General features: G+C 46.3%; 1 protein-coding gene and 1 pseudogene across 4 annotated transcripts; both read left to right on the forward strand.

The window, feature by feature from the left end:
* The first annotated feature begins 5116 nt into the window (after positions 1-5116).
* LOC144159915 (venom serine carboxypeptidase-like) lies at positions 5117-17649 on the forward strand (annotated as a pseudogene). The gene is made up of 5 exons (XR_013320358.1): positions 5117-5297; positions 11264-11441; positions 12558-12896; positions 13766-14096; positions 16141-17649. The product of XR_013320358.1 is annotated as a venom serine carboxypeptidase-like (transcript).
* A 13026-nt stretch (positions 17650-30675) lies between these two features.
* On the forward strand, positions 30676-55963 carry LOC144158822 (XK-related protein 6-like). Of its 3 annotated transcripts, none has more exons than XM_077689982.1 (5): positions 30676-31449; positions 40855-41069; positions 46459-46747; positions 48445-48479; positions 49660-49756. In XM_077689982.1, exons 1-4 carry the CDS (start codon positions 30902-30904, stop codon positions 48446-48448), a joined length of 1056 nt encoding a protein of 351 aa, XP_077546108.1. In that variant the 5' UTR covers positions 30676-30901; the 3' UTR covers positions 48449-48479; positions 49660-49756. The 3 variants fall into 3 exon arrangements, with proteins under 3 accessions (XP_077546108.1, XP_077546109.1, XP_077546107.1); XM_077689981.1 differs by lacking the exon at positions 48445-48479 and adding an exon at positions 53718-55963 and having other exon boundaries at positions 30681-31449; positions 49660-49891; XM_077689983.1 differs by lacking the exons at positions 48445-48479; positions 49660-49756 and adding an exon at positions 53718-53856.
* Positions 55964-72089: the final 16126 nt, after the last annotated feature.

The raw sequence follows: 72089 nt of genomic DNA on the forward strand, positions 1-72089 counted from the left end.
TTTTCTCTGGCTCTTTTAGGTCTTCGTTGCACATTGAAGGAACGTGCCGTCGTTTGCAATATGGGCAAACTATCTTACTTCTACACTGTCGAGCGGTGTGTCCATGGGTCAGACAACGGAAAAAAACGTCCGTGTTTTGTGAGGAGAGACTTCTTTTGCTCCATAGTGATTTTCCTATCCGAGCAAGATCCTGTATCGTGCAGTCCGGAGCAACTTTTCCGTCTCATTAGCTACCCCATACAATGCCGCTGCAGAAGGTCGGTGCTCAAAACGTCTTGTTGCGAATTGTTGTTGTTGCTTGCCAGTCATCTTAAAATTTGTTCTCTTAGACGGGTTCGGAATGATTGCCTCCAGGCACTCCAGGTCATGTTCAAGAAAGTCGATCAGGGCGTCAAAGCTTTTCTTATGGTCTGTCGATTGTTGTTCATGCTGCGTCTCGGATGTTAAGGCAGCAGGTGATTTCTTGTAATGCTGATGGTACCTCAGGACCATGTCTTGAGGGAGCCTACTTAGAAGTATCTGACGTAGCATGGAGCAATATACCACCGGGTTCGTTTCTAAGGCTTTCAAGCTTCTGCAGTGTATCTGCACGTCGTCGTACAGCTTCCGTCGTTGAGTTACGTCAGTTGATGACGAAACAGGTGAAACATCAATCAGCGCCTGCAGGTGGTCTTCAGGAGTATTTCTATTGCGTCGTTGTAGCACTGCTCTGTCATGGGAAGCCCAGGTATTGCTGAAGCGACCGAACCGGTGTCTAGGTTGGTCAAATAATAAAATTTTTTCGTTGCTCGCAGTTCTGAATTGTTGTGTACGGCGTGCTCAAAGTGACTCCGGAATCTGGCCCAATTATGTCGGTCTCCGTCAAACTTCGTGAGTTCTGTTGTTGGTAGCTTTCGTCTAGGGTTTGCGGGCTCGCTATGGGATGATCTCGTCCCAGGAGGCAAAACGAGAGACTCACCAGCCTGCTGGTCTCGGGATCTGTAGCGAAGCTCCGCCATTATCTTTACCACCTTGTCACTAAACGATGTCGTGTATGAAGTCTCTTCGGTGACTATTTCGTCCGTGCTGTCCCCCAAAATGTTCTCGTCCAGCTTTAGGATGGGTCTATACATGGCCTCGATCCTCTCCAAGGATACCGCTGCGTCCATCGCCGTGCTCAGAGTGGCACTTCGGAGGCCGTCTTCTATCTCGATCAAGGTGGCTGAAAGCTTGTCTCGAAGGGCCGTTCGTCGCCGCAGCTTCCTCTCGATCGAAGTCACCCTTGGTCTTTGGAGGTAGGTCCGCCGGTCTCTCAAGCAGAAGCCGTCGAAGAAAAGCTGTCGGTCCTGCTTGTCGGTCTCGGCCTGGCAGACACGAGTCCCGGGTTTCGGCACCAAGTTGTGGGATCCGTCAACCCCCAAGGACGAGACTCGAGCGTCAAGATAGGAGAGGAGCGACCGTAAAGGTCTACATTTAATGGAACGTCAGGGGAAGGGAAGACGAAGAAGCAATGCCTGCGCTCATGCGCCCCTAGACATGACGATGATGCCAGAGCACAGGGAGATCGACCTCTGTCCCTTCAAGACAATGGCTGCCACAGCAGGCCTATGGCAGTCGATGACGATGCGGCTGCGATCCCTTCAAAAGGATTCTACATGTACTGTACATGGCATAGGCATTTTGCATATACTTGTACTATCACCTCTATGTCCACCATCATATCTGTCACCCTCTTTATCTATGCTCTTTCTCCCTTCCCCTACCCCCACAGAGAGTAGCATGTCAGAGACTATACGATCAGGCCGACCTCTCTGTGCTTTCCTTCCATTCAATAAATTACTCTCTCTCCCTCCCTCTCTTTATCGGTAACTTCCAAGCTTGACAGCCGTCCACCTTTGGATGTGACCATATCTAACAGGCAGCGCAAGAAGGACAGGACAAAAGAAGAATTAACGAAGACACGACTAACCAACTAGCCCAACTTGCCATTCTTCTGCAGCACCTTTGGATGTGCATCACTTGTATTCCCAGGACTACTCTCCATTTAATTTTTTAGCAAATTAACATTGAGTGTGACGGAAGTTTTGCTTACGCGCATGCGGGGCATCACCATCGTTGCTATCACATCATCAACAACTTTATTAAGAAAGAGGGGGTTACACAAGGCTGACCAGACTGTAAATTCCATATGCATTCGCGCACATCATCGTCATTTATCCACATATTACCCTAATCAGCGTTATTTTATTTTTTTATCGTTTGAGCAGTAGATGACAACATGTCGACAAAAATTTACGTCGTCGATACGCTAACTTTTGTCTCTCTCCCTGTCCGTCCGTCCGTCCGTCCATCTGTCTGTCTGTCTGTCTGTCTGTCTGTCTGTGTGTCTGTTCGTTTCTTTTTTTTTCATATGCTTTCCAGATAATTATAAATGTAACTCTTGTTTTCTTATCTTCATTTCAGCGAGTTGTAATAATGAGCCGTTTGGACCAGCTGATTTATCCGGATTTTTATTCAAGCACGCGGTGTGCAAACATCGGCGTTTTTATGGCATTCGCTTTAAGGGCGCAGCCCTTTGGCTTCCGTTCCTACGATGGCAAGACCGAAAAGTGAAAGAAAGAAAAAGAAGACTGTCGCGAAATTGTGAGGGGAGGGCGGTTCGCCGTGGCGGCTTAGCGAGACGCTTCTTCGAAAGTGTGCGGGGGGGTGGGGGGGGGCAGTATGCTGAACCCGCAAGAGGCGCTCGTCTGCGTGACGCTTGTCGAAAACGTTGGGGGAGTGCGCGCGTGATGATGATGTGCGTTCGCTTCCTAAGACGCAGTTCGCGGTCCCTGCCTGAGACGCACTTCGCGCCGCCGAAGCAGAGGGTCACCATTGCTGCCGTCGAGAGAACCCACGAGTGCGTGCTGCCTCAATGCACTACAGCATTTAGGAGTGGGTGCTGAACGGCGAGTTAGGAAACCAATCGTATGCCTCATCAGGCTTTTCAGCTAAACGAACTGCCCGAGCAGAGGCTGAGCACCGCCGACGCCAGAACCCAGAGAGAGTGCTGAACAATGAGCGAGGCAAACGGTGCTTGTTCTTCGTCAGCCGCTACAAATAATTTTTTTATGTAACTATACATATACAGTAAGCCCTCGTTATAACGAAATCACTTTACTCGAAATATCGCTTTATTCAAAATTTCTTCTGGTCCCAACCCAAACACATTCATTTTAGGCCGCTTTACTCGAAGCGCGGAAGAACAGCTGGACCCGCTTAGAGCGAAGTGGCGAGCGGAATCGTCGCCGAGCGGCGGCGACCCAGCGCCGAGTCTGGCGGTCAACATGGCGGGTCAACACGCTAGTGTTTCCCAGACGATTTTCTCGAGCCGGTCATGCTCGATTCGAGACATCCTACTTTAGACGAACGATCGAAATACGTGGTAGGATGATTGAATTTTGTTTTTAGACATTACTCAATGGCGTGAACGCGACGGTGCGCGAACACTGATACTCGAAGGGTAAAATTAGGAGTGTCGTAGACAGCGGGGCGCCGAAAAACTTTTGTTTTGCGAACTTCACGGCTACCCACCTTGGGAAAAAAATTGCCCAGTGATCATGCAAAACCCCAGTGCAATACCGGCCAGTTTTCGCGATTGCGCTGTGTACCCACAATGAGTGTTAATCGTTGTTTTTTGAGTTCAACAAACAACCTCGGACTCGAGAAACGGAATTCGCGACGCTTTCCAGCGCGAAACCCTCGCAGCGTTCTTTGACGCCCTCCACCTATAAAAGTGGCCACTGCCTTCTACTCTTCATTCGCTCTGCAGCCCGCGAGGCGTTCGGACGCCAGTAACTGCTTTGTCCAATCGGAGAAGGAGTTTCTCGCGCCCTCCAAGGACATGCAACAGCTAAAGCTCACTGCCTTTTTTGCACCTGAATAAAGTTTTGCTTTACTGAATACATTGTGTTTTGATTCCTCGTAGTTGTGGCGCAATTAGAGTTTAACTACTTTAGCTTTTCTCGAGTGGTCGTTTATATCGAAATACCGCTTACAACGAAATTTTTCGCCGTCCTGCAAACTTCGTTATAACGAGGGACTACTGTATTTCTGTCTCAAGTCCTTTGCGCCAACACATTTCGCACAGTCAAAACAGCTAAACAGCTGTGCCCAAATTTCGCATTAGGGGGTATCGTAATCGCTAGCCACTCTTTTTTTTCGCTTAATGGCCCATTCAGTACCTCCTAACTAATATATATCTCGCCTAGGCTTCCCAGACCTCCAGTTGAAACGACATTAGCACATACAAAACGTTCCCTCTAGCGCGGCTACGACCACAAACGACAGAAGTCTCACATTTACCATCGAATATCTAAGCATAAATGTTTTAATATCGCACACATAAAGTCCTGTTTGCCTTGACACGATCGTCTTGGTTGTTTTAATACCCAGTGCAATCACCTACAGAGGGCTTCCAGGTATCATTACAATTTCCGAAAGGTACAGAAATTCCGAGGAGCGTCTAATAATGAGCGATAATTCTTAGGCCCTTTTCAGTCTTAACAAGCTTATACGTCTCTTTGCTGACATTCACGGAACGCGTCAAACCAAAGGGAATTTGTCATTTGTTACTTTTTAGTTAATCACGTGACAGGGCGAGATCGGATGTAGCCCTGTGATTTCAAGAGGTCATTTCTAACATGTTCTCTCAAAATTCTACGTATTTTCTTGAATTGTTCGCACGACAGGACTGCACTAAACACACCATTGCGATATTGTTGCTCCGAATGGAGTTTGTATTTTTATATTTCTTGTTTTTAGTTTTGTGCGACGTACGATAGTTGTTAAATTTGGGTATCACAATAACACAAGTGGGCGGGCTTTTGTTTGGTCTCTTACGAGTAACATTGTAACATTTACATTTGCACTTTTATAACATTTTCATTGTCATAACGATTGAATGGGTTAACTTCGCAAATTGCGCATGCTTGCGGCGACGCGAGTCATTCGCACTGGGGTACTCAAAAGATAGTGTTTGCGCCTAGAAATGTGCTTGTATTCCAAGAAAGGAGACCATGACCTTAAACCCCAAGCAGCGATATAAACGGAACTCAAATCGCAGGTGTCCACGAAAGGACAAAGAACAGAACAATGCGTGACGCACGATGAAAGGCTGTAGCCAGCTTTTCCCTAAAATGCTATGGAGCAGAAATTGCTACTGCATTATGCGCCTTGAGACCTGCGGTGCACCGAATTCCCGACGCAAAAATGTTGCTAGCGGCACTGTCGCTACTTCTCTCCCTCACAGCAACGCTTTCTTCGGCAGATACACAAAGGTTCGTAGAAACACTTTCTTATGATACCGTTGCCCCGCATGCTGTTTGATTCCTCACTTCTTGTGTTTTTTATATCAATAAGTTTGTGCTCTCATGGTCGCTATAAACAGAAGTAGGTAAAAGTTACGCAACGCCTGAAATTACTGTGACGTTTTATTTACCTAATTTGTACCACATTATAACTGAACTTAGTAGGATTGCCTGCCTACTGTATTCTGCGCAGTCTCATGACCGTTGCATGTGCATAAGCCACTAGAGTAATCTTTCGTCTACAGTTCGTTCTGGTATGGCATTAATTTTCTGTTTTTGTTCTTTAGGTGTTCGGTGTGACGATGTTGTCAATGCATACTCTAGAGAGTTTAGAAATCTGTGATGCACTGTTTGTCCCAGGAGCATAATGCTTGTAGGATTTCATACTACTACTATGTTAAAATACTTGTGGTCCGAACGGCTCGACTGACTGACTTACTGATGGATGGGTTGACCGATTGTGACTGACCAGCTAATACTGGGGAGTCTTCTAATTTGAGGAGCACGTTTCTGTAGTGTATTGGGGGCTAACTTAGACTGCAAGTTTAGAAATTACAGCCGTAATGCGGTGGCCCACATCCGGTGACGTCAGATGTCCAGCCGAAGAAAAATAAAGGTACCCCTGTTCGCAGTGTCGCGCAAATCCAAGGGAAAGCTCTCAACCGACGTGAACCTTCGCTGAACACAGAGGTTGTGCTTGCATTGGTGCTTCCTTCTTCGAACGACCCACTATACAGAGTTCCCCACCCCGAAGAAGTCTTATGCGGGAGCAGCCAAGGCGCGGGCACCGCCAAAGCTTACCAAAATATAGTAGTAGCTGCTCGTAAAAAAACAACCTACGTACATGCGGCAATACTCTTCGAAGAACTCCCGCCCCCCTTCCCACCGACGACATATATACAGTAAAACCTTATTATAACAAAGTTGAAGGGGGGGTCGTAATTACTTCGTTATATCCATTACTTCGTTATAGCCAATGTCCATTTCTATCGTCAGGTTACATACAAGAGAAGATGTGCTCACCCCCAAAACTCACAGCAGCCCGCGAAAATTAGAAAGAGAAGCGAAAAAAAAACAGCAAATTATGGTTACTCTATTGACGACAAACGGTGTATCAATGATCATTTGACAGCGCACGAGCCAGTGGATAAGTTCGCAGAGAAAACATCGTTGACAGACGTTTTGCCCGTCTTCTCACAGATGAAGAATTTGGAAAGACTGAAAGAAAGTCGTGAAAAAATGCCCGCACGGTAGGAACCGAACCCACGACCTCCACAATACCCATCTGGTGCGATGACCACTACACTACTAATGGGGCTATTTCCCCTCCACTTTCTCGGGTATTTATGCGAAGGCATTTTGTTCCCTGCGCTTGTGGGTGGCAGCCGGTGCCACTCAACAACAAGAACGCGTAGATTTGTGTTTAAAAAAAATTAAATTTACAAAAAAATTAGGCAATGGAAAAAATCAAAGAAACAGGACATGCTGGGGCTCGAACTCCATTTGTCAGCTCCAGGGCTTACTATTCTACGTCGAGGCCACAGGGCCCGAACGGTGGGTTCATTTTACCAGGCGCTCAAAAGAATAAACGCGCGCAGTGACATCACACATGTCACGTGAGTGCTCTGTGCAGCGAAGCGTTTGGCAACACGCTGCCCGGCGCGTCCTCGTTATCGTTGACGACTGCGTCCACGTCGATGCGATGCGATGCGGGGGCCAGGATGGCGATGAACCCGCATACTCCACCCAATGTAACGTAACGGCAGATGACACGAACCATGTAGCGATGAAGCGATCTATTTACAGGATGAGATGACGGCCGATAGGCATTGGGCATCTTCGGTCTGACCCCTTCCCAGTGTCGCCCAAGGGAACTCCCAAAGGATCCGTCGTTTGACCACAACTATTCAACAAAATTATGAAATATCTGCTTCCGCTCCTACCAGCAATTCCTAATTTACGGCGGGAAATTTACGCTGACAACCTCACCCTGTGGGTCCCGACCGGCAGCACCAGCGCCCAGCAGGACGCACTTCAGGAAGCCATACACGTCACCCAAACATACCTACAATCTCGTCGACTAGAATGCCCCCGCCCCCGCCGAAAAATCCGCCCTCCTCACACTCTGTGCCCGCACTTACAAAGCACGAACAGACCCAGACCCCGATCCGGAGTTAACAATCAACAACCAACCAGCACCCACAGTCTCCCACCTCCGCATTCTTGGTCTCAGCATCCCCCAAAACGGAAGTGGCTCTCAAACTTTACCTGCTGTACAACGAACCCTCACACAACTCACGCACCTCGTGCGACGCACCTCCCTCCGAGGCTACGGCCTTCAGGAGAAGGACACGGTCAGAATAATGGAAGCAATACTAATCAGTCGTCTAACTACAGAACACCATACCTACCATACCTTGTTCTCGAATCTGCTGAAAAAGAAAAAAAACGCGATACTTTCATCCGCCAAGCCTGGAAACTCGCCCTAGGCCTACCCCCTCAACATCCACGCGCAAGGTGCTCCAACTTGGAGAACACAGCACCTGGGAAGAACTGCGCGAAGCCCACCATTACTCCCAAACCACCCGTCTCAAGCTCACACCTACCGGACTAAATACCCTAACACGCCTCGGATATCCAGTAACACCCGAAGGTAGAACAGCTACAACGTGTCCCCCTCCACATCCGCCAACACATTCATGTATCTCCTGTGCCCCGGAATACGCATCCCCATTACAACAAACCACGCCGCAAAGCACAGGTCTATGCGGTTACGAAGAAGCCCACAGAGAATCCTACGACACGCTACACGGACGCTGCACGTTACACCCGCAAACCCGCCCACGCAGTCACGGTGATGAACCACCAGGTGCCGAACTCGCAGCCGCCACGATATGCGCCACCTCTACAAACTCCGCGGAGGGATTGGCCATCGCCCTATAGCAGCCGCAACAAACAGCGAATACATCACAGTTCTCACGGACTCGCAATTAACATGCCGAAACTACCAGTTCGGCCGCATATCACCCTCCGCCCTCATGATCCTTAAGACCATCCCGCAGCTTCCCGACATCTATATCGCTTGGGCCCCTGGACACGAGTCCCTCGACGGAAATGAGGCGGCACACGCCGCTTCCCGAGCACACACCCTCCACGCCAAAGGGAGCCCAGACACAAAGAAGACCTCCCCCGCACTCAATGGTTATGCGGACATCCTGTCAGACTTGAGACGCGAGTGTCAACGGTTCCCTCCCTTCAACTCCCACCTTTCCCGATCCGAAGCGACCACAATGCGCCGGCTCCAGACCAACTCCTACCCGCTATTGCGAGTTCAATCAATCAATCAATCAATCAATCAATCAATCAATCAATCAATCAATCAATCAATCAATCAATCAATCAATCAATCAATCAATCAATCAATCAATCAATCAATCAATCAATCAATCAATCAATCAATCAATCAATCAATCAATCAATCAATCAATCAATCAATTTTTATTTGGTATCGATAACAACAACACAGGTACTAGGGGAACAGACAAAGCCATAAAAAGAAGGTTTGACTGGGTCTGTGCCGCTTTCGTAGCAATGTACAAAACAATTACAAACATTCTAAACGCCAAAACCTTATATACACAGTTGAAACTTTATACGGCAAGTATTCTTGATTAGCACATGCGCGAAGACACACTTCATACAGGAAAATGGGGACGCCTTTATAATAACAGTTTCACACGAAGGATATCTGCGTGGTAGTTGCGTGGTCAGATCCCACGGCTGCCACCAGTTGTGGCATCCGGGTTTGGGAATAAATCTTGGTAGCGTGACTGGTGTCCGGAGACGTTGATCAGGAGACCGAGGCTTGCTGATGCAGGATAAAAACTTTACATCAGTATTTTACGTGATGAGTACAAGTTTGGATGCTGTGCCTCGAACGAATCGCTCAGCCAGCAACACTCGGCAGCTCGCAACACCGCCTTTTTGATCAAGCAAAAGTCCCCAGAGTTGTCCTAGGGAATTCAACTCCCAAGAGCCTGGTCCAATCACGGACCCACAAACTGACGCACATAGGCTCCGCCATTGCTGAAGCAGTCCTGATTGCTTGCCACGTGATCCTGAGGGAGAGAAGGGGCGGGCGCCGCTAAGACGGGGAGACCTCTTGTCCAAGCGCCAGGAGCACCGAGTGCTTGACTCACGACGCCCGCCGGTTACCGATTTCATGGCCCGCGCTGACGAAGTCGTCTCTGTCGTCTTCAGCCATTCAGGGTTGCACGTGCGGGGATGGCGCAGGATTGATGAACCGCTGTATTCAATGTGGATTCGCACGTGGCACGAGCCGATACCTACGAAGCCCATGACGATGATGGGACTGGCGACGAAAACGCGCTAATCAGCGCCGATGTCCGAGCTTGGGTGTTCCGGGTCCGCAAACCGGTCATAGCAGCTCCTTCGCCGCACAAAACTCGAGCACGTATTGGAGGGGTTCGGCACCGCTACACACAGAGCCGAGGCCTGGAGCCAGAACTTCCCTTCATCTGGTTCTCCAGGACACGACGTGGGTCGCGGTTCTGGCCTTGGTGGGTCGGTGACTGTCTGGCGTTTCGCACTGAAGAAACTTGTGAACCCTCATCAACAAACAACCAGTAAGCACTAACAACCCCTGCAATGAAATATACCATGCTTCAGGCTAAACAAAACAAAACGTAGAGCTGGCAAGGACAGCGAGGGTTACCGTGTCAAGGCTTCATGGGTAAAAACTCGCCTGTAAATTTTTAGGTGGTGAATTTTGCGCAGATACATAGTACTATGGGCTACTACGAAAGACTAGACCCTTCAACCTCAATTACTGCAGCTGACTCACCCCTGAAAGCAGCGACTCAAGCCGTCGGCATTAGAGTTCAATTGACTTTTTTTTGTAACGCCGCGCTGAGAGGGGCTCGCCTGCTTCCTCTCCTCAAAAACATCAAACTCTCTGGTTTTATCACAAAGCCCTACCCACAAAAGGCACGTCACAATTTGAGAGTGTGGATGGCCTATCGATCAACCAACACTAGGACACCCAGCATGCGCGCGTGTGCTAACATTGTGATTAGGATCCAGTGGTGTACGTTTATTGAGACCTACCTGAAACTAGTAGCTGCGTTCGACGATCGCTGGCTCGAAAATGTTATCGGTAGTGTACCGCAGCTCACATGCCGGACTTAAACTACTTCGGTTCTTCTAAATGGGGGTCCGCGGATTTCAAGACGTCTACGAGGGCATTTCACTGGATTCGTGAAACCTGCCGTGCCTAAATGCCCATTTCCGTTTCCTTTTTGTCTAACATTTCAGTAAACATAACTGTAAACGTAAAGGTAAGGTAAATGCATTACACGTGAACGTAAACCTAAATGCAAACGTAAACGTAAACGCAGTGAACGTAAGTGGCTTTTTCGGACGTCATGTGTTTTTACGTCCCCGCGTAAAAAAATTTGGCTTTTTGCACATTTTGGCTGTGAAAAAGCGCCAGACACACAAAAGGAGCCCATTTTAAAGGTGCACTGGTGACTTTGGCTGCAAGAGCAGATTGACAAAATGCCACAATAATTGTGGGGTCCATCTTCGTCCTTTTTGTCAGCTTAACAGTGATCTCCGGCAGAGTCAAGGTTGAGAATCACAGCCCGGCGCAACTCACGTTGGCACTGTGGTGGAGAAGTGCACAAGAGTTATTGTGTCCAGTTTGGACGCGCTGTGTGCAATACACCTGCTTTCCCGAATATACTGGAAACAGAGACAGTGCCCGTGCTTTTATTCACACTCAGCGTATCTATCAATAACTCCCGAAAAAAGAAATGATACATTTCTACCCGTTTCCGCTGTAACACAAAAGGCGCATGGTAATTCGCGCAGTGTAGGTTGATGACACGTTTGAATTTTTTGCTCTTATTTTTCAGTACCTCTCCACCTCTGACGCTGTCACCTTACCTTGAAGATAAATGGGGGTATCTGGAAGCCCAGGCAAAGAGCAAGGTGAAGTTTTTCATGGATAAAGCAGGCGTGGAGGCTCACTCCGGCTATATCACAGTGCAGAAGAAAAGCCACTTGTTCTTTCTGTTTCTGAAGGCTCCGAAGGTAAGGACGAACCCGTAATTAATAAGTCTCCAGTCTCGATTTTGCCTTTAGTAACTAGATATCAGAAAAAATGGGACTCTAATCGACGATGTGAAGGTGGTAAATTGTGGAGCTGTAAATGACACCCACAACGATTACACATCTATGACTGCTTACGTGACTTGAAGGCAAAAGCCAGGAATTATCAAATACTCCTCCACGGGTGCATTGTGCTAGCGTCTATAACAATATTTATAGCGCAGGTGTGTGCATGAAATTTCGCGTTCGCGTGCAAACGAACGAGCCAGCTGCGCACATATTTTATGTGTTTACGGATTCCTTGAATTCACATTTTTACATTGTTTCACCAACGACTGGTCACAGACGCAGCCATCATGCGTTTTAAAACCATGCATAATAAATTCATCCACTCGTTCACAATGTTGCTGTACTTGTTTTAGATGCGAAGCAGCTTATGGTGGTGCCTGTTTCCTCCGCCGTTGTGCGGCGTCCACACCCCCACTGCGCATGTTTTTCCAGGCACCGCTGATGATGATTGTGGCAGGATTCCCCTAGGGATTGGGCAACCCAAGAATCCGTCACGAGATAGCTTCGCGTACCTCTTCTTCGCGTTCCTCTTCTTCGCGTTCCTTCGCGTTCCTTTTTTTGGTGTTGCAATTTTTTTTTTCAATTTCAGTTGCAATTTGCAAGTCAATTTTAGTTGCAAGTTGCAATTCTTTTTTTTTCAATTCCATTTTTTTGCTGTTGCAATTTTTTAAAACCACCGTCGTCATCTTCCCGTAGGGGAACCTCCTCCCACAACGCCGCGATGAGTGCCACGGGCACCGCCGCCGGTAATGCCACCTGCAACGCCAGCGTCAACGCCAGTGTCAGTGCCACGGATAGCGCCGCGGAGAAGAGGGCACAACAAGAAGAACAAGAAGAAGGCGGCGCAGCACCTCCTCCTGCCGTGATCGTTCACCCGGAAAACGAAGATGCCGACCTCAACCCGAGCCAAGACTTGGTGCGCCTGATCAAACAAGCGATCCGTGCGCGGCCGTGCGGAAGCGCCAGGACATCATGGACGGGGACGAATACTACAGCTTGATGAGGAAGACAAACGCGTAACAACAAGAGCTACTGCGCGAGATCATCCACCGGCAGACGACGCCATCAGCACCTCCGTTACGGGTCTTCAGCGGACCGGCCGGTTGCGGCAAGACGTTCGTCCTCCGGCTTGCCATGGACCTCTACAACCGGTACAGCAACACCGGCAACAACACCGCCTACAACGCGTTCGTCATCTGCGCGAGCACCGGAAAGGCGGCTGTGGCAGTGGGAGGAGTCACGGTGCACGCGGCTTTCAAGCTCTCTCGGAAGACCACCGGCCCCAACAAGGACGGAGGCCTCAGCGCCAGCGAGTTGAACACTTTCCGCGTGGCCTTCTGCAACGTGAAATGCGTGATCATAGACGAGGTGAGCATGGTGTCTGCGGACAACCTAAACGCAGTCGACTTGAGTCGACCCCATGGCTGCTTCGCATACTACTCAGGGTTCCCCTACGGGAAGGTGGTGAACATTTTTTTGTCTAGTTTTCAGTTACGAGGAAAATGTTATACTTCGGGATGTGACTGCAGGGATACAGTTTACATAATTAATAGCCCCTAGCAATATTTACCATTCCCCTTCTTTTCCCTTGCTTAGCAGAAAAAAAGAATTGAACCCCATCCTTCTTGAAATGTAAAAATCTAAAGTATGTGAACAAAAAAAAGATGCACCCACGACTACGCAAAATTTATTTGATTTGTTTACAAATATTGCTGTCTTAGCGCTTGAGACATAGCAAGAGTGTTTACAAATATTTGACACAAAGAACACAAAAAAGTTGAAAGTTACTTCTTTGAATTGGGCCGCACCGAGTCTTCCCAGGGAACCATGCAGTTGATCTCACAAATATGAAATCCGCAAAAAACAATTAAAGCAATGAAGAACCGACCTGAATTGTTCAGGGGTTTAGATCGTCAAGTTGGGCGTGCAGAAGCTGCAAAAAAAGGTTTCAGAACACGCCAGCCGGTGCGAACTATCTTATGCAGCGAGATGACACGACGAAACGAGAGAGATGAATGTTTGAGGGACTGCAACGATAACATGTGCTTATGCGAAGAGGGAGAGAATTGCTGGTGATAGCTACGAGAAATGAACCCGACTGCTTTTTTTTGGGCAGTTTCTAACCCAGCTTTGTTACGTGTTATATAGAGTGACCAAACAATCGATGTACACTCAACGGTGGGAGTGAAGTGTCACAGCAGGACCTAAATGAACTTCTTTTTTTCTTTTCCGGCCAGAATATTACAGAAAAAGCACCACTACTACTGTGGCTCCAAGGGGGCCCCGGAAAATCGGGTCTCTTTGGTCAGTTCCTGGAAAATGGCCCACTGGGAATCGACGCAGAGGGAAAACTGTAGAACAGAAGTTGCAGCTTTCAACGCTTTGCGAACGTCTTGTACGTTGACTACCCGGCTGGAGGCGGGTACAGCATGATTGAAAGTGGCACTGTGCTCTCAAGGTCATTGATGGATGTGACGAACGACCTCGCCATTTTTTTGTTGCAATTCTACAAGCTGTTCAAAGAAGCTTACTCGATGCCTCTTTACATTGTAGGGGAGAGCTACGGCGGTAAGTAAATGTTAGTGCACCCCGCTAAAGCAGGTGGTAGCGTCCATTTACCGTTTTGATTTGAGCACATGAAACTTTAGATATCGCGGTAATTCCAAAGGCGGAGTAGTTACCACCTCAAGCATTTGTTTTTTACGAGTGAGCGATTACTATAGACCATTTCACGTGTAATCTTTAATAGGATCAGGCCATGCTCTGGGCTGTGTTGCGCATGCGCAGTTACATCATCCCGTCCCCTCCGCCAATCATAGATCCACTAGCACAGCCCACTGGTAAAATGGTTGCTCCCAGGACGAAGAAATTAAAAAGGTCTATAGAATACACTTAACACAGATTTGTATTTTGGTTTGACTAGGAGCCATGAGCACGTTGTTCAACCGCAAAATAACGCCACCCATTGTGGAGGGATACCTGCCAATCCGAATCTCAAGATCAGAATGCTGGCTGCGTAACACTGTGATAAGTTGTGATCCGGGCGGGTCAGTCCAGCTTAAACGAGGCTGCCTGCTGTGTACTGTGATTGTTCTTGGGGATGATGTTCGCCCCGGTTTTTATTTCTGTTATTTATTTGAACCCCAAGACGCCCGAAGTAAAATGCGATTCATTTAAGTAAACGAAGAGACAAAACAATGCAGCGGGAGCCTAACAACGCAACCATGCTCTTCGAAACGTTTATTTTCGCGTGGTTCTCTGCTTACGCAGTGCGGTGGAAAGGTTTTGGGGAGAGAGAAGGGTTAGAGTACAGTGTGAGGCTCAGGCACAATGTGGTTCGGCTCATTGGTATGCAGAACGAAGGCGACGAATGTGCGCAGTGCCTTCTCCGCCTCGAGACGCGTGCGAACAGCGGGTTCGAACCACTCGCGGTACGGTTGACGCCTGAATGGCCCCAGAGAAAGCGAAGTTTTTCGCGCAGGTTTCGCGTGTCCAGGTGTCGTGTTCGGCTGGCGCTGTGGTACTGCGGTTTTAACGCATAACGTCTGGCTCAGCTGCAGAGTTTGTAATGCGCCTGTTCTCCCGTAAGTAACTAGCACCAATGTAGACTAGCTCACCACTTGCAGTACATGGCATGCCTGCCTGCCTGCCTAACCGCCTGTCTAGCTGCATTAAACACTTCCAGCTCCCCTGACGGGAGAGCGCCTTATCAAAATATGGAAAAAAGGTAGAGATGCTCCGAGTCTAAAATAGAGCAGGGGGAATGCAATCCTGGTGCTTTAAGCCAAAAAATAGGTTTTTCCATGTCGAAATTTTCCTAGGATGTGGGGCGCGCGTAGAATAAAGCTAGAGATTTATTCGACCCTAACGTACTGCTAGAAATAAGTGTACGAATGGTTTGGAACTTCACACGTATCCGAAAAAGCTACACTTTCTATTGCATGGCATTCATTCTCGAAAAAAACGACACTGACACCATGTTGTACTATACTTTTATCAACTGTACTGTGCTGTACATATCTACAACTAACTCAAAAAGGCCTTACAAGTAGTCTACGGCGGAAGTAATGAACGTGTGTACGCTTGAGTTTTCAGAATTGATTGAACTTATTTATAACTATCTGATTTTCAAGCTGATTAGTTAGCTCAAGTAGGCGCGAGATAAGACGCGTCTTTCGTTAAATTTCAGGACCTCTCCTTTGAGAGGCTTTTAATGCAGCCGTTTGCCTTGCGGTACGTGTTACCAGAGTCCTTCAATGCATTGAAGGACTCGGTTGTTACGCACGGGGTGGGACCTCGGAATTGTATCGGTCACCCGGTAGCCGACCGGAGCCGTCCGGCATGGGTAGAGAGTGCGAGACATGGTTATATTCATGCATCAATGCGCCGCAGCAAAAAGAATACCGTAAAGGCGCGCGAATGCGCAGTCGTGTCCCGGAACGACGGTTTGCTAAGGCGTTCGGTCATGCTCTCAGAAAAACGAGCGCTTACGAATTGTCTCGTATGCCGTGCAAGGCAGCGAGTATGTAAATAATGAGTACAGTTTTTCTTGTCGTCGTTACGGGGAAATTACAGATATTGACTGTTTTCTTTCTTCATCTTTTCTTTTCAGCAAGGGCTGCTATTTCCCTAGCGAAGCGCCTGCGAATACAGATATCAGAAAACAAGCACCTGCATCAAGTCAAGAGTTATCGTCTGAGTGGGGTCATTCTAAGCGCTGGATTTTTCGTCCCACTGCAGAAAAGTGTCCTGAAATCAGAAGAGTACCTTTACCAGCTCGGGCTTGTGGATTCACAAGGTCGCACCAATCTAACAGTACAGTTTAAAAAAATCAAAAACTTGACGAAAGAAAATACAACTGAAGCCGTTATGCTTTTGGCTAAAACAGTCCTAAACATGAACATCAGTGGCCGTGAAAGCTTGTTTTCGACCTTGACAGGCTACAGTTATCAAAACAGCATACTGCACCCAACTCGACCGGACCAGATTGAGCGATACGTCGAGTTCGTCAGCAACGAAACGTTTAAGCGGGCACTACACATAAACCCAAATGCGACTCTCGACGGCCGTAGGCGTGACCTTTCGATCGCACTGGCTCCAAATGATTTTTTTAATGACATCACTAGCGTGCTGGAGGATGTTCTGAACTCCGAAAGAGTCCTGATAATGAACGGTCAAATGGACAACGTCTTCCCCCCAGCAACTTTCGAGAGATACATGCGGCGGCTTAAATGGCCGGGCGCAACTAAATTTCGCTCTGCTGAAAGAAAGCCCTGGCTGTCCCGCCCTCAGTGCGAGATGGCAGGCTACGTAACGGAGACCGAGAGGCTTGTGTATGCCCTCGTGCTTAGGGCAGGACACTACATTGCACTGGACATGTGTGACGCTGCCTATGACCTTGTACATCGTTTCATCAGCAACATTACTTTTTCTGAGACGGCTCGGAGGGAAACAGTGTATTAAGCCTTGTAAGATATTTTCTTGGGAAGATAGCGTCCCCGTCGACAGTAGACATCTAGGCTGCCTGGGAAGCTCTCTGTGAACAGGTGCAGCGGATCCGCTTGAACATTATTCAACAGTATGCGAACACGGTAAATTGAAGACTACAATTAGGAAATTCACCTAGGTCTTTTGAACTATAAAGGTCTCACCTTATCTCTCTCTCTCTCGCTCTGTCTGGGGAATAGCTTTTCGTAACAGCGTTGGCAAAAATAAAAATAAAGGCACTGTTCCCGAAATGCGTGGTTTTGACTTGCATTCAATACAAAATTTGTGTAAGGGAAATAATTACGTTTTTTTTCTGCGCATGATCAGTATTGGCTGACAGTGCTCAAACTATTGTGAAGATAGACGAATAAAACGACGCAGCCGATAACTGCCTGTGTAGTTGACGACACCTCAATCAATACTGGCCGTCAGTTTACTTCGGACATGATTAATGACTGCGAACCAATTCTCTTCAACCCGAAACCCGTCATACCACCGGATTCAAGGGCTGCATTCCTCAGCCTCAAAGAGGCCATCCACAGTAAGCTCGCCCAGCTCCTCTATTACATTACAATATGGTCAGATCTTGTGAGATCTTCGCATTCAGACAAGAATAAAATGTTCTGGTCTTTTTTTCGTGCGTTTGAGAAACTTTATCCGTTTGCGTGACATGAGAAGGTCACAAACGGGGTGGCTTTTATTTGAAAATTCAAGGTCATTCCTCCCTGCGACGATGGATGGCCAGCGGAGCTATGCCGCTCAGTGGTTGATTCGGGTTGGACCAGATTGGGTGTGGCATGGCTAGCCAAATGTCTCAAACACGGAACGCGTAAACCACTCCATTTTCAGCCTCGACGACATGTGCACAGTAAAATCACTGACTACGATAACATGGTTACTGTCGTTGCAAGTGACTTGGGCAAGGTTAATAGCTGTGTACCTTTCGGCATTACCGTGGCGATTGGTAGGGGAGCTGCTCTTCGAGACGACTTACTTGCGCCGCTGAACAACTCGTCGCCAAACATCCCGTCGTACGTTCTGAGACTTTTGAGGGACGAAGATCAAAAATGGACTGAAGGTCGACATGTGCAGCTACGATGAAAACAAAAGAACTTATCTGGTTTTGTCAAGAATAAAAACTAAGCGCGTTGCAACCGTCTTCGAGTCTGCGGTTATAGCTGTTACTATGCCTCTACGAGAAGAGTGGCTTAAGTAAGGAGGCTAACCGAGCGGTTCACTGATTTCCAGTCGCTTCATCAGGAGCCTTGCCATTCATAAGGTAGGTCGCAGATTAAGTGAGTTGGAAAAAAATTTTTGCGGGCATTGCTTCGCCTGAAATAGTTATTGAACAAAAGAAACGGCGTAGCACGTCAGTAAAACGTTACGATATGCATGTACGGGATGCGCTTAAACTTGCATAACAGTGACCAAAGCATGCTTAGTTCGTTCGTAAAACATGAAAAAGAATGTTTCAGAAAAGAAAAAAGACAGGGAGGAGGGGTGGATGGTACGCCTATTCCGGTAGACTAAAGGCTGCCGCCGCAGCCTTGGCTCGGTTGATGAGTGGGACCTGGTCTTGAAGACGACCGCTGCGTAGCAAGCACTGTCATCTCTCTAGGGGAGGTTTACGCAGAAAGAAAAACAAAAGACGCCGGGTATGCTCAAAACTTTTTGAGAATTATAAGCCTAGTGGGACGGTCTGTTGATCTGCAACTAAATTTTCTGTTTAACATTGCCACCGCGCCCGTCACCACGACAACTCCCTCCAAAGCTCTTTCCGCGGGATAACATCCTGTTCGCCCCCTAGGTGTTTCCAGGCGGCTCCTATTGCATGTGCGGCAGCGGCCAACCCTCCTTTGGCGTTGCTGTTTCCATTATTCGGCAGCTTTTTTTCAAGCCCTCCTCCGACCGTTTTCCAGCACGGCTGCTTTGTGCATTTCTCAGCATGATTCCGGGCTCGTGATCCCCGGCTCGAGCTCGCTCCGACCACTTCAACGAATTTCTTGAAGCATTGTTTTTCTGCACCTCACAACGCGTGCTTGAAGCATGAGAGTGAGAGAAAGAGATAGAAGCCTTCAGAGATATAAGACGTTAACGTTTAAAAATGCGTAGAATTAGCGAGAACAACTTTTACAAAACAAGTGATTTGGTGTAATAAAATTTGCAGAAGACCTCAGTTTGTGTGGTTTGATTATTGAATTGTCCGAGTTGAGGTAAAATTGCATTGCACACCAGGAACCGGGTTGTATTTCATCAGACAAATCGTTGAACGTTATTGGAACATTAACACAGCGTCTTGAAGCACCATAGCCTGTTTAATGCCGTGGGAATACACACCGAAATTTTTTTATATACAAGTGGTTTCTTGCAAAAAAAAAATCACCTGACAGTCCGCGCTTAGGCGTCGTTTGGTTGCCTCTAACATTGTGTGTTCGCGCTATAATAGAAGACGAGTTTTATTATTGCGATTACAGCATATAACCATCCCAAAATCTTTTAAAGACAAAGAGAAAGAACCACACTAATGGCCATTTGGCCACACTAACGGATAACTTGGGAAAAAATTTTCACTCCACAAATGAGACTTTCTTTGCGAGCACTGTTACTGCTCTACATAAAAATTAATGTACAACACACATACTCCAAATGTTTTTGTATCTATATATAAAAAAGAATAAACAGTGAGCTAAAATTACGGTATGCAATGCCACAGCATACCTGTAGTCCCATTGGAGGCGGCAGGAACACGTAATAAGATTCTGCCTTGGCCATTGTTCGGACAGCACGACATAGCAATACCTTTCTTCTTGAATTATTGAGCTGGAAAACATATAAATCGATTTGGAAGTTACACAGTAGACCTCAATAAAGAGGTGCAACATGCGGAGTGTGTTTAATAAAGCTATCCAGCAGGTGACTACAGGAACAACGGCCAATTGTTTTCCAAGGCAAGTGACAGAACCTTGAAGTACACAATGGTGCTGGGTAATACAAAAACGTATCAAATATATTAAATATATATTATTACGCTACTATAAATAAATATACTAGTGAACATATTAGTACCACAACAGTAAAGGACCAGGACTCACACAGTGAAGTGCAAACTAAACTATTAGGCCTATGAAGGAAGGCCTTAAATATGATACATACTCAAGGTGTGAATGGCAACTTGCGGAGGGAGATAACGACGCGCCCCTACTGCCTGATTAGTCATGCTAAATTATCCTATATTTCAATATGGTCAAACACTAAGTAGCCCACTTCCAAGCTCGGCACAGCATGGGGAATATACTGTGCACGCAACACTACTGTTAATGTGCACTGTAGAAGGAAGGTCTATCCTGCATTTAAAAAACTGCATACCCCGGCCGGATTGAGCAAAGCTGTCCTTATAAAGATACGATTTCCCTTACGACATCTCACGGTCTGGCTTACGATTCGACGCACTTTGGTGGCGTAAATATAGGCGGATTCGTATGTATACATACGTTTACAGCAAGTACCGTAAATATATCAGTACGCCCATTAGGCTCACTTCGGCGAAATGCGGTTACTTCGCCGCGTTCGCAAGAATGAGCCGCACTCTAGAGAACCAAGTCGTACAGGTGGCCACAAAGTAAAGCAGGCCAAGCGAGCGGTGTGCGAAAACACCGGCGCGACGCTTTCCTGGGCTGCTGTCGACATAGCTAAGTGTGCATGCGGGTGCTTAATTCCATAGTAAGGCACTGGATCCGCTGGGCCTTGTTTTTCTTAAAACCGGCGGCGCGTTGTGCTGTGCGCCGAGCGAGCGTGCGGCCGCCGGCAGCGTGCGCCGTGTGCATGCGGAATCCGTGGAATTATTCGGGTTCTGGCTTATTAGCACTTTATTGGCTCTTCCCTAGATTAGCATTCCAGCAACTCGGCGAAAAATTATCGCGCGTGACTGAATGGTCACCGGTCGGTATGCGACGGAAAAGACATAATATCAAACATTACCGCGCCGCTTCCCTTCGTATCTAAGTTAGTTTTTCCTTTGACAAACCATGTATATTCATTTTCGTTATTACTACAATTAAACACACTAGACACGCCAATTATGCATTCTGTCTTGCATGCACGGCGTTCCTTGTCTTTCAGATTCATGATTTTTTGGTTCCTGTAGAGGTTTGTTTTCCGGTCCGTTCTTTATTTTTGTCTCCCTTTAGCGGTGTCGCTGCAGGAGACATTGTTCTTTTAGCGACCTCACTTTAATTATACCTTACGACTTTAATATTTCCCTTACAGTTTTTAAAAACTTCCTTCGACGATCCGCTAGAGAGTGCCATAAACTTGGGAAATCCTTCTTTACACTAAAGTAACAATTAAATGCGTTATGTTCAGAACCTGTGAATACACCGTGTTACACGATTTGTGCTGCGGGGTATTTCATATCAGAAAAGAATGGTTGCACGTTTAACGAGGGCCTGACAAACTTATCTCAGACTTGCACAATACTACTACTTCAGCGCATGCGTCACGCTGCCCGTAATCGTGCCGGTGGCTCATCCTGCCGCGTAAGGCACCGCCGGGACACTTTCGAAAGATACCAAGCACTGCAGCCAAAGTATGCATTGACTGGTGAAGCACCCGCATGCGCTCTCAGCTATCTCGACAGCAGGCGCTGGGCCAGAATGTGTCGCGCTCACTTGGTCCATGGGTAATTGTTGTGTAGCTCGCTTGGTCCGTTTTATTTTGCGGCTGCCTGTAAGGCTTCTTCCACGTTCCGGGCCCCTCAACACCAGTTTATAACGTACGTTCGTAAACAGTGTACACTGTAAAAAGTGTTGCAACCTGTTTTCGTAACCCTGAATAAACTCAAAAGTGTAGCCGCAGCGCAGACTACGTCGTAGCACCGCAGGCTCCAATGCTAACGCGCTCGTAAACGCGGCTACGTGAACGTACCGATAAATGAATTGCACCAAGATGGCAAGCTGGGCGATTTGGTACTGGTTCATAATGATAGAAAACAACCGGCGCAAGAGAGACGAGGACGGGGAAGGCTACAGACACAGCGCGGTACTCACAGTTGAATTTTTATTGGAAAAGAAAACATATACACAAAAAACATTGGGCATGTCAAAACAGTTCAATTCAAGAAGGAATCACTACGCAAGCCTGCAACTCGTCAAGTCACACGTTCAGCAAGATAACAGACTTTGCTTTTGTTGAAGGTCACAGAAGGTTGACTTACGCAAGTTTTCCGATTTTTTATATGAAAAAAAGCCTCTGACACTTCCCTTATATGCTGATTAGTGTGTTTAAACAACACGGTTGTGTCAGATAAAACCGGTGTACACTTGTGTACACGTGCACACGTGTGGCATTGAAAAGCCAAGTTAGAAAGGGCAGAGTTCTGCATGGACAGATAATGCTCGTGAAGTCGTTTACTGAGGCAACGACCAGTTTGACCTCTGTAGCAAAAACCACACGACAACGGAATATGATAGACGACGCCTACAGCACACGCAACATACTTGTACTTGTGGTTGACAGTGCACTTGTTAACAACGGACTTTATATTGCTATCGGTACTTTGGGCAACCAGAGGACAAATGTTTGATAATTTATTTAAAGCTTTACTAGGACCATGGCCTGATGCGAGGCTTTAAAATAAGGTTGTTCGTGCCCTGAATGTGTTTTGTACCTCAACAGGAATAGCGAGAAAGTATTAGGTGACATATCAGATTTTTATCGTGACTCAATGACCATCAAACCAGGAGGAGATGTTACAGACAACTTTTAGTACTCACGAAATTGTTGTGCACAGTGGACTAGTATAGCCGGGTCTATGACCTTGTATTGGTGAAATGGAGTAACCGGGAGCAGATTCGCTTCCAACCTCTCCACTCAATAAACCAGTTAAACCACCACAATTGCCCACCCCTGTTGCCATCATCACTTAAAAAATTCCCCCGCATTTCCCCGAGGGGGAGAATGTGAAAGTGCGAATGCACGGTTGTCGGCCCGCTTGCGGCGCTTGCGCTCGGCCCCCGCAGCCCACCGCCTCGCCGCCTTCTCTTCCATCTCTTCCATCGGGTTTGTAGTATCACGTGTACACCACGCAGTTATCAAGCCGCTATAACGCCGCTGAGTCGCCAACGCACGCCGCTGACGACGTAGTTTGAATGCGTTAAAGATATAAGGCGCGTCACTAACGCTGATATCACGTCGCGTCCGTGGCTTGGTCGGTAGAGCGTCGCGCTGCGGCCGCAAAGTCCGCGGATCGAAACCTGGCGCCGGATGCTGTTTCTTTATAGAGGAGCACTGCGGACGCCGACGCCGCCGCCGCCGCCGACGCCGGCGGTGGATGGTTTGGGGTCGCTTATAAAGTGATTCGCACTTAAAATATCTTACCTGGCGTCTGGGACGCAAAAAGATGTCCAAAAGAACGCCGCAGCTTTCGCGTAATGCAGGGAAATGGCTTCGGCTTACATGGCTTGACCTGGAGGCGTCCTCTTAACCTTCAACCAAGCGTCCGGGATAATTCCAGCGCTACCACCCCATCCTCCCCTGGTGAGCCTGGGGAAACATTAATGCAGGGTAATTACCATAGCAACGCCGCCGCCACCTTGGCCTTGGAAGGGTTATAATTGCCATGACAACCCCGGGATTAGGCGGAGCAGGTGTAAGGAGATTTGATGTTCTCGCTTTCACGGTACCTTTGATTTTGCTAGTCCTCATCCCCGCCCGCACGGCGGTGTTGCCAACTGTAGTCTATGCGCCCCAAATGTAGGCCGTTTTCCGAATGTTGCCTCGTCGTAGGGCCGTCCACCATTTTTTCCGCCAGGCGTAGGGTGATTTTCCGCGTTCCTGTGGGGGGAGACTTCTGCGCCAAATGCAGCTGCGAGAACTAAAAATATTTCATCTAGCGGTTTACAACGCGAACTTTGGCGTCTGGATTACGTTTATGCATCTTGATCCGCGGACAAAACACGTCAGAGCGCGAGCGGCATGCGTGTGGAGAGGACTGACGTCAGAAATGTAAATGTTCGCATCATGGTGAAAAGAAAGCTCTTCTTGTTTCCTCTATGATCAGCAAGGAGGAAGAAATGACTATCAGCCTGGCATGGAGTTGTCAAAAACAGGGCTCAGTCTTCCCTCCCCCCTCGTGTTGGTGCAAATAAACAAATCCTGGCTGTAACAGAAAACAAAACATTTTTTTTCAAGAACATATACACGTCTGCCAAGGGTAATCGTTACGTACACCAGATCGCTTTGTTTGTTTTGCCCTTCCCTTGCTAGTGACACATTGCTGTCACTATAGTTTTGCGCTTCCTGTATGATTAAATGATTTTATTTTCATAGTTTTACTGGCGATGCTGATTGTATCACTCATCTGGGCGCTCCTAAGTGCAGCTAAAGTAACAAATGTCACGCAGAGTGTACCATTCCTCTTCCCTAGGCAAACAAATAATAAGTAGTTTTTACATTATATATGATGTTCGATATGGATAGGGGCTGTTATTTAAAGGAGCACTGACTCAAATTTTCGTGTTAAGTTTTTGCGCTGCTATTGGTGCCTGCCACGCCGCCAATTACAGATTGCATATTAGACGGTCGATAGCAGGGTAAATAATCATTCGCAACCTGGTTTATTCGTATCAGTTTCGGTTTCGGCGAAACGAAAACCGAGGCGGCCGCCATGAAAGGAGGGCGCTCATGACGTCACCGTTCTCGTCGCATGACTGCCGCTGTGGAAGCGCGCGCGCGTGCCCAGACCGGCCGGGGTTTCCATTATCTGCCCGCATCAGGCAGCATGACGTCAGTCCGAAAACTGTGACGGCGAACACATGGTGGAATATCACACAACAACCGCAGCCAGAGCGTTGGACACGTAACGGGAGCCCTCACGTCGGCAGTTCAGGGCCAGGAGGAGCAGATGGCGTCATGCTTATGCTGACTGCGAAAGGGTATCCGTTCTGAGCTTTCTGGTGGGTGCAAAGATTGAAAGGTATTTACAATATGTTATACTGAACGGTTACTGTTGAAACTTGCTGGGAAGTATCTTCATACACAAAGGAAGCTTTTTACGTTATGCCAGCTTTGAAATTTCGTGTCAGTACTCCTTTTAGGTAAATGGTGTTTGAATTAGGGGTCAGTTGTAAATTGCAGGGGCGTCCGCTCTTTTATAAAAAAACGATATAGTTCAGAGGCCGCAAAAAAGCACATCCTGGTGAGAAATTCTCAGTTTTGTTCATTTAATGTCAATTTCAAATTGTCCGCTACGAACGAGCCCTGATTCACCAGGTGGGAAGCAGTCGACCGAATGTGACGCAGCACACCCATTGATCGGATACCTCGGAAGTGCAACTACGTCACGACTGAAACGGACGCGAAATGAACATATGCAAAACGGACACAGCTCACAATAGCGCCCCTGGTTTCTAAAACGCCAAATAGTCATTATCATCGCCATAATAGTCGACTGTCCTGAGCCACACCCCACACTTCCAAAACCTTTCCGAAGCCTCCGCCTAATAATACGCAGGCTATATTAGTATGAGACTATGACTGTCCGATACATCGCTGCTCCGATGAATCACACGCGCTTACCTCAATGATCACAGGTTTAAAATCTATCGTCAAATAAAGGGAGACATGCGCCATCCAACGATAAAAAAATTTTGAGGAATAACAAAAATGAACACAGGTAGAGATTATAATACATATAAATGTCAACAAGTCGCTATATTGGTAGACTAGGGAGTAGTGTAGGGCCACCGAGAATATTGTGTAGGGTAACGTAGGGCTTTTTAAGTTGCGGTGTGGGGCGCTCCGGTTAAGATTGGTTGGCAACACGAGCAACACTACCGCCCGCCGGCCGCTCTGCCATGGCCCTACCACGGCCGCCCGTCGCCTCCTTTGGGCCAGCTCCGCTGCGGCCGCACGCCGCAACGCAGCCAGGCGAGGCCGGTGTACGCCAGCTTGACCAGTATAGACACCAGCTCAAATCTCACTTGAACCCTTTACGCGCCCTATGGACGCGAACGCGACGTGGGGCGAGAAACACTCATGCACTCTACAAAATAGAGTTGTAAAGCGCAGCGGACGCTCAACTTCAACGACTTCATTCTTTAACTCCGCTTCACGGCATGCGAACGAGTTTTTCATTTTTCGCTGCCACGACACAAAAAGTTGCGATTCGGCCTTGTGTTGTTGGCGTCTCTTTTTCCGCCCCGTAACGTCCGAGAAAGCCCACACGAGCGATCTTCCACAACGTGAGACGCCCACGTTCGCCTCGGTGGCAGCGGTGGCCATTATCGCCATGGAGATTGGTTATCGCGCATGCGCGCCTTCAGTAACGGCAGGGACAGGCGTAAATCATACAGGGAGAGAGAGAGAGATTACAGAGAGATAGAGATAAAAGTTTATTTATCTTAAAGGGAAAGGAGTAAGAGCGAAAGCTGTCAGCCTTCCAAGTCCAGGAGGCCGCGAAACCGCGCTGATTTCAGTGCCCGGTTGACCATGGAGGACGAAAATTTTAGGAGGGAGCATGACGTCAGGCGGCCCAGCTTTGGCAAGCAAACCTCCTCTAATGCCGTATTCTCCTCTCCCCGGGCTCCTCCCGCGCAATGCCTCATGGAAGATGCACCACTCTCAGGCCCGCTGTATCATCTAGTGGCTCCGGCTGGCTGCCGGTCATGGAGGACAAAAAAGCTTTTCCCTCCATGCTGCCGGTGGAGGTGGAGGCGAGTGGCGTTGCCGAAGGCGCCGTACGAGACTTTTTGCCAGCCTTGCGCTCCTACCCTCGTATCGTGGAAGTACTGTCGCTGTTCAAAGAGACACGATACGTAGATCCCATGCTCAGGAAGCACCTTCACGAGCTGCGAGCCGAATTTGGCGCTTACCGCTGGAACCACGCCCGGCTTTGCTCGAACGCGCCGCTGTAAACATTCACAAGCACGGAGCGGCCTACAGGTGCGTGTTGGTGCCACATGTGCTTTGACGATTGCGTTTGACATTCTGCTGGGAGTTATTGCGCCACCTTCCCTTTACATTATAGCACCGTGACGGGTGTCCTGTCAGCTGAGAGGTGGTGCGAAACGCTTTGGTTTCGGTCGCGTGCGCGTTTGCATACGTTCGCCTTATCGGTGCTCTGGCATGGTGGCACGTTGTATGTGCCACAATTGTCGTGGTGTCGTCTGTGTTGCGTTGCTGTCTCCTTCAGTGCATTAGAAAACAAAAGGTGCAGAACCACTGAAGTTGGGTGAGGGCACGGGAAGAACGCATTATTTGCCGCCTCGCGTCGGAGGCAGTACGCGGGCTGGTTGTCCGAGGACTGCTCAATCCGTGCGATAGGTATATGGCTAACGAACGCTAAAATACGCCACGGAGGTGAAAAGCTAAAATGACGAGAACCAAGAAAGTGCGGTGTGTTTTGTGAAATAAAATATAAGGCACAGATGTCGTACTCGGTCATCTCCACTTTTGCACGACGTCGGCACAAAACTCTCCGACTGCGGCGTGAACTTCGACGGATAACAAAGCTCAATAAATACAGATGTTTTCTGTCTCTCCCGTCCGAACACTTTGCCTGCACGACCAGACCGCTGCGCGTTTCGGATTGCTGGCAGCGCTGAGCGCAATGCCCGGACGGAGACTCGTCGCCTGAAACTCGAACGGCCCGGCAACCAAACGGACCGACCATGGTAGAAAGAATACTTTTTCTTTGCTCCATGGGGCCGACGCGCACACGCCGCGCGGGCGGGCTGCCGCATGAGGCGCAAAGAACTACCGCTTGCCTGTCACGCGAGGTGGGCAGCTCCCATGAGCTTTTCCTTTTTATTTTTTATTACTAGGCTTCACAATAGTTCCGTGACGCTTTCTCCTAAACTTTTCTTTCCTCCATGGCGTAAATAGAAAAACTTAGAAGAGTGTTTCCTCAGGGCCGCTACCTTTAGGAGCGCAATAATCGAACCTAAACTAACAAAAAGTAACATCAGCCTGGATCTACCAGTCTTGAATTGATGTCGCAAAAACAACCAATAATTAAAAATTTTACTGCCGAAGTTAATTTTTCATCCTACTTAGCAGCAAATTTATACAATGTAACAATGTGTGTCAACCCGTTTTTTAATAAAGTTTTATGGGATTTGTTTTTTATTTTTTAAATTCTAGCGCAAAACATTGTTGTCTCGATCAGAGCGCCACGAGTGCTAGACAGGCACAGGGATTCGCCTTCGAAAATTCGTAATCGTTTGACTCCCTCTTATGTTGTGTTGCCGCTAAAGGCAGCCGGAATATAATTAATATAATTAACTTGATGCTCTTCGCTCAATCACTAACATGAACGAGGATGTTCAGGGGATTTCACTTATGATTCCATAACCCGTCCTCGTACATGTGTAGCTTGTACGTCCGTCACACCAAATTGATCGAAACTTCTCGTATTCCAAAGGACGTCCGCCGGACGTCAAGTGCGGGACTCGGATGTTTGGATGTAAAACTGATGTCCCACGGACATCTATCAAAGAGGTGCAGAAGGTACGGCTGCCAGTGTGAGGAAACTCAAAATTCGGGAACGCAGAAATGCTCAAGCTTCAAAGCAGCGTTGCCAGATCAGAAGAAGTTTTGAACAGCAGCCCCTCATTAAAATTTCACCAAATTTCAGGAGGGGTAAAATACGCTCACTATAACGTATTTCCTGTTCCAGTGCTGTTCCTTCACATGCAGTTGGCCTTGAAGATGGTGTATTCACCACACACCACCTTGAAGGTGGTGTGTTGTGAAGGTGGTGTATGTACACAGCCTTGAAGGTGGTGTATTCGTTTGCTGATAGCAAACCATCCTATCAATGAAGGGGTGACATGATTACCTCTATAACTAAAATACGGGGGTGGAGGCTTGATTTCCTGTGTCTTTTTATTTGAAAAATAGGTTTGAGAGAAGGTAAATAAAAGTCCCTTTTCATATCCGTCGGCATGCGTGCTCACGGAGCACATGCTCTATTTTTTGTGGACAGGCTCACACAGAAACCTGCTGTGCTTCTCGCCTATCTTTATATTCAAGGATATCTGTTGCACGTATATTTCTCTCAAGTTGATGTGGGAGCATTTAACACATTGCTAGTTATTGTACAATAAACATGGCATACAAACGTCTTGTAGCTGTCCCAAATTAATGACGAATTTATTAAAGAGGAAACTCTAGTGCATGGTAGGTCCTACATAAAATATTTCCAAGAAAAATATTCACTCTGGTTTGTTTGAAATACGAAACTTCGGATTGGAGTTTTTATTACTCTCAAGCAGTGGAAAAAACCCAATGTGTTTATCAAGTCAAGTGCAAAACGTATTGAGCCAAATTCTGTGAGGCGCTCTTGGTGTATACTAGAATTGATTGATTGTAGGGTCTAACGAGCCGGCGCTGCTCAGGTGATGAGATATCAAGGCGCTGGACTGGGCTAGTTGGTAGATGTTCTATTGGAATAAAAAACCTTCTGCGTCCTGTGGTTTCCGCTGGGTTTTTATTCCAATCGATCAGGTGATGAGGCGCGCCGTAGTGGTGGGCTCCGGAATAATTTTGACCACCTGGGGATGTTTAACGTGCGCCGAAATCTCGTACACACGGGCGTTTTTGCTTTTCGCCTCCATCAGAAAAGCGGCCACCGCGGGCCGGAATCGAACCCGCGTCCTCGTGCTCAGCAGCAGAACACTTGAGCTACGCAGCCACCGTGGATGGTCGGTGTTTACGAACAGAAAAATCTTCCATTCAGGGGAGAAAATCATGGTTGAAAGCAGTCACACAGCCTTTTCACTACTTTTCACGAGATATTATCGGGCGTAGCCTAACGGTACCTCAACACCACCGACAATATCGCCGTATTTCGCCATCTGGCAAGGCTGTTTAAAAGTTTGACACCTCACCCGCTGTTCTTTATTGTTATTATTATTACTATTCACTCCGAGGAGAATGCGCTTGCAGCTGAAGGCGACCAGAATGGGGGCACAGCTGTCCGCGCTGCCACGCGGGGATTTGTTTTTTTTTTGCACCCGGAGTGTTTTTCGAGTCGAGCAATGGCAGCGGGGAGTGTAACGAAGCGGCTGTCCACACTCCTTGAGGCACTCTACTATCCGATTGTTCGCAGCACCGCCGATGCATGCATCACGCAGGAGGCCCCTTTGTGGACGGCGGTCGGCAGACTATACTCGGGAACAAGTTAAGAACGGCAATAGCTCACGTACGGTATCACTCCGCCTAAGCGATGGACCCGGAAGTGAACGGGCGCGCGCGTTTGGAAAGCAGGTTGCTATGAATACGTGATATCGTCTGCGTTTTCTTTCGTATTTTGTTTGTCGTCGCTGCAGTAGTTTATAAGCGTATTAAGTCGAAAAAGTTACGGAAACGGCTCGCGCGATGTTCAAAATATTCCAAGGAACGAACTACTTGCGCCGCGCGGAGTAACATGCGGCTGTGGTGGTGAGGCACAACGGCAGCTTCCGTTGCCGTTCTTAACTTGTAACCGAGTATAGCAAATCTTTCTAGGGGCCACACATAGAGGTAAGCAAAGCTTCGAAAAGTCTGATGTTACCTCTACTAAAGCCGTTAACGCCATTAAGCCGTTAAGCCGTTAAGCCGTTAACGTATAGGCCGTCCTTTTTTGCTTGTAGTTTGCGCGCACGCGCCGCGTCCTCTTCCTTCGCTTGCTCTCCTGTCGTCTGCTTCACCTCAGCCTGCCGACCATTGTTTACTGGACGGGCCGCGCAGTGACGTAGGCCCTCGGTGGGCCGGCCTTCGGCGCCTTTGTTAGGATGTGGTTACAACTGGCGTAGAGTTTTTTACTATGTACACGAACAAACTCTGGGGAGAGCGACCTCGGATGAACACGAAAACAAAACCACCTGACTTTCTCCGTACTTTTCCCGATGCGCAGGTGGCCGCAGAAGACGCGCCAAAGCTTTATTTCTCGATGCTGTCAATACAGCCAGCCGCAGATTAACGGATCAGCCTCAGCAGCCACGATGTCAGATGAAAGTGCGGGTGCTTTGGAGACCAGAGCTGCCACGATGTCGGTTGAAAGTGCGGATGTTTTGCAGACGCCGGTTTCAGAGATGTCGGTTGAAAATGCGTGCTCTTCGGACGCCACGCCTTCTGAGATCTCGGTTGAATACTCTTCGGTGGTTGCGCCCATGGTGGCGCCGCTAAAGCGACCTATTCTCAGCGGACTGTCTGTCGTGGTCTCCGTGGGGGCCTTCCTGTTTGACGCCGGTTCGGACGTATGGGTTGCCTGCCGGCACTACATTGACGGCAAATATGCATACTTTTGGCTCACACTAGCTTTCACCATTGCCCCTGCAGTCGTAGCGATCATCCTAAGCCTTCGTTGGTACTCCCACGATGTCAAAAAGCGCGGGAAACACAAGTCCAAGCTCCTCACCACCTTGCAGTGGGTGCACCTCGGACTAGTCGTCAGGTGAGTGCTCAGTTGCAGGCGAAATTTTCCCGCCGATGGAGTGACGTCGCTTAGCTGTTTGGGCGTCATTGTGCTGTCGGAGTTCATCAATGCTGCTTTTAATATGTCTGAGGCTAACGCACGAAGTCGTGCATATATATCATACAGAAATGGCTACACTCAAAGGGTGCCTGTTCTAGCATATTATGGCGAGTTTGTGAAACAAAATGAATTTATTTTTGCCGCGCCGCGAAGAATACTTTTGTTTTGTTTTTTGGCGCGGCGGATATGTTTGTTTTCCACGTTTTTTTTCTATTTTTCATCGACATTTCCGCATGCGTGACTGAAAGCGCTGCTGCATATGTCACTTGGCTGTGCTCATAATTTACGCCTGCTTCGTGTCCGCATCATATGGGATAGTTACGGCTGTCAAAATATGCAAGTTACGTGAGTCGCTGGCGGTGGTACAGCATCGTTCGAGTGCTTCGAAGGCGGCGTATGTGTGCAAGCGAAGGTTGAGGCAGAGGTTTTGGTACAAAAACCCCCTGTTTTGCTAATGTGTCATTTTAGTAAGCGCTTTAAGAGGGAAGACTGCAGTCTATTTTTGGGCAACGTTACTAGTTTATTTTGGGTGCATATGATCACCTCCTTCACTTAAGACGGCGACGTTTCTGGCCTGAATGTTTGCAGCTGTTCGGCGTTTCGTCTTTTTTTAAATTCAGGTGCACCTGGGAAAATATTTTTATTTAATGTCGCAGTAGTAAACAGTCGCCAGTCCGATGTTACCCATATCCATATGTACCACAATTTTGTTGGTACACGGGTTTGTGCCATGGTTCCACGCACCAAGGGAAGAAGGCCATGTCCCCTTCCCTTCCCCGCCCTCGGCTACGTGCGCAAAATTTGTGCGCTTTTTAGCAGCAGAAGACCAGATTTATTTATGCCACTTATACGCTTGCCACACGTACACAAAAAATGACATTAGGTGTATAAGGCCTTAAGATACCAAATGACATTATTTGGCGGGCCGTGCTACACGCGAAAACGCAGACAGTAAATGTGTTAGGCATGATGGTGATCATGACAAAAAGAGAAATTCTTCATATTTGAAAGGTTGTTACGCATAGAAAAACCTCTAGGGTTACAAAGGTTAAGAAAACGTTATGAGAAATAGTGTTTTCTTAAAAATGGTGTGAGATGTTTCTAAAACTGGTTTCAGCAGCTGCCGTCGCCTTCCAGCGGTAGCCCATTCCAAAAAAGTTATCACGATGTTTTTCCTTTTGCCGCTGTTTTCGTAAACTTCGTCTTCTTCAAACTTCGCCACCAACAGTGCACAAAAAGGCGTCTTATTTCAAAGTTAGGCCACGTTTCCGCGTCAACACTCTGGTGCTGAGAGTTTCGTTCGTTTCATTGGGTGCTCATCGCGTTCTAAAGTAGGCAGATTTAAGGCATTCGTGAAGGTAAATGGGTTGTGCGGAACTCCTTGAACCAAAAATGTCATTAGAGCGAATGAAATTAGATGTTTACGTGTAGCAGCGAAATAATGGCATTACAACTAACGGCATTAAAGGAGCCGTTAAGAGAAAATACAACTTCGTGTAATTTGAAAGAACTAGGATTCAGTATCTCACTCAGCTATATTACAGCCCCAAAATATGTTTTTTAGCGAAAAAAAGCAAGAAGTATTTAAAAACTTTCAAATTTTGCGCCACAGGGACGTGTTATGAGCAAGGATGACGTCATACGGGCCAACAACAAAACATAATTTTCAGTGCGTTAACTGCACGTTAGCATTCAAGTGATGCGGTCAAATGGAACTAGAGGCCCCATTACAGACGTCCAGTCATGTGTCGTCGCGACAGGTCAGTTAGGCGGCCGCCAATCCCACAAACAAGGTTCCGTGACGTCATAGAACAGTTGCAGGAAATTGGCTAGGGGGTCGCGACTTCTTCACACGTTTTGTTTAATATCTCCGTTATTTGTTCGAAGATTGCGATGATATTGGTATCATTGTTATCGGGACTAAGCAATCTTTCTAATAAACCCAACTTGTATTTTGTCTTCATGGCTCTTCTAAGCACTTAATGTCGTTTTTCGTGTACGTGTGGCACGGGTATAACAGCCCGCAGGTTTACACTTTCTGCGGACAATTTAGGACAGCGGCGGGACTGTATCTGATACACCCCCTTATCCCAAGAATCCCCGGGTCACGAGGTCACGGATTACGATGGGTGCGGCTCAAGAGGAGCGGATTGGTTCACTGGGTATAAAGTCGTAATAAAGTGCAGAAAAAAAGAGGAAATTTTCGGGTTTGTGCAAGTAGATGCCAAAGGGGTATATCATCAACCATGCAATTTAATACCTTTGGCCTCGAGCTGCCGTTTACGCTTACTATTTGCATGCCTCTAACAACATTTTTTCTCATAAAGTACACACAAGAAGGCATTCAGTTGAACAGCACTGAGATACTTTTTCAATGAATAACATAGGGCTTCGAAGCCAATGGTAAAACCTAGGAACATAGGCAAGAATGGCAACGCCAACAGCGCATAACTTTGGTATAGGCCCAGGTACACATCATGTAATTGGTACACACGGGATCTTTTTGGGAGCCCTAAGTCGATTAATCAAGCCTTGGGAAAAGGCAACACAGGAATATGAGTTTTCGGGTGTGTTTTTTGTGTACGACATGGTTCATAGCCAGTTAAAGTGGGCTGTAAGTATCTAAAGATGAAAAAAAAGCTTCTGAAATAAATGAAAAAAGCCAGCATCATGACTTCACTGCAGACTCACTGTTCCATGGCCACTGCAGCTGCTCGTGCAAACCTCTTATGAAATTAGATGTTTTGCATGAAGCAGCTTGCTTTCTTGCTTAAGAACTAATAGTGCTCAGAAGCATTATTCAGTTTCTAAAGGACGCGTTAAAGGATGATCTGCAAGCTTGTCATGAAGCTTGAGAAATTGCAAGCTTCGAATTGCATTGCATTCTTGCTGTTTTGTGTTTGCATATTGTTCAACAAAGAGTGATTTGAATCAATTGGCTCTTACCTCTGACGATACGTGTTTTTTGTGTACGACATGGTTCATAGCCAGTTAAAGTGGGCTGTAGGTATCTAAAGATGAAAAAAAAGCTTCTGAAATAAATGAAAAAAGCCAGCATCATGACTTCACTGCAGACTCACTGTTCCATGGCCACTGCAGCTGCTCGTGCAAACCTCTTATGAAATTAGATGTTTTGCATGAAGCAGCTTGCTTTCTTGCTTAAGAACTAATAGTGCTCAGAAGCATTATTCAGTTTCTAAAGGACGCGTTAAAGGATGATCTGCAAGCTTGTCATGAAGCTTGAGAAATTGCAAGCTTCGAATTGCATTGCATTCTTGCTGTTTTGTGTTTGCATATTGTTCAACAAAGAGTGATTTGAATCAATTGGCTCTTACCTCTGACGATACGTGTTTTTTGTGTACGACATGGTTCATAGCCAGTTAAAGTGGGCTGTAAGTATTTAAAGATGAAAAAAAAAGCTTCTGAAATGAATGAAAAAAGCCAGCATCATGACTTCACTGCAGACTCACTGTTCCATGGCCACTGCAGGTGCTCGTGCAAACCTCTTATGAAATTAGATGTTTTGCATGAAGCAGCTTGCTTTCTTGCTTAAGAACTAATAGTGCTCAGAAGCATTATTCAGTTTCTAAAGGACGCGTTAAAGGATGATCTGCAAGCTTGTCATGAAGCTTGAGAAATTGCAAGCTTCGAATTGCATTGCATTCTTGCTGTTTTGTGTTTGCATATTGTTCAACAAAGAGTGATTTGAATCAATTGGCTCTTACCTCTGACGATACGTGTTTTTTGTGTACGACATGGTTCAAAGCCAGTTAAAGTGGGCTGTAAGTATCTAAAGATGAAAAAAAAGCTTCTGAAATAAATGAAAAAAGCCAGCATCATGACTTCACTGCAGACTCACTGTTCCATGGCCACTGCAGCTGCTCGTGCAAACCTCTTATGAAATTAGATGTTTTGCATGAAGCAGCTTGCTTCTTGCTTAAGAACTAATAGTGCTCAGAAGCATTATTCAGTTTCTAAAGGACGCGTTAAAGGATGATCTGCAAGCTTGTCATGAAGCTTGAGAAATTGCAAGCTTCGAATTGCATTGCATTCTTGCTGTTTTGTGTTTGCATATTGTTCAACAAAGAGTGATTTGAATCAATTGGCTCTTACCTCTGACGATACGTGTTTTTTGTGTACGACATGGTTCATAGCCAGTTAAAGTGGGCTGTAAGTATCTAAAGATGAAAAAAAAGCTTCTGAAATAAATGAAAAAAGCCAGCATCATGACTTCACTGCAGACTCACTGTTCCATGGCCACTGCAGCTGCTCGTGCAAACCTCTTATGAAATTAGATGTTTTGCTTGAAGCAGCTTGCTTTCGTGCTTAAGAACTAATAGTGCTCAGAAGCATTATTCCGTTTCTAAAGGACGCGTTAAAGGATGATCTGCAAGCTTGTCATGAAGCTTGAGAAATTGCAAGCTTCGAATTGCATTGCATTCTTGCTGTTTTGTGTTTGCATATTGTTCAACAAAGAGTGATTTGAATCAATTGGCTCTTACCTCTGACGATACTTCCAATGAATAAAACGCATTTTTGTCTTTACAGAACGCCCTTAGTGGAGAATGCGTCCCAGTCAGTGTCCGTCAGATTTTGTATGCTTTATCTCCGTTCGCTTTCTAGCCCTTAGGCTAGCGAGACCCCTATAAGAAAGCTTGGTTTCTAAAGATATCGCTTTGTTGATAACGCAAGAATGACCACATGTATTGCAGGCATTGATTGCTTTTTTTTCTTTCGGAAAAAGTTACGTGTATGAGCGCTCGAAAGAACAGGAAAAAAGTCATTTCGTAGTTTAAATATTTAGGCATGTACAGAAGACATTTCTTTAGGCGTTCAATGAAAATACCATTCATTGAAAGAAGTATTGAACTTGTCTATACAGGGCTGCTTATTTTTTTAACAACACAACAGCTTAAGCCGAGTTTTGTCCGCCCGTCGTACCAAGAAACCTCGAAGCCTCTAGAAAAAAACGGGGTAGGGAGGTTTCGGGAATTGAACCAGGAACATTTACGCCATGAAACCGGTAACCAAGCCATTAGACTACCTCGTAGGCCCGACGGGTACGGGGTCTGCAGCGGCATGAATAACACGTGCTGTCAATCGTAAAGAAGACAAAGCTTCCCATGGTAGGAATCGAACCTGGGTCCCTCGCGTCTCGAAAGCCACGTCTATCCGATTGAGCTGTGGTCGCATTCCGGATGCACAGCATTCACAAATGGAGCCAGTTATTTGCCACGCCATTTACCCTCTCTTTCTGTGTTTTAAATGGCAATGCTATAGAATCACGGATCATCTCCATAGGTGAGAAGGATGCAAAATATATTTACCAGCAGCCAATTTTTTTATTCACTTGTAGCATTAGGTTAAAGTTGTTTGTGCCACTTGGACGAAGAGTATTTGGCCATTGTCATTAGCTGTAAGGTGCAAGACAACATTTTGGTTAGCCAATGTTTAGCCGTGCATTAACGCTGCGATCAGTAGCACACATTTTGTTATAGCAATCCACCATACGTCTTAATTCAACCGGCACCTGTCATCAAGTGGCGTCTTTGGCAACAAGGGGAAACCAGTGGTTTGGCGGTAGCATGTTGGAGAAAGTAACCCGAATTTGGTACCACAAGTAGAAGAGAAGGGTCTCTCTGGGAAGCACTTGCTAAGATTTCAACAGCACGTTACCTTAACAGTGACAGCTGTAGCAGCATTACAAGTTGGGCTCATCGGTAAATCTGCATCTTCAACAACAACGCAGAGCTAAAGCGAATGAGAGAGCAAAAAGGCCTACTGCAAAGATGTTGTGCAAACAGGGAAGCCGTGCATTGATGTAACCAATGATAGAAAGGAAATAATGTCCAGGTATAAATCGACAATAAATCTATAGTGTTAATTCGCGACCTACTGACTGCTGTAAAGCAAGGCTCATTGCCTTTATGATTGTTTTTCTCCTGCGAAAACACACTTTTCAACCACTTAACATTACAGGGGTGCAAGCATTTTAAAGAAATGGAAAGCAACAAGCGCTCACGTTTAGTGTATGCTGAAGAGAGTTTGTGGCCTTCTTGCTCCTGCACTAGTTTGAACAGTCAAGCTGTTCAACAAATCGTAGTTTTTTGTCTTCGCAGTTAAAAATACCAAGAAATGGCCAAGCGTGCGCACGTGGCCACGGGCCTCGCGGTGACCACCCGGCAGTTAACAAAACCAAAACAACGCCAAGCGTTCGTATGTAGTAGTAATAGTAGTAGTGCCACCTTATTTTACATTTGGTTCAGGGTAGGGGGTGGCGGAGGCCCAAAAGGCCCCCGGGACGTTCAGGGCTCTGTCCATGACGGTTTCTTGCGTTGCGAGGTCAGAGCTCCCCCAGTGAGGTGAGGAGAGGAAAGGGGGGAAAGGGTCGCGCGGGCACTCACAGAGGGAGCGGAAGAGAGTGTACAGCGCGCCACATGAGGGGAGGCGAATTGGTGTGGGTGAGTGTGCACAAGGAGAGTGCGGTGTGGGAAAGTGTAAGTTTGTGAGAGCCGCCACTTGTGCGCGGCCAGCGAAGTAAGTGAAGGGTGCGGGGGAGGTAGGTTCCTGCGGAGGCGGCGGTAATGTTGAGTATATCCCGGTACGTAAGTAGGTTCGAGTGAGACATTTCGGGGATGCCGTGTGTAGGCATAAAAGAAACGGGAGCCGGGGATATCAAAGATCGGGCATTTTGGTGTGCCGTCTCATTACAACCTACACCTGCCTACAGCTGCGGAAATGACGCCCTTTGTGTAATTTCGCATCGCAGTTTGGAAGTCAGATAATATGATCTTTGCGGGTAGGTAATTGAGTAAGGGAAAGGGCAATGGCTTCCTCTTCCCTCAGTTACCGAGGAGCTGGTGGCGACTGTAGCTGAAACCTCAGGGATTGTTGTAGAAGCGCCTACTACAGCGAGTGCGGAGGCAGGACGGGTGGGGTAGGCCGCTGGCGCGCCTTGCGACGATCGCCCAGCGTCCGCTGCGCACGTTTTGTCCCTCCACCGCTCACTCATTCAACCTTCCTCACCGGTCCACCCTGTTCCCCGCATCCTACTCTCGACACAGCAACATCCTAACACACTAGCAGAGGACCTGTGCTTACTCATGTACCCCACTAGCACACATATTCCTGCTTCTGCGCTTCCATCTTGAGGTTTCTCTCCGTCACCCCTCGACCAGCCTTTCACAGTAACAGAACTGCGCCCAGCGCTCAACGCCCTTCGTCGCAACACGACACCCGGGTAAGATCGAATAACTTATAAACTACTCCGCAACCTTCCCGACAGCTCACTTTCAGAGCTCCTGGCTCTCTTTGACTACATCTGGCTCAGAGGCGAACTGCCGGTGTCTTGAATACATTCTAAAATTATTTGGCTCGAAACCAGGGAAAACCACACACTCTTCCGAATCTTCGCCGTACCTCGATTACGTCTTGTGTTGATAAATAGCTCGAGCGTATGAAATTGACGCACCTTGCATGGAACTTTTCTCGCACCTCTGTGCTCCTTTTTACCCAAACCGGATTACGCCATTACATATCCACTAAGGATACCCTCCTCCATATTTCACACGACGTTTACGTCTTTCGTAGCTCCTCAGTCACCGCTCCGCGACATTCTTGCTCTCGAAATTCTTCACGCCTTCGAAAATGTTCAGCACACTGCCATTCTCACTAACGTAGCCACAACTAACTGCGGATCTCGCATGTATACCTGCATCCGGTCCTTCCTCTCTAACCGTACAGCTTCTTTCTCTATCCCAGGCTCTACCACCCCCCATTCTATCTATCAGCTGGTACCGCTCAAGTTTCCACCTTGCCACCCACCCTTCTTAACATCGTTTTAGCTTTGCTTCCTCCACTATTAGATGCTATCCCCCTTCTCTCCTACTCTATATACGCGGATGACATCACGCTCTGGTCAACCAATGGCAGCCCAGGCCAACTGGAGGACACTCTATTCAGCAAGCGTGTGACGTCATCCAAGGCTGTCACATCTGTCCGCCTGTCTATTTCCCCTTCGAAATCCGCTCTACTCGTAGTGAGTAACAAGCGCGGGGTGGCCCCGGACCGCTTTGTTTCTCAGGTGCAAATTTTCGGCAGCCGTATACCGCAAGTTGACACCCTCCGGATCCTCGGTCTCACCTTACATTAGGCGGGCAGCTCTGTACCGACTCAGATTTCCAGCCGAAGAGCTGGACTACACGAACATCACCTGCTCCGCATCATCGATGCTTTTGTTCTGTCCCGTATACTGCATACAATTCGTATTTGCATCCCTCGCCATCTCAGCTCTCGTCTCTCGAAGCCTCCCTCCGTACACTTTACCGCATCGCTGTGGGAGTACCCTCCTACGCCTACAGCGCACCCTGCTGGAGCTCGGGATCTACAATACGCTTGAAGAACAGATCGCGTGCCATCGCCAGACCCAACTCAAACGCCTGCAGACTTCTGCCCAAGGTCGTGCTATTCTTAACACACTTAACTACCCCACTTCGAAACTACCCCCATACCATTGGAACTTCCTCCTTGGGCTACTTTCGCTAATTTATGGGTTGAGTCTTTGCCCCGCAACATGGATGCTTCTCGACAGCCTGCTCGTCGTGCACTGCGTGTTCAGGCCCTCTCCAAACGAAGTAATTTTCTGCTCTCCCGCGGTTTCATCGTATATTTACTGACGCTAGCGACATCTCCTCAAACGCAACGGATGGCACGATTTCTCCAACTCCCTTCTTTAGACACTGCCACAGCTTCGTTTTTTCCCCAACATGATTCAACCTTCCTCGAAGAATATGTCATTGCACTTGCAATAGAGCACTCTACTCTGAATGTTCCTACCACCACGCCTGTATATATCTTCTCAGACTCTCAATCAGCCCTTCGTAATTTCGCGCACCATGACACTCACCTACACACCACTGACTTCGTCACCTGGATACTTGCTTGATATCCTCGGCCAAGTTTCACACTGATTTGGGTTCTTGGCCACGCTGGCATATGACATATGAGGCAACGCTCTAGCGAATGCGCTTACCCGAGTACCTTTCCCGGGTCCGTCCATATCCTCCACATCCGCCCATATAATGCACATTCAGACTTGAATATGGCACGAAACTACACACAAACACGCCAATAAGTGCACGGGCCGTATGAATGAATCCTGACTATGCATTGTGATTATGGCTCGCATAATGGCGCTGTGCTCTTACCGTTTTATCTCTAGGGAACCAAAAATGTTTCAGTGGGTACAAGTTTACGTTTGAACTTTGGTTGGGTTCATTTTTCGTTGCTCTAACAATGTCCCTAATCCTATCGTCACCAATGCAGATACGTGGAGGCGTTCGTGTACCGGAAGAAGAGCACCCACATCAACTGCGATTCCAAGCAGCGGGACTTCTACTGGCGGAGCGTTCAGACCAACTCGGACGCCACCACTTTGCGGCTGATTGAGTGCTTCCTGGAGGCCATTCCGCAGTCTATCCTTCAAATCTCCATAATCTTCATAGACTGCCGTGACCAGAAAGTGGCCGATGACTGGACAAGTCAGTTGAAACCCTGCTTATTTCCAGTGCTCAACATGATCTGACGCTTTTGCAGTCTTTTATCGGTACTTTTACAGACTCACGGGATTTTTTACCGGGCTCTGATGCTTGCCACTGGGGCGAATTCAGATTAATCCACGCTACCTCCTGCGATTGTTAACGTAATGCAAGACCCTCGATTAAAAGCAGTTATTATTTGTCACCGCCATCGGAGGGGCAGCCGTCGTGACCAGGCACTGGGCTCACGATTCTGTGTTCACGATACAATGCCTCAGCTACTGGACGGCAATGTCAGGACATCTGGCTGCTTTGATTTATCTGTGAGATAGTTTGCAAAATAGCAGCAAACGTTTGAGGTGTGTCCGTACATAATTTACGTTGCAACAGATAATCATGTGACAGACAACGAATAATCATGTGACATATGACCATATCTTGGTGAAAGCCGCCAAATAGGGAAGAAACTGTAATCTTTATATTTTACCAATGTCCGCAATTGTTGTGTATATTTATATTATGAGGTGGCTGGACATAATTTTGCTGCGTCAGAGGAAGAACGTCGCAGCTTTTGTTCATATAATTGTCTTTTCTTTAAATGAAAGCTGAAAGTAAGAACCAGCGGCAACACGTGCGGACGGAAACTACTACACCAGTAGACGATCACGCAATGAATACAAATTCTTTTCAAATAGTTGCGCCACACTTCCATTTGAAAATGAAGTATCTTAAATGGCAGTAGCTGTTGTGTAAGCACTAGCCGCGGCGGAGTAAACATGGCCCACAAGTCAGCGCTGGCGATACGTGCATTCATTCTTCGGCCCCTTTCTCAAACTTGCTTCATCTTGTAAACAACATTTGACCATTTACTTATAAATCAGCACCAGAAAAAAATCTGTTTATAAAACGTCTGTTAGAATGTGTGGCTTAAGTATTGAACGAACCGAGGGATAAGTGGGACATCTACGTGTGTGCCGTTGGGAATGTTGGATTCTCCTTGGCTGCTTGTGGAGTAGCGCGCGGGGAGCGGTTTCTTGCATATCGCTCTGCGATTGCCCTCGAAATATTTTTACGCATGTCGACCCATTTATTTTGACCTCTGCAGTGGTGAAAGTATTTCTTCTGCACAAGAGCCTTTTTTGAGCAATTTCATCCGGAGGATACCAGTGCTTCTAATGCAGACATTAGTGCATGATAGTTTTTCTTTGCAAAACCAATATAAAAGCGTAGGAAAGTCATGTTTTTGTTCATTACCTAAGGCTTCTTACAAATATTAGAATCATAACAGTTTAGTTTCCAGTGGTCAAACCGGCATAGGAAACAAGTGGGGAAAGATAGTTTACAGGGACAGGCAACCGATTTCTGTCGAGTATATTTTCTCTATCCCAACGAAAGGGAGTCATTAAGACCCCGTAACGCGAAACGGGTTTACTGATAGCGCCGTAGAACTTTCGAAATCGTAATTTTGAAATTTTATAATTTCAAAATTTTGTAATTTCTAAATCGTAATTTCGAAATCGTAAATGAAATGCTGCAAGCAAAACAGTGAGCCGTGCGTCAACACATTTGTGACGACATGTGAGTTTACAGACGTATTGAAACACTTGTCCCAGGCTATAACAACAATACTGTGCAACTTTCCTATTCCTTTATGTGGTTTTGAAACCACGTGTTGAATTTGACGGAATTGTTTGGACACGTAACGTAGTGTGATTTTTAGGCACTACGTGTCGCCACCTTTCTGACATAAAAAATTTTAGTGCAAATTAAAATTATTTTCGCCTGTTTATTTATAAATTTTTCGCGGTTACCCCAGTAACAAGGACAGTGTTCCAGATAACACAATTTTTTGGGAAACAGTCACTGGAATTGCGGATCCTAAAGCAACCACATGCTCTTTAACGCTATATAACCCGCCACAGGCCCGAAAGAAAAATACCCAGTATATGACCGGACAAACGCTGATGGCGTCAGTGTCCTCGATTTGTTAGAAGAATCTTATCCTGAACTCTTTCGGTGTCACAACGACGAAGAAATGTCAACTAATAACCTTTGGATGCTTTTCAAAACCACTGTCTCGTAAAATTCCTTCCACGAAAAATTACGACCGTACGCAAATCGATCCCATGGATATCAAGAGAAATTATACACTTAAAACGCAAAATTTCAAGGCTCAGAACGCTTAGACACAAAGAAACTTCTCATATGCACTACTCAAAACTAATGAGCGAATTGTCTGGCATTATGAAGACAGCAGTGAAAACAGCTAAACAAAAGTACTTGGATGTAACGTTAAGTAACTTCATTAAACAGCCCCTCATAAATTTTGGCACTACCTCAAATCTAGGGATACTAAGCGGAGCAACTTGTTGCCAGCGGAAGGCTTAACCAAAGCTACTCAGTTTAATAATTTTTTCTAAGCAGTATTTACCATCGACAATAAGATTATCCCAGATAATGTGACCACACAGTGCATAGGTGAGGTAGCAGGCGAACTTTCCATAATGGAAGCAGGAATTCTGTCTTTATTACTCAGTCTCGATACAAAAAGATCCAGCGGCCCTGACAATATTCCAAATCCCTTTCTTAGAAGGTATTCTGAATGGGTTTCGTGACACTTACTGTTGATATTTACAAAATCGTTACAAATATGCGAGGTCCCACAAGAGAGAAAATTGCTAAAATAATTCCAATACACAGGTCTGGTGGTGCTTCAAATCCTTCTAACTTTCGTCCGATTTCGCTGACTTGTGCAGCAGCCAAATCTTAGAGCATTTAATACTAAAACACATCGTAACTTTCGTTGAAAGCTATTCACTAATTAACCCTAACCAACACGGATTTAGGAGCGGTTTGTCGACAGTAACTAAGTTAGTAGAGACTGTGCATGACCTAGCTTCATCGATTGATAAGCGTGGTCAGGTCGACATTGCGTTCTTGGATCTATCGAAAGCCTTCGACCATGTGTCGCACCGAAAACTTGTTTATAAGTTGCAAAGCATTTTCGGGCACGGCGTTCTAACTAAATGGCTAAAAGACTATTTGTCAGGACGTACGCAGTCCGTTCACTTCGAAGGCCAGTCATCACAATGTGTTGACGTCTTATCTGGTGTGCCTCAGGCACAGTTCTGGCTCCTATTGTTTTCCTTTTTCTCATCAACGACACAGCAAAAGATATAGAAGCAACAGTGAGCATGTTCGCAGATGATTGTATCATCTACAAAGAAATACACACCGTGAAGGATCAGTTAGTTTTGAACGAGGCTCAAAAAAATTAATAAGTAGTGCCAGGACTGGGAAATGACGATAAATGTAGGAGAAACTGTTTGCGTGACTGTCACGAGAAAGAAAAATCCTTTATTTTTTCCGTACCAAATCCACCAAAGTGTACTACAAAGGGTCAATGGACACAAACACTTAGGTATCATTCTTTCTTCTCACCTAAAATGGAACAAACACGTGTCATACATCTCAACTAAATCCCACTCAGCGCTTCTTTCCCTCAAATGGTCCATCCGATACGCTTCGGTAAAAACCAAGCTACTTGCATACACGTCACTCGTTCGATCTATCATCGAATATGGCGTCATATGCTGGTTCCCATATACTAAGTGTGCAATAGCAAAGTTAGAGGGTGTACAAAGAAGAGCAGCCAGATTCATCTATAACAAATACCGCCGTCGTGATTCACCAACTGAACTGTTAAGATTAGCTGGCCTCCCAACAATCAGCGATCGCGGAAGATACCTTCGAGCAAAATTCCTGTTTCTTCTCGAGAGCAATTCTTTAAAAATAGACAAACACCGGTTCCTAACACGTTCCGATACAAGGAATTTTAGAACAAAACACAATAAACAATTACTCGAATACAGATTTCACAGCGACATCTTCACCTTTTCCTATTTTCCGCAAGCAATCAGAGAATGGAGTATGTTACCCCAAGAACTTGTTGATTGTACATCCCTTGACTCTTTTCTGTCCGGATTGTCTAATCATTACTTTGTTACTACGTAATATGTACGCTTGTTTTTTGCTTTTGAATTTGCTTCGTGAGAAAATGTCGCATTGTGTATGTCGCAGCATGGGTCTTATCGTTATGATCGCTTCAACCGAGGCAAATGCCCCTTGCTTCTCTTTGTGATATATGTGTGAATGTTCATGTATACGTTTTTGACCTTTCACTACTGTATCCTTTCCTGCCAAAGCCTTTGTTAGGCTAGCAGTATGTGCAAAATAAATAAAATAAATAAATAAAATGCTGACTTTCATACGAGCCAGGCGACATGCACTCCACAATAACCGCTACTCTGTCCCTTTAAGTGCACGTTGTATAATACACACAACCCGGTTAATCCGCGAAAGCTCCCCTTTTATCATATATCGCAGTGAGAAGCTTGAAGGTACTCTTTTACGATATATTGCAACGAGGAGTATCCGGAAGCGTAATGACAACCGCAGAACTTCTGTGTCGGCTGATTGAGCAGTTGTTCCCGGATTATGCTTCAGATCAATGACTAAAAGAATTCGGGTGAAAGAAGATGGGTTTGGGAAGGCAGCTTTGAAAGGCATATCCGGCGCATTCTGTCGAGCCGTTCACAGATCAGGGTCACGTGCTCAGCCGTTGGGATAGATCGTGAGTGTACCAAACAAAAACGCGTCAACGCCTTTCATTAGGTGCCAAATTTATTCTTACCCTGGCCTGCCTTTCTTCATACATCAGCGAAAAGCAATAATATGCTCAGTATATGAAATGTATGTATTCTATGGAGGCTCCTGCGTCTATTGAGCTTTTTTTGGCATTCCTATTCTTGACACGTCTAGCTGACGTCACTGAAATTTGAAGCAGCAGTGCGGTGAAGGGGGTACAATCCGTAAAGTCGTCTTGTTGATATCCATGCTTCGGCCACGTCGGTTAGATAAGGATAATTATTATAACGGAATAAGAGCCGGCACCTGTGGGATTTGTACGTGGTTCATAAGATTGCCACCTGCAAGAGGAAGCACAAGTATATATGCTCAAGCATGGTCCTAGTAAGCGCAATGCGCCAGCCTTTCTAGAGTTCCCCTATACAGCTCCCGGCAGTAGCTTCCAGGGTAGGTCTATTGAGGAACTCTAGCCGGCTGATGTTCCTTGTAAAAAGCAAGTGGATATATGTTCAAACCTGCCTGGCCCATAGCTTGCCTACCCATTTTTGGTAGGTTTGGCCCGTTATTATTTCTCTTTGGACGTTTTTACATGCTTTTAATCAAGTTTCTGCTAAAAAGCAGGCTCCCAGCTGGGGCAGCCTTTTACGGAATATAGCTTGTAAATATGCATCCCTTGTAGGTGCCATGCGTCATTGGTACTTACGGGATATGAACCTGAATGCGCTCCCCGTTGTTCGCTTCGCAGTGAAGGCCCAGTACATGTCGATCGGGACGTCCATGGGGTCGGTGGCATATTCCCTGGTTTGCTACCGGAAGTCCATGGCGCTAATGTTCCTAGACAAGGGTGACATTTTCTGGCGAGACACGCTCGCCCACTTCCTGTGGCGCCTGCTGGAGGTGGGGCCCCGGGTCGTGGCCCTGGGAGCGTTCGCCTCCCTCTTCCCGTGGAGCATTGGTGGCCTGTTCATTCTGCGCGGTCTCATCGTGGTCGTTTGGATTCTCCTAATGGCGAAGGAGCACCACGTTGAGAATGGGTACGTAGAGGTTTGGGGATTGGGGGAAGGATCCACTGAGGTCCAACAGAGAATTATTCGTGGTGGGTCTGGAGTACAGGGCAAGAACAAGAATTGGGGCCGTCAGAATGGATTAGGAGTCGCAATGAGAAGGGAAATTGGGCTTTACTCAAGCCGTTCCCACAGCTGGAAGTTTTTTTACACATGAAGAAGTTGCAGCTCACCTTTCTCTAAGAAAGTTATGAAAATCATGCAATTCAAAAACAAAGATTACAATGAACAGCCACCAAACGGGGCGAGTGTGAGTGCTGCTTCCATTTTCAGACGTAACTTGCCAGCCATCATGAATATTTCTTTCATGCATTGAACCTTCCAACAGGCCATAATACGTTCACAAAAATTAACACCAAATTATCGTGAACAAGTCTTTATAATTTCTGCTTTGAAAAATAAAAGGCTAGGTATGGTCCCGTCATTTCCTGCGTTAAAATACGGCACGTCTAAAACTACAACGGGAAAGTGTCAAAACCGCACTCACCACAAAGGCTGTTTATCCACAGCACATCACGACAGTTGGTAAAACTGGATCCTGAGCTCTTGATGAGGATGATTATTATGATGATAATGGTTGGATATAAATAGTGAAGACCAACTAGGTTAAAGAGCGCCAAAGGAGTTGTTATATATGTGAGATAAAAACGTAAAAACTAAAACAGGTTAGCAAGAACAAAAGTAAAATCAATCAAAGATAATGACGATGGCTGGTGTAGAAGGCCAGATTCTAATTATGCGTAGTATAAAATTAGGTTCAAAATGTCACTTCTGTAAATAGTTCAAAAGGCGTTTGACAGAACACATTGAATCATCTGACAGGAAAAACGTTGGTTGCCGTGGGATGTGTTGTCAGGGGAAGTGTTCACCCACTTCACCGAACTTCACACAGTTGAGTGAAACTCGGTGAGGTGTTTGTGTCGTGTTGTACCGAGTGCTTTGCGTTGAATTAGCACTGGTATTACCAATAGGCCCTCTCCACACCTGCTACGCAGGAGTCTTGAAGTTCCCGTAAGCCGGTGGGAGTGTGTTACATGGGTGTGGCCTGTCTAGATAAGTTAACTTCAGTGTGCGTTGTGTGTCAGTGGTGTGTGGTCCCAAAAGTGGGTTTATGAAGTGTAGTTTGTCGTCTTTCTGTTCAGTCCAGTCTGCTTGTCATGGTTTGAGAAGGTTTTTTCTGATGTTTGGTTTCAGGTTGGAGTAGGGTAGCGTTATGTCCAGTACATTTGTGAGTGCAACAGTAGCGGTCATTTCATCTTCCGCCTCTTTAGAGCTCTTTCTAAACTTCATTACATTGAACTGAGCAAATTATTTTGTTACAATCATATACAACAGATTATAATGCAGACGTGAAGGGTATCAAACGTATAACTTGTGCCAATGCACAAAAGTTGTCAGTGTGATTTACGTGTACCTCATGCCATATTTAAATTTAGAACAATTAAGGAAAACATTTTCTGCTTGAAATATTGAATTAGTTCTCGTAACAGCTAGTGTGTTGTATCAATCACATAAAAAAGTTTCTGTTGTGATTCTTGTGCGCATACCTGCATTTATTTGGCTTGGCCCCGCGCCTTAAATTGTTTTCTTATTGAAATTTTTTTGCACACTGACTGAACCACATGGCTAGCCACTTAGCCTATTCTGTGGGGGCCCACACTTCGCAGGTAGCAGCTGCTTGCAACAGACCTGGCCAAAATCTGTAAGCTGACCAACTATAATTTACAATCACACGTAAAAAAATCCAATGCAGTAAATAAATGCTTTACTGTGCAATTTATATGCACCAGCAGGGTTCTCCCGAAAGTGGGCGGTGGTGGAAATGCCCCCACTTTTTCTGGTTTACCACCCACTAGGCCACCGATTTCTCCGGCTGACCCGTTTGAAATGTACGCCTGAGGAACTGAAAGCAGCCCTGCTAGAGCCACACCAGCAGCAGTGGGCCGCACCTCCCGCCACTTTGTGACGTGAGAAGGAGCTTGAACAAGTGACCTTGAAGTTTTAGATTGGAAGCTGCGTGCAAATTTCGGACTCAGTGCTTGCGCTTATGGCTTTCTTATTTTGTCCAAAACCTGCCAATTATCACTACGCAGCAGCCCCAAAATGCCCATTGTTTGACCAGAGCTGTCAATATTTGTGATGAAAATTTGAAATTCTTAAACTCCTTGCGCCCCCCCCTCTTCTCAAAATGTCCACCTCTCCAAACCCTTTAGCACCCACAAAAAAGGCATTTTAGGCAAAATAAAAAGCGTCTCTTTGCGTTCTCTCACCTCTCCTCTCCATGTACTTTCCGGTCAAGGAAGGGAAGTGCGTAACACATTCAGAAGCAAGACTGCAGAATCGATTTTCTGAAGTGCACGAAAGTCAGTAGCGGCTGCTTTCTACTCCCAGCTTCGACGTTGTGTCGGAAAGACCATCAATGTGGACATGCTGCAAAAGGCAGCTCAAAACTCTTTTGCAAAGTGCTGCCATGCCGGCCTTTTGTATTATCCTGTCGAACCGGCTATAGTTCATATCACAAGCTAGCTGCAGCACTGTGGAGGCTACATTGTTATCAATAGTGCGCCCACTGAGGGTGCCTAATCAGCCGTGAAGGGGGTCCTGAAAGGACACTCCCTTCTCCCCTCTCGGCAAGTGGCACCGCACGGCCCCGGCGCCTTTTGTCGCTTCCTTCGCGGTGAATTAGGCACCCTGAGGGGGACAACAATGTAGCCTCCACAGTGCTGCAGCTAGCTTGTGATATGAACTATAGAAGCAAATTATGTGGGTGAGGGGGTCTCTCTGTCCGTGGTTTACAACCCTGCCTGCCACATCCATTTGAGAAATGCCGTGCTCACACTAACTCCTGTACGTAACAATTGATCTTTAATTCCGTCCTGCAGGGTGGAAAAGTGGTTGCACATTATCTTGGTGGGCTGGCTGTTCAACTTCTGCTACCTTGCCCCACCTCATGCATTGGAGCGCTACTGGTTGCCCGGCTTCTATTTCTGCACCTCTGTGGAAAACTGCTGGCTGGTTTTGTTTTTGCTCTCCTATGGCGTGCTCGACACCTGGCCCACATTAACCATTCTTTTTGTAGTACAAGTCTTGTACCTGTTGGGCATAATCATCACGGTGGGTACTATCCTCATATCCCCTTTCTTGGTTCTAATATCAATGTTTCATTTCACGCCTTTAAAAAATCCTGGAAAGGCACAGAGACAACGCAACTTACAAGAGAAGGACAGGGTAAGGGAAATCAGGGCCAACAAAATTTCGAGATCACTTAAGCAGTCCCTCGAATGCGAAAGCATTCACTATATAACATTCACAGTAAACAAAAAAAACAATTTGAGAAGATGCAATGCAAGGCCGTTCGGTTTATTTATTTTAAGTTCTTACGGAGAAATTTCCCATCACGTCTGATGCTAATTTTTCTACCCTGGCTAATGAAGAAAGAAGTCTCACCTTGAATTCCTGTCGCTTTTGTGTAGTCGCAAACTTTTCCTTTATCAGAACCCATTTCCTGCCACTTTGCAGCGGACTCGGAACATGTTCATAGCATCACCTTGAAGCTCTCGTGGGTGAAATGTTATCATGATTTTCCCCCAAGGTGCCTTTTTATTGCGTTGAAAATAATAGGCTAAATGTTTTAATCGCGACAGTACATAGAACGAAGTAGTGCGTGCTGATAGTGATAACATCAAAGCCATCCGGTGGCGAGGTTGGCTTCCTTGTCGCTGCTTATAGGGCTCTGTCGGCCTTGTTTATCAGAGTAACATGAGGTCAAAATGGTAGCTAATGGAGCACGATTCTCTCGTCTCAGTATGACTGGCACTGCAGGCGGATTCTGCTCGCAAATGGCGAGCGACAAACGCGGAGTTGCGGGAATCATAATTGGGAATAAAGAAACCCCCAAAAAGAATAAGTAGCACCCATTTTTAGGCCCTCATGATCCTGTATAGACATGAAACTTCAAAAAGGGGACTTATAGACAAAATCAATCATTGCAAAACGTTTACATTCCTTCGGTTTATGAATGTAAGCTTGGTACGGACTTGGTACCGACTCAAGCAAAAAATAAGCCTTTTTGCCTAATGTATCGTTCTCTAGTAATTACCATGCTCAATTTTTCTAGTATATACCCGAAACGTATGTTTCCGCATCGGAAGCCACTACCCATTTCCTTGGTTCTCCGATCAGCTGGAATCATCAGACTATGGTGGCCTCAGGGATTCATGTACACCGAGGCAAATACACCGAGGCAAAAGTAATCCTACTTTCTTTTAAACCAAAATAGTTACTTTGCTGATAAAATTTGTGTGAAAGAAAGTTGTGTCAATTAAAATATTCATGGCCCCATTTCATCCTGTCATCAGACCTTTGTTATTTTCGCGCCGGGGGTCGGCTGTTTACTCCGCCATCCGTCGGCCATATTTCGTGTGCCAAGACGCTGCTTAATTAATGGTTTTATCATTACCCAGGGTTAATTACCCAGGTTGATTAGTGGTTTAGCATTAAAACAGGCAGGAGTGATTGAAATGCGAGCATTTCAAGACTGTTACACAGTCATGTTACTGTTGCTGATGGACATCATCCTAGTGATATTCTTACAGAAAGTCATGTAGAAGAGAAGGAACAATGTTTGCCAACTGGAAATCGGAAATTTTTCCGCGTTACTTGCCTTCGTCTGTCTTTCCCCATTTAGGGTGCTTTTGCTCTCTATTCGCTTTTTAGACGACTAAGTGCCGTTCACAAGGGCTCACGTTAGAAACTATGGACTCAAATGCATTAGGTCAACATTTTCCTCTAATGTTCTTCAGATAATTTGTTTGTAAAAGCTAAGTGAGGTTTTCTGGCAGCTTAAGTTCGGGGGAACTTCACTGAGGTTAACTGCTTCCCTAGCAAATATGCTCACTGGAAATCGAGCAGTACCCTTGCATTGCATATAATATCTCATCGCTGTCTGTTCACGCATCAATTGCAGAGATACGTAGGATAATGGTACTGCGCCAACTCATCTGCAGCACTGAGGCAACTACAGAATTACCAAAATATTGATTCACTTTTATGTCAGCATTTTTATTTTCACCTAAGCAAAACGTTCTCCGCCTGCTAATTACGGATCCAAAGGCCTGGGGGCAGTCTCGCACGCATATGCATATACAGCCATGTTTCCTCACTGCTAACAGCGTGAAATGGTTAATCATCATCATCAACAGCCCACTCTGGTCTTCTGCAGGACGAGGAACTCTCCCCGGTTTACCTCTAAACGCTCCTGTCATGCGCTGCTCCAGTCTACGTTCTGCCGGCGAATTTTCCTTCTTCTAGCTCCATCTCTTGGTATCCACTTTGTTGCCCTTGTGGTCCGCCGGCTGTCAGTTCTTCGCACTGCAGAGCGAACCCAAGTTCATATCTTTTTCTTTATTTCAACCATGTTATCATTGACTCGAGTTTGTTCTCTGATGCAGGAGGCTCATTTCCTCTTCTTCAACGTTGCTCCTACCAATATGCGCTCCATAGCCGTTGAGCACGATGAGTTTGTTTTCCAGTGGTTTACTAAGACGCCAAGTTAGAGCTCTGTGTGTCATTCCCGGCAGGGTGGAGTGGTTGTATATTTTTATTTTAAGTGATATAGGTAGCGCACTTTTTAATATATTGTTGCGCTTTCCAAATGCTCCCCATCTCATACTTATTCTGCCCGGAATTTCTCTCTCGTGGTTGGAATCATCACGGGCCACCTGTCCGAGATAGTTACATTCTTACATTTCTTCTAGCATTTCGTCACATATGCCGAAGAGGGCGTTTCCGGCATGTTTATTCTTCATAACTTTAAATTTATCTTATTTATTTCTATCACCATGGCCCTTCTTTTGGACTGCAATTCCTCAAGCATTTTGTGCAGGCGTTTTCAGTCTCCTTAGCAAGACTAGGCGTCAGCAAACCTCAAATGGCTTACGAATTATCCCCTTATCCTTAATCCTGTGTTTTCCCAGTCAGTGTCAGCGTGTTAGCATTACTTAGCACAAAGGAAAACGAGTGCGTGTGGGATAATACACGAGTAGATAACAGTGCCTGTGTAGGAATTGTTCTTTTTATAAAAAAAAACATTGGAAATATTGTTATGGAAACAAATTCTAGTTAGTGCAACAAGCTTAAAGCACTATGTTGAAACGAAATAACAAGCAGCCAAGAAAGGAGCAACGCCACTAATATGGCCTATTTGAACCAATAGGAATGAAGGGAAAAAGGTAGTTGCCTCACACTGCTGGTTGCCTGGTATAGTTTACAAAAGACTACCTCAGCCTACTATCTACGACAAGTATCTTAACAGCGTATCTGTAGTTAAAATTTATCAACGCATGCTCTGCTTCCCTGTCAGAATTAAGAATGTGGCCTAATTTAATCTCAATAGTTAAAATTAGACATTTGTCTACTACTCCCAGTTCTACCTACCTGTATGACTTTCTGGTCTACTATCGCACATGTGATCTAATGTGTTATAACTATGCTGGTGGCTCGATGAGCGCAGCGCACGCCTGAACTAATTCTCCCCAGCCAAAAAAAGCTTTTTATTTAAAGACGACATTGAAAGACTATAGTTAAAGACTGTACATGTAAAGACTATACTTTATGCAAAGACTATATTCGTATTACTTTTCTCGGTTGTATATTAGTAGCAAGGTAGAATAATTCTTCGAACCAGTAACATGCACACACACATTATTGCATGGTAGATCCCGTAACGCTGATAGGGTCTGTTTTAGCTGACCTTTGCAATGTTCAAGACGTCCTATAAACTGGCATTTTGACATGCGCTTTACTACAATATCTATTTGAAAGCCATTGGCAAGGATGTATTACGTTAGCCCACTCAGGTGGCATTCCTTTATTATGTGAATCTTAGAGGTGGACACATTTGTGATACAGCAAGATTTCACCGAGGTCACTGTTTGCGCAGGTGAAATGGAGCCTCCACAGACACTTGGGGGTAAGATTAATGGCAATAGTTTTCCGGAGCAAGTACTGCGATACACTTGACTGGTGGCTTCCGTACAACGGATTCATCAACCATCACTATGGAGACATATATCGCGAACTTCTTGCGGTACACGACTCATGCAGCAAGAAACGGAGAAGTTCTGACAAGGGCACAGACAGCACCTGCAACCATCAGAGGTGACGCACAAGGAAGGAACATCCAATATCTGGCAAAGCAAATTGTTGCGTTTTAAGGGTATTCTTGCTTTGCAATTTATGAATTTAGTCGCTGGCACAGTGAAAACTTGTGTCGTCTTAAGACAATGTTTAAGCGTGAACGTAAAAACGGGCGGAAACATGTTAACGGCCGCCATTAAAAAAATTACTGGCTCCAACAAAGTTCAGGGGGATCAGGTTTCAATTTTTACCTGGTTTCAGGACACATGTTTGTGTGGCAATACTAACAGCAGTTACAAACTATAACTCGGGCACCTGGGAAAAGAAATCTAAATTTCCATTAGGCTGGGAGGTATGTGCAGCAAAAAAATGCCAAAAGGTGCACTGGTGTTCTCATCGCCAATGCCCGCTAGGTTCCTTATATGAACTTGAAATTTTAAATACCAGTGGGTCTCTTACAACAGCATAACGCCAAAGCAACCGATCGCCAATTTTGGCAACACGTAACTAAAACCACAGGCTTTGTCACGGATGTGAATAATTTGGGTTTTTTTTACAATTAGCTGCCTATAATTTTGTAGGATAAACGCACAGTGTACAACGGGTTATAAAAAGTGTAATATGAATATTCGGATTTCTCTTATCGTAATTCGCACTACCTGCTCTACGGGTTCAGATAATTATTAAACCGTTTATCTATGCACATACAGGCACGTTGAAAGAATGCGGCGGGTCTCGCCCTATATAGTTTCTTAAGGGCATAGGGTAAGGGGAAATAAAAAGAAATCACGTTTTTTTCCTTCGCAATAAGCAAGTTCATTTGCTTATGCACATTTTCTATATTCACACTTCGCTTAGATAGAAAGTCGTATTTCTGGATCAAAAACAGTTTTTCCGTAAGCAAGTAGTATGTGACTACGTCCATTTTTAGAATGTGGTCCGTGTTGTAATTTTTTCGTCAAGAAACTTCCACTTCCACATCAAAACGGTTTACTGAAACCAGCTGAGTAAAGAAATTGCTTGGCAATCATTGCATAGCTGATTGTCCAAGCAAGGCAATCCACAGACAGTGCGCATTTTTTTTTTCCAAATTGCTCTTTGGAGTCGCACACCAAAACATTTCTCTGTTGGGCTTCACACTCTCAAGACTGCCACAATGGATGCTCTTCGTTCATTGAATGACGATAGCAACGTACGAGCCAGAATTTTAAAGTAATTCGGACCGAACCCTGGGCTCAACACCATCATCGAGAGGCTGAAAGAGGTTTAACTCAAGCAATGATAGTTTGCAAGCCGAGCTGAACGACAGTTCATAAAGTAGGCAAGGCAGGACTCGCGACAGGCTGAACATAAACAAAGATGACTTTGTCGGTGATTACGAAGTTGGTACTTATTAAATAAACGACTCAAGGGGTGTTTGTGACAAAACAGTATTGTTTTTACCTCTTTTATTACTTCAAACTCAATTGTCTCAAAACAATGTTTTTTTATTACGTAGGCAGCATTATTTCCAATATCTTCCAGGATAACCAGCCGATTTTTTCCTTGTCGTCTACATAAGTTGTCACATCTACTGTGCCAGAATTGTAATACGCAGGCAGCGGATTTTTATCCCACCATTGCCAATATGCAAATAAAGTGAAAATTTAGGGACTGGTGGAGAGAATTTACAAAACGGTTAATTTTGTTCTGATTTTAATAGTTCTGGTACAGTTAAAAAAGCTTAAATTTGAAAGAAGAATATGTTTTCCGAGGTAGATATCTTTGGTATATGCCGAGAAAATTGTACCCCAAAATGCCCCCAAAATGCATTGGAAGTATAGGGCTTACCCAGTGCCCTTAAGATTTACGTTCCTGCTCTACAAGAGTGTGGGTATGACAACAAAACATGAAGCCATTAACGCCGTGAAATGAAGGCAGTTTTTGTGCTCCCAAGCAAAATTTGTCTCAAAATGCTGAGAATGGCTTTTTTATGTTGTTTTGGTATCACTTACCCTGAATGACCACTTTGCGTAATAAAGTTTTAATAAAAAGCCGTTGTTATTTTTTAATCACTCGTCTATGGTAGTGTATGGCGGTTTCCTGTTTAACTAAATCACCACGTTCCACTTGATACCAATGTACCCAATAAATTTTGAATGAAATGTTTCCCAGTGTCAAACACACAGTTTCATTGTAATGGTAATGCCCTGCCAGTTTTAAGTTTAAACTCATGATGCCCTTCAAATACCCAGCCATCTGAGGCATAGAGAATAATTCTCATGACACTTTTTGCTAATACACTTCGCCTGCCGCAGCGGGAAGAAAGTTTAGTCACCGTGTTACATCTGTACTTGAGCGATACATTTGAACAATACGTGCTGCCCAATTATGGTTCTTTTTACACTCTATTAATATTGATCGACGGTTTTATACTGCAAATGCAAGCACATCAACTTTGCACAACAGAGTCCCGTATATGAAACGTGAAGGCAACATTTTAATTGAACAGTTGCATTCTGGGTGCAGTCCACCTAGACTATCTATCCGGCCCAGGTATCGATACCCCTGCAAAAACTAGTAGCCGTTGAAGGCAGCTGCCTGATCAGTAGTGTTCTTGTAGGCAACTACTGTCAATGTGTCGCAAAGTATTTCTGGAGACAAAATGTTGCACCAGTGCTGCCTTTCGCAGAACCTCTAAAGCAGTCATAGTTACCGGTCCGTAAATATTGTGCGAGCTTGTGTATTCTGCGCAGAACATCTAACAGCATTGACAGCATGTGGCAGTGCCCATACGTGAAATGGCCGACAACCGATTTTTGTCGAGTATTTTTATTCAGACCGAATGAAAGGCCATCTCTTCAGACTCATTAACCCCAAACAATTTAGCTGATATCGCCCTCGAACGTTTGAAATCGCAAGTTTTAGAGCTACCGACAATAAATGTCCCGCAAAAGAAATGCTTGCAAGCATGACAGTGGGTCGTGCGGCAACATACCTTTAACTGCAGGTGAGTATAGGAGAGGCATTTAAAAACTTGTCGACGGCTTAAACAGCAATTATATGCAAAACTTCGCATTCCTTCGTGTGGTTTTTTAATCAAGCGTTCGAACCGATGGCATTGCTAAGACACGTAAGGTAGTGTCACGTTCAAACACTGTCTGTCGCCACCTTTTGGACCTAAGACATTTTAGTTAAAAAAACAAAATATTCTGCCTATTTTTTGAAAATTTGTTTGCGATAACCATGGTACACTAAACGCTTCCTTTCATACGAGCTGAACGGCATGCATTCCGCGAAAATCGGCTGTCCGCCCCTTTGAAGGGGCCATGTACATAAAAGGCAAATTTGTTTTCTTCAAATTGTGTGGTGTTTTTAGTGCCCTGACTAGTTTTACGGTTGTAGGGCAGCAAACGATGCTTTATTCACTCATAAAATAAACATTTCAAGCCAAAATTTCAATTCTTCAGCTAAATGGTGTTTCATGACGTCGACAACGACGTTTCCAGAACAGGGCCTTAAAACTGAAGATAGTCTGCTGACCACGGTTGCTACCATCTCATAGACGGACGTTTAGTTATCTTGTTTATCGCGCAATTCCATAAAGGGCTCTGCAATAGCGCTGAAGTGCCAGTGTTCGCAGTTTGCTTCAGGTCGGGCATCTATACCTGCGGTATTTTTGTTAGTGTTGATACTAATCGTTTCCCAAATCACAAGCTATGACTCCACAAACATGGTCATGTAAGTGCCCGTGCCGCTTATGTCAGTTGGTCAGTGTGGTGTCAGACAAACCCAACGCGTCTGACGGCTGTGTAAGACCGTGTCAGCCGGCAAAGCGCCTCACTATCTGCTTCGATGTTCCCGTTTTCGTTCGTAGTTTTCATTCTTCCCCTCACCACTGTTACTGCTACAAAAAGAATGTGCCCTAAATTTAAGCGCAAGCAGCTCCTTCTGCAAGGCTATAATCCCTGCCTAACTTGCGTTTGCTTTTGCCGGCCTCAGTAAACCGCAAAGCTGTCCATAATATGTCATAGGTTCTAGTGCGGGAAATGAACTAGTGGGTCTCATGGCCATTCTTTATTTTCATAATTAAACATCTATGTATGAGAGAGAGAGGCAGAGAGAGAAACACGTTTTATTCCTGGCCGGGCTTAGTACGGACGGTTGAGCAGCGGAACAGCAGCTCTATAGGCCCGAGCCCTGTCGACCAGGGCGCACTGGGACTGGGCGTCCGAGCCCGCGAGGGCAGACATCCTGAAGTCAGGGGGGGGGGGGGGGTGGGGTTGGGTATGTGGGGGAGTATGGATCGAGTGGGGAGCGAATGGGTTTGGATTTGTCTCCAGAGGGATTATTCAACGGGGTAAAGCGAGGGGTGATGAGGTGGAAAGGTGGTGCGTGAAAGCCCGTGATGGAGGGTGATTTCACGGAAGGTGAGCAGTGGCCCTAGGTGAAGAGGGGAATGTGAAACGCTGAGGGGGCTCTGCTGAGGGGTCCGGTGTATCAAAGCTCAGGCCGCCTCGTGTGCCTTCTCCGCGCCGCCAAAGCCCATATGGCCAGGAGTCCACAAAAGGGAGATGGCGCGGTGATGAGGGGTGCGGAACAGACTTTCGTGGGCGGGGGGCGAAATGATACCCCTGCAGAAATTTCTAACGGCCGTTTGTGAATCCGTTAATATGAGGCTAGGGGTGGGGGGGAGGGTTGTGGCCAGGGCAATTGCTGCTTCCCCCGCATCGTGGGGATGGGAAGCGGGGATGGTGGCTTAGGTAGAGGGGGTTGGGGTGTGGTTTACTGCTGCTATGATATATGCATGGCGGGGTTGCTGTTCTGCAGCATGAACGTATACCGTGTCGGACGAGGGAGGGAAGTGTTGGGCATGGTATAGCTTATTAGACAGATGTTTGCGGCGCAAGTTGTGTCACTGTTATTGTAACGAGGAACTCTTCCAAGTGACAGAAACTTGCATTTTGCCTGCCTGCCATCCGCAACAGGGCGAACAAAACGGCACACTGTTCGTTATTGGCTTGCTGCACCGTATCGTCGAACCACAATGATTAATCATTTGTGCATTTCAGAGGCACATCCTGATCGGTCGTCATAAATCGCTGCTTTATTCGAAACACATGATAAATAGCTAGTTGTCTACGCTAAAACCCCGAACGCAAGAAATACCTGAAGTAAAAGAAAGTCAAAGCCCGTTTCCTAAGACGACCATGGTTTAAACGCAAAGCATACTCTCAAGAAACCTGAGTCAAAATCAAAATCAGAAATTCAAACTGCGGTGACCGTGTCGGAATTGCGCAATCGATAGACGTCGGTTTCCTTAAGCGAGCGTCTCCGGTTCGATTACAACCACAGGAAGCGTTTTTCATTGAGGTGCTTGCTGTACCTTCGCTTATCGTCATCATCGTCGTCATCATCGTTTGTGTAAGTCAACTGTCAAAGGAAATTTTCCGTGTAGCACAGCTAGAAATCTCTTCTCGAGACGGTTCACCAGTTGGGTCTTAAAAGAAAGCTTTGCGGGAAAGAGGAGGTGGAGCGGGATGGAAAAAAACTTAATTCAACAGAAGAGCTGGTTAGTGGGCGGCGTCGCAAGGACCTCTTGTGACATCTTCAAAATGTTCACAGAGAGCTGTTGACATCACAGTCCAGATTGGAAGCAGTGACGTCAAAAGCTTTGTTATGAATACCTCACATATTTCATGGGTGCGGCGTGGAAACACGGCGTCTCAAAAAATCCGGCAAATTTTCACTCTGTGCTAGCGCATGTGGCTAGCTTGCCCGCGTTTGGGAAGCACACACGAACTTACACACCTTGCCATTGTATGTTTGCTTTAAACAGCACCTTGCCGTTTGTGCACGCCATTAACAATCTTTGATATAATAGCAAGTTTCTCAACAAAATATTGTTTTTTCTTTGCAAGCATCACCGACGCTCAAACATAAAACTGGTGGATCGAACGCATAGGTGGGAGTCGATGAACGGGGAAGCAGTTGCGAGTGCTGCGACCACTAAAGACGTATTTATTAACGTTCAGCAGCGGATAAATCCTCCTGATGAACACGTGGTCAATCCTATCAAGTTTTATAAGGGCACTGCGCTCCTAGATTAAGTTAAATATTTTTGGGAGCCAGGTGAAACGTTGTGCCATTGAATACTGCGGCTCTGGGGTCAATACGAAAGTTTCTGCAGTCACATACCGGGAGCAGCTGAAGGCCAACTCCATCGAATCGCGGCTACGAATTCTCGTTAACAGGTACCTTAATCTCAAAATTCCGAAATCAATTTTGATACATAGCAAGTAGTTCTGTATCTATGTTTTGGAAGTTTGTCAACTGTGTTTGTGAAGTTGGAAACTGTGTGTGTCTCAAGTAAAATTTGCCGAAAGTCGACATTTGCCCGTCTGTACTGCGAAACTACTGTAAAGAACACAATGGGTGCTAAAGAGACGAAGACGAAGTAGACACATAGAACACATGCAGGCGCCATATGTGTTCCGTGCCTACTTTGTCTTCGTCTACGCGCATGTTATTCTTTGCAGTAAGCATGAACCAACTAGCTCAACAAGTTTTGTTAAGAAACTACGCATACGATGGTGATGATGACGGATGGATTTTTTTGGCGCAATGCCAACTGGGGCAAAGAGCGCCAAGTCAGTGGTTAGGTATGAAGAGTTAAGTAACTACGCATTCGACAGCTACCGTCAACTTAATGACGATCTTTTCGTGGGCCATTTCGGAGGGCGACTTCTTCGAAGGTTGTGTTTTAATTTTTATATCTTCAGTTTACGTGGAATAATCGACATCGAACCAAGCAAGCCCCTCGTCGTCACTTCAACCAAAACGCACTCCTTTGTTTTCCACCCAGGTATGTCGTGAAGGTCGTAGCAAGCGGCAACGCTTCTTTTTTGTACGTTCAATTATTAACACCTAATTTTCGAATTTCTGAGCCATAGCCGCACAGGCAGGCAGATTGGCAGCGGCACGTATACGTTGGTGATGTTTAAGTTGTGCCTGTTTTAAAATCGCGCTTGAAGATACCTTCGAATAAGTTAGCGTAATAAACGCCAGTAGTCATACAGTTTCAAGTTAGAGCATAAGCGTAATGTAATTTTTAAACCAACTTGGAATTTAAACAGGCTGCATTGTCATGACCCCAAACACCGTGTTAACGCAAAACGACTGCTGCAGCGGAATCGTCAACGCACCCGCCTTATACCACGACTACTAATTCCTGACTCCATTTCATGTGATCAAATTTTCAAGAGATTGCAGTCATCTTTCCGTTTCCTTGCAGTACCTTTAGTTTTCATATAAGTGAGGTAACGCTTGTTAAAGCCACTTTCATGTTCGATGATTGCCGCTTCATCTATGGCGCTCCGAAGCCGTCACTGTATAGCCGTCACCGACGTTTGGCGGCCCCGCCGGAAGGAGCGGCCGCCACTCGGAACGCCGCTCTCACGCGCCCGCCCATTGCCGACACGTGATTCGGCAGGCCGGACCCCTCTTTCATCGAGCGGGCGTGGTGTAGTTTACATGGGGCCCGATTCTCCAAAATGAGAGGCCGTTGTTCTGAAACGACGCGGTCGCGCCCCTTTTTTGGAGAATTTGGCCCGTGATTCTGCTATATTCGCCCCGAGCGCGTACACAGTCGGCCCCTGGCGGCGGCGGGACGAACCGCTCCTAGTGTGGATGGCGCTCTCGCGTCGTCTGCTTTTTCCCGTTGCGTTAGGCGCAAGACGCGTGCTGCACACGACAAAACAACCAATATGTGTGCTCGTTTGGCAGTAAGCAATGCCATAGTAACCTCTGCGTGCTCGTTTCCTCTAGAAACGCAATAATGAGCGGCCGTTGCGGGTCAATGCGCTGGTTTAATTCCACGAAACATCTTCGCTGTGGTCACCGCTTGAGTGTGAAACGTGTTATAAACATTGCTTCCACACATTGCACTTTTCTTATTGTTGAGTGCAGTCGTCTGCCGTTTCGGGAACGTCGAAGGGTGCTTTTTGAAGGTGGCGTGGCGATTATTTAAAGGATAAAAGTTTAGTACGCGAAACGGGTAAGAAGCGACAAGACCTGTACATACGCGTGCAAATTCCACACCTTTGTAAAATTGCGCTGTGTCCTTATAGAAAGAAGAAACAAACAAAAACATTTACACTGCACACGACCCGTGCGCTATCGCCCAAACATTACCGGACACGTATTTTACACCCGCAAGCGTCTGTGTGATCGTGTCCTTCCCGTACCTTTTCTAAAATAAATACCATTTTTGGACAGTCGTCGGTTATACTCAGGAGGAGGAATACACATTTATTCAACTGTATCGAGTTGCTAATTTTACGTATTATTTAAAATACGTTTCTATCGATGCGCGAGAGTATTTAGGGGGAATGTTTCGGTAAAATAAAGCAGTTGTGAGTTTGCATCAGTCATGTGACATTTTGTGTGTCATTTTCATATATATAATTTTCAAATCCGACATGAATCACCTTGTCCAGAAATGTGTCTCACTCAGCATAACCAAATGCCAAATATGGTCACGTCTTAACCTCTTAAGGTGGACCTAAGTTTAAAGAAACAGGAGAAAACGCGTAATATATAATGCACGTTGTTGCCCACATGTGTGTGGGGTGTGTGCCATGACTCGCTGGTTTTTTTTTAATTTTTTCCCACAATGCTTGCTTTCAATACAATTTTGAAAAAGGCGTCCCACAATTCCTGGACAATCTCGGACCAAAATACGTGTACTGCTTTTTCACCGCTACAGGACATGACGCCTAGTGTAGTTTCGATTGTAAATTTGTGCTCACTGTGAGGTCCCAGAAGCCTGGTTTGCACACTGTAAACCTGCTTGTCACTTTGCGAAAACCTAGCTAAGCATGAGATGTTGATTGTACTGCGTGCGTTGACAATTCAATTCCTAAGTTCACTTGCGAAGAAAGCCGCAAATAAGTGATCCGAAACAGTTATTCATCAAGCCTTCCTTCAGAGTCGTTAAAATGTCATTTAAAAGACCCGTTAGAGCGGTTACATTTATATCTCTTCGCTGATCAAAATTCAGTAATTTTATGTTGCCTTTTGAACACACAAAAAATATCGTAAGCTCTTAGAAAGAATTTCGGGAATAAACCATTTCAGGGTATCCCACAAATGCAAGAATGCGTCATGCTACCAGTGAAAGCAATTTAGATTGCCGTTGTAAACTGAATTTCAGAGATCGAGGCTTCCTGATTTGTTTCTATTTATGCTTTTATTGAAGGCTCAAAGCCATAGTCTGGAAAGATCGAGCTTGGTCCGAGCCACGGCGTACAAGTTCATTGTCACAATTACGGCCATTCTGAGATTCCCGATGAGTCGTCGCTTTTTTGCCGTAGTAATAAAAACTGACTGCCGCTTTCATGCTACACATTGAACGTTGAGAAACCGAACTACAGCATACCACTCTTGTTCGCACCTTTCGTGCGCACACACGGCGGGAAAAAGGCACGAAGCGCGCCCACAACATGTGCATTCTTACGGGCCGCTCAGCGGAGCATCCACACTAGCAGCGCGACGCTGTCGCCACCTACATGTCGAGCTCGCGGCGAATACTGCTATTAAACAGGGGAACCGCCATTATCGAAGAGCGAATTCAGTTCGTGTTATAACTGTTTGCAGCAAATTCAGCTTTCTTCTCTTTCCCCCCGGGCCGCTCGCTGTTCATCATAGGAGCGTCTGCTGGTCACGATCCAACTCTTTTCGGCGGAGGGAAATTCCATCTGGGAACCGGGATTGGTTTACGCTGGTTTGCTGCGTTTTTCCTTTGCCTTTGTCACTCAAATTTAGTACTCTTGGTTTCTTCTGCCAGGGTACCCAGGGGACAAAATCATCGGAAAACGAAAAGTCCACTGTTTACTAGAAGTCAGGGTGTCGAACCGGACTTTTTTCGGGTTCGGTTCGAGTTCGGGTTCAAGCCTTTCGGGTTCGGTTCGGGTTCGGTTCCAGAACAACATTCCGTTCCGGTTCGAACCGGTTCGAACCGATTCAAACGGGTTCAAACGGGTTCGAAGAAAAAAAGCAGGCGTGTTTTTTTTCAGTTAATTATTTTGGGCTCGTTTTTAGTTTCCTTATCAAGACGACATAAAAACAAAGTAAAGTCATAATGAATGTTTCTTTGTGCAAATATTTTGCCTTGGCCAAACTAAATCAACCCTGCAACACTTCTTTCAACTTTTTTCAAAATGCTTGCAGAAAGGAGTCAACCAACACATCCCGTACTTAGATTAGGGAGCGCAAAGTGCCTCAGCCAAAAATTACTGCTCTCTCCTAATCAGATAACTTAAAATTTGCTTAAAATATTTTTCTCTCTTTTCCGGTCTTGGCGTTCTTCGGCTGCTGAATGACATCATTACAGCGGTGTAGCGGCTATTTGGCGGCTTTCCTTAAGTTGAAGAATAAAACGCATTTCATAGCCACTTTAAAAAGAAAGCCACAAAAGCGAAGCAGAAAGGGAAGCTGCATCCGCAGCGACGAGCGAATCACGCACTGTTGCTCTGTGCTGGCAATTGCTATAGTTCTCGCAGTGCTTCCAGATGCGTAGAAGAGTGAAAGCGTTTATCGAAAGTGTTTATTTATTTATTTATTTATTTGTTTATTTAATATTTCTTATTTCTTATTTATTTATTTACTTATTTATTTATTTATTTATTCATTGTTGGGTTTAACGCGCCGACGCAACGGAGACGATGAGGCGCGCAGTAGTGGAGGGCTCCGGATTAATTTTGACCACCTGGGGATCTTTATCTTCCGCCGAAATCTCGTACACACGGACGTTTTCACTTTTCGCGTCGATCAGAAAAGCGGCCACCGCGGCCGGGAATCTAACCCGCGTCTGTGTGCTCAGCAGAGCAACGCCTTAGCCACTGAGCCACCGCGGCGAGTTTATCTAAAGTCTTCAACAGCTCCTTTAACTGTACAAGCTACTGCAAAACGTTTTCAATTGTAGTGTGACGAGTATGTGGCGCACCCGCCCCCTCCCCAATTTTTGCTGGGCGATAAGTTCGGTGGCCCTGCCAGGCTCGGTGTGAAACATTGTGCACGGCTGGCGAATAAACACCGACGAGCAGAGCTGCTCGCGGTCAGTCACCGTCAACGCCAGCACGCTGAGGGTCGTCACTCGGGTGGAGGGTACTACGACCCTCCCACGTTCACGAATGCGGGCCAAATCGTGATAGATAGGTCAACGATTACAACAATAACTGAAGCTAAACAAAATGTTCGTTGGGGCACTTAAGGCTGCCTATTTGTATGAATGTGAAAGCATCACTCTTTATGGCTGCAAGTTTTCCTTTATTAATTTAAGGTCATTCTTTTTCATGATTTAATTTTATTTTATACTTGGCTTATACCACTGCAATTTTATACACCACAGTTGTTTTCTTAAGGAAACAAAAAATATGGCAGACGATTACGGTAGTCGCTAATGCGAAATTTGCGCGCAGCGCGAACTCTAATCTTCTCGGCGACGGCGCATAGCTGCTGTGTCTCAGGAAGTGATCGCGTCCTCAACAAATGCACGACGGCATGCGGTATACTCTCTCGTTATCTCTTAAAAGGCGTTGCTGCCGTGGAGCATGTCTCGCGCGGTCTGGAAATTTCGCCCTCCCCTCCCACTTTCGCCATACTTTTGTCCTCAGCTTTCCTGCTCGCTCTATCTTCGGTGGCGTCTTCGTTCTCTCGGTTACAACGAGGCCGACGCTGAGAAACTACGCGAAACCACAGGAGCGCGCGCTTAAGGGTTGTGCGTCTTCGCCACAGTCTTCTCAAAGGCGAACATGTACCCTCCTGGCCAGCGGGCAGCGCCCCGATGCGTCCAGCACATCCCCCATCAGCGCATCCTAACCAGAATCTTCTGGTAATGGGCAGTCTCTCTGCAGGCAGCCTTTTGCTCGACCTACTAAGCAGACGACCCGTCCGTCCACAATCGTTTTTGGTACCCTTGAGTGTCGCCGTGGTGGGGAATTTTGCGTCTCCCCCCCCCTCCCCTAGGCAGCTCGTGACGGGCCGCCCCTCGTCCCCAAATCATGCATCCTCACCAGAATGTTCTGCCTGGCAGGCAGGCAGACAGGCCGGCGGACAGGCGGGCAGGTAGTTTACTGCCAAACGGGCGGTCTCTCTGGCGGGCAGGACATCGTACGCGCCCGCCTTATTTTTTTGGATCGATCAACTGTTACGCACGCACGCACGCATGCGCGCAGGCACACCTATTTTCGTACAATGAGGCAAAAAATATGCATTGTAAATAAATCGGTTGGTCTGCTACGCTTTTCATCGACCCCAAGTTTCAATGGCACTTTAGCTTTAACACGCAATGATCAGCAGTGCTAGAAGTAGAAAACAGTCCGGCGTCGGCGTTAATTTCCGACTGCCAAGCGTGGCAGGTGGCATTTAGAGCAATTTCTTTCTGCTCATCTTTTAACTGCTAACAGAGCTGTTGGAAAGAAAGACCGGCTATAAAGGATCATTGGACGGCGTTTATAGTACGGCATTGGATAGGGAACCACCGGAGATAGGAACTTTCTAATGGCCCTTCAGCGACCGGTGACAGCGATTGGGCTCTAGGAAAGATGATAGCCAAGTGAAGTCACAAGCAGCAGTAATGATCTCTTGTGGAGACAGAGAGAAAATGAAGTTTAATTAAATCGAGGCAAAGGTTCAGAGAGGCGTCCTCATTCGAGGGGGCCGAATCGACAGCCGTTTCCATCAAGAGAAACTGATCTTGAAGGCCGGAGCTAGCCATGGCTGTCTCCCAAATCTGTATGGAAACGTGGAGGTTGGGTGGATCTACGGTACACTTGTCGCAACCGCCTACTATGTGTATGAGGTTCCCAGGCTCTCCACCGAAGCGACGAAATGGAGAGAGTCGTGTCCCGTCAAAGAGGTGAAGTCTGGTGGTATGTGGGGAGGTGTGTGCCCCCAGGGCGCCGAGTAATCTTTCCTGGTTAATCGGTAGCGATTTGTGCTGGGAGGAATAAGTTCTACGGAAGAGGCTATAGTTCTGAGTAACTTCGGGGTCTGTGACTGCAGGATGAATGCACTCGGGCCCGGCTTCATCAGCGCTGGCGATGCGGGTCAAATCTCGAGCCACGAGGTTGGTGATCTTGTTTGCCGGAAATGCCAGTATGAGCTGGTGCCCATACAATCGTGGCTGTCTCGTTGGTGGTCTCCGACTGATCATTGGAAGTGCTGTAAGATGCAATCGATCGTTGGCAAAGTTGGGCCACGCCTGCTAAGAGTCTGTTATGAGAGCTTTGGCGCCGCTTCCTCAGCTTGAAGGGGCTGTGTTCGGGGGTTGAGATGCTACACCTGTGGGAGGCTGAAGAACGGTAGCACAAAGAAAGGGAAGGTATTGAAGAATGCTATCGGGCGTCTCTTGCATCAAACCAGTTGATCGTTCCTCCTTTTTTTTTTAGTTCAGTTTAGTTTCTTTCCAACTGTCGCACCTCATATATATACACGTTTTGAAAACCCTTGGATGAATATAAAATATGCATTAGGCAATTAGTTATTAACTTTAGTGCCAGATGTTTATGTTAATATAGAAACAACATAACAACGCAATACGGGCATAAAGAAATATTTTTTTTGGCGTTCAGGTGGTCGTCACATAACTTTGCGGCTACTTTGTGCTTGACAAAATTTCGTGATTTGTCGAGAAGGAGAATGCTGCAAAACTTCCAAATGCCAAGGACCCCAAAGATGCCATGTGTGGTCCCACCGTCTAATCTGCCTTAACTGACTCGCTAATTCCTGTAATCCAAATTAATCAACACACCAGTCCAACTAATTCACATTAGCTCATTCACTCACCTAACTAATCCAACCCAGTCCAGTCGCTAACCCACATTTATCGACTTTAATCCATCCGCCTTTAAAGTTTAAGGTTGAACAGATTCAAGATAACATGAAAATGCCATCAAATATACTTTAAAAGTGGAAATTAGGATCCCCCATTCTTATATCTCATGTTCTTTTAGAGCAGTAACCAAATGACACAACGACACTGTATACAAGCAGAAGTGACGTTCATTTTGAGAACTACGAGTGTTTGTGTCTCAGTGCTTTTTGTATATAACTGCCCATTCAAACTAAAATAAATGGAATTATTGTTGATGGTGTCCCTGAAGGCCTTCACAAGCGGACAGGAATGCATGCGAATTAACAACACATTAAAAACTTTACACGATTTTAAATACCATGCAGATAGAAACCATGAAGAATATTCCATGTTATACTGCCTCGGAATATTATGCGTTCTAATTAGGTTATGTTAAATGTAAAAGAGAATTGGGAGAGGTGGGCAGTACCTAACGCAAACTGATAGCATATACAGACAACTTTACATTAAATTGAGGGCAACAGTAAGAAGAGAAAATGATGGGCTTGGGAACTGCAGACTATGCAAAATTTTTCATGGTTCTGTCTGGCGAGTGGCAAAGGTAGGGTACCGAAATGGAAAACTAGAAATCATATTTTTGAGGCCCCGGAACCGGTTCGGAACGCTTCCTTCGATTCGTTCCGGTTCGGGTTCAGTTCCAAAATGGCGGAAAGAATACTGTTCCGGTTCAGTTCCGGTTCCGGGCAAAAATTCGGTTTCAGTTCCGGTTTTCGGTTCGGTTCCGGTTCCGGTTCGACACCCTGCTAGAAGTCAATTTTTTTTGACGGAAACGTTTAAAATCCGGGCGCGGCTTGGTTAAATTTCTGTACACCAATATTTTTATGTTCTTGTTTGAAAAGACAGTTTTCCGCATTCTGTGTTTTTGATTTATATATAGCTGGGAGATTTCGGTTTCTACTGGCAGCACTACCAATTGTTTGTTCCGAGGTAGAGGAGCGAAATTCGCATACTTTTAACCAACGTTGTAAACCTACAACAAAAGAAGTCCGAGAAAATTGTTGGATTAAAGGGGCCCTAAACAGGGTTCCAAAGGTTGAGATTTTACGCACGAAATCGCTGGAGTAATATCCAAAGAACGTTGTGCCGCAGAAATGGTTTCAAAGCGTTGAATATTATCCGAGTTGTCAATAATTAAAAAGGCCCAGCAATAATGCCTAGATTTTACCCTCTCATCGCGCCTCTGCAGCCTTGTCGAAGCTGTGACGTCACCGACCACGCAAAGACCACATAGAGAAACAGGGAAAGCCCCTGGGTGGTTTGAGATGCGCGCAGCCACTGGCCCCGCTTGGAGGTACGTCGCGCTTTATTTTTGGAGCAGTCACCGGGCATGCTACTCCCACTACCGCCTCTACTGCTGAGCGGGCCCGGTCGCCGGTCGGTCCGCATCACACCTCCCTGCGGCCGTGCTCTCGGCCAGATCTTCATCAACAAGATTATAACAAACACTGCCTTCACACCAGAAACAGTTCGTAAATGGTACATGCCTCACTTTCCTCCTCGATGTCCTCATTGTTAGTCAAGCCTCCCAGCCGACCTCCGCCACTTGTTCTGGACATGCCCAGCCTTCACTCGCCACCGTAACTTCACCGCCCCGAACCTTCAACCAGACCGAACTCTACTGGACACGTCCTTATTCGCACAAATAGCGACTTATGCTCTAAAGACTGGCCTAGCACGACTGGTATGAGAGCGCCACCGGTGACTGTCCTGCTTCGACTATTTAGCAATGGACACAATTAAGACTCCGGCCTACGACTGCCTCAACCATTGGACTTCATAGAGACATCAATGTAGACAAGTTGTTAAGTGACTGGCTTTTATTTCCCTCCCTTCTTCCCTTACCACGCTCGGACCTCTGGTCTTCCTGTCTTAATAAAGGTTTTTCAATCAATCAATCAATCAATCAATCAATCAATCAATCAATCAATCAATCAATCAATCAATCAATCAATCAATCAATCAATCAATCAATCAATCAATCAATCAATCGCGTCGGCTATGCTGTCGTCGGCATGTCAGTTTTAGAACGAGGCTTTGAAGGCCAGTTAGGGGGTCCCAAACGCGACATGTTCGCTCATGACAGTAAACGAAAATTTCCACAGACGACTAGCTGCGTGCTAGCTTTCTGATGCTGCGCTGTTGCGGCGAACATGTCCCACCGAGGTCGGCAGAAAAGGCTTAGCATCGCCGACGTTATTTCAGTCATCTCTTTACAAAGCCGCGCCGACGACGATCACCAGCACAATCTTTCACTCCACTATCACTCATCTTACGCATTTATAAATTGATTTTCAGCAATAGTCTTGCTCTGGCAGGTAGTGAAAAGTTTGAGCTGCTGCGGTGTATGCCGTATCTTGCATATACCGCAGAGGGGGCTTCTTGTCGACAGTGCAGGCAGATACTCGCCGCAGTCGCGCCTGTAGCGTCTTTTCCACCGGCAGGGACTTGCAAACGACGCAATATATCTACAAACTCAGCTAAGCTCGTGTGAAGGATGGCGACGATCGACATTCGCATGTACTGAGACACACCGAACCGCCTGTGCTGGAGCTCCACTCACTGGAATATGCACCCGCGCTTCCCCCAAGGCGGGATCGGTTATTGGCTACAGAATTCAAAGGGGTCCACCAATAGCGCCGCCGTTCTCTTCAGTGCTTCGTGCGTCATAGAGGCTCCGGCAGAGCACTATGCCGCACGTCAGAGCGCTGGAGCATAGCGGCGAGAATCGGTAGCTAAACAATGAAAGAAAGGAAAATATTTTTAGGGGCGAAGCTCCTTAAGGCGTGGGTCTGTCTAATCCTCGACGTATGTATGTAGCCACCTCTAGTTTAGTTCTTGGATTGTTTGCTAGATGGCGTGGCTACCTCTAGTTTAGTTCTTGGATTGTTTACTAGATGGCGGTACTTGTATATGATGAAAATATGCGCTTGGATTGTTTACTAGATGGCGTGGCTACCTCTAGTTTAGTTCTTGGATTGTTTACTAGATGGCGGGGAGCGTTGTAATAAAATCCGTTCGCTGTTGGCGCGCGCTCGGAGTCGCCCGATGGATAAGGCTGCAGATGTGCGAGCCCGCGAGGCAGAAGCGCTCCATGCAGCTGCGCGACGCCGCCGCCAAGATCCTGCCGTACGAGAGCGGGAGGCCGAAGCGTGTCGTCTGGCTGCGCGACGACGCCGCCAAGACCCTAGCGTTCGAGAACGAGAGGCCCAAGCGTCACGGCAACGGCGCGAGGACCCTGCCGTACGCGAAGCGGCACGGCTGCGGCGTGATGAGGATCTCCAAAACGTCAGAGAACGGGAAGCGGCGAGAAAGCGCGCGTATCGGCAGGCAGACCCCGATGCAGTGAGAGCTCGTGAGGCGTCTGCAAAACGCATCAGGCCAGCTCAGCCCCAAGGTGCCGACGCGCGGTTTAAGCGAGACTTTCTAGACGTTACGTTCGGACACAGATGTAGTGGGCGAACTTTCACTGAAGAGTCACGGTTTTACCGATGATTTCCCCTCAGTAGCTTCGCCCACTCATCATCATTGACCCCGTGGATATGATGTGATTTTTTTCGTGTTTGTGGAGCTGCTGCTTTACGCAGAGGTGCAATATTTTCTATACGCTGTCGTGAAGGGGTACTCTAGCGATTGTGCGATTGAAACTGCCACCTTCAGTAGCTATTTAGGGCCCATTTAAGGTGATTCAACGAGGAAAATGGATTATTGGGCAAGTTCAAGTGCTAAAAGAGAAAAAAAAAATACTGGCGAATCACACGCATAGGACGCATGCTTGGATATCGAGGGCATCCAAGCAGGATCATTAATTAAAAGGCTTTTCAGACGTCCACAGACATTGTAGAACCCTAAACACATAGTTCGTAGATTTCTGGGCCCGACCCTTATTGGCCCCTATAGCAGAGAGAGAGAGAGAGAAATAGAGAGACAGACAGACAGAGAGAGAGAAAGAGAAAGAAGGCTCTTTATTAAAGAAGAAAGACGAGATGTTTGCCGGAATTTCGACACCGACATGCTAGTCGGCGGGGGAAGGGGAAAAGGGGGAAAGAAAAGGCTCAAAAGATATCAGGTCAGAAAAAAGAGGAAGAAAGAGAAGAAATAAGAGAAGAGAGAAAAGTAACAAAGATGATGTTTAGTTTTTGTAAGTAGTGTGCTTAAAAAGCCTGTTTTAGGTGCGGAGTACCTTAGGACCACACAATGTCCGTCCGCGTCCGTGCGCCTAGGATTTACAATCGCAAAAAACTCACACAGGCACCGGGGGGG

This window comes from Haemaphysalis longicornis, unplaced genomic scaffold (assembly GCF_048455015.1).
Source record: "Haemaphysalis longicornis isolate Haplotype H1 unplaced genomic scaffold, Haemaphysalis longicornis Haplotype H1 scaffold_10, whole genome shotgun sequence".
Classification (NCBI taxonomy): Eukaryota; Metazoa; Arthropoda; class Arachnida; order Ixodida; family Ixodidae; genus Haemaphysalis; species Haemaphysalis longicornis.

Bases quoted from the DNA above. Each gene is read 5' to 3' on its own strand.
- LOC144158822 (XM_077689981.1), top strand. From the start codon at position 30,902: ATGCGCAGGTGGCCGCAGAAGACGCGCCAAAGCTTTATTTCTCGATGC. The intron at 46,748-49,659 runs GTACGTAGAGGT...TCCGTCCTGCAG, and splicing joins GAGCACCACGTTGAGAATGG to GGTGGAAAAGTGGTTGCACA. The intron at 49,892-53,717 runs GTGGGTACTATC...CTGTTTGCGCAG, and splicing joins TGTTGGGCATAATCATCACG to GTGAAATGGAGCCTCCACAG.